Source organism: Hoplias malabaricus, chromosome 6 (assembly GCF_029633855.1).
Source record: "Hoplias malabaricus isolate fHopMal1 chromosome 6, fHopMal1.hap1, whole genome shotgun sequence".
Lineage (NCBI taxonomy): Eukaryota > Metazoa > Chordata > Actinopteri > Characiformes > Erythrinidae > Hoplias > Hoplias malabaricus.
Window position 1 is genome coordinate 48,325,529 of NC_089805.1, and position 72,089 is coordinate 48,397,617.

Consider the following 72,089-nt stretch of genomic DNA (forward strand, 5'->3'; position numbering starts at 1 on the left):
TTTGGCATGGAGCGTTGTGTCACAATACTTAATCTCATTCTTCTCAATTAAGATGGCTGGTACTTCAAGATATGACTCCTGATGTAGTTAACACTCCTAACTACTTAAGTAGTTTAGTTAGGAGTCCCAAAAGCATATATTCAAAACATTGTCATAGCCTACCTGCCTGCTTCCCTGGGATGCCTGATGTGACCCCCTCTTCATGTATGCACGTTCTATTCCTGTTTCCTGTCTGTTCTGGCCCCCTGAAAATGAAATGAACTTCCCACCTGTTAAGTTTCTGACAACTAAGAAAGAAAATCTCTATGGTCTAAGTCCTATAGTTAAAATGTATGGTGCAAATGGAAATGAGTGACACTCTGGGAATGTGAGCTTACCTCTACGTGTTTCAATCAGTCCAAGCTAGGTAGTCACGTTCAGAAGGTTTTGTGTTTATATATATATATATATATATATATAAAGAGATCCCAGAAAGCAAGCTAGTGACACCCAGTGGATGAGATGCACTAACACCTTTTAATAAGAGCTTTTATGCTGATGTTGCATGTTGGTTTTGTACTGTTATTGTTTCCTGGCAAAGAAGCCATGTTTGTTATTTACCTTCATAAAAGCAAAAGTTTCTTAGCATTATTTCTGAAACAACCTGTATGAAGTCTTGTCTTGTGAAACTAGCAAGTAGCTTTCACATAAGGATAAATTTGTCCTAAACCATAATTCATCAATGAGGACCAAAAATCACAAGTTCCTGCCTATGGTCTTATGGTTATTGTTTATGGCCTATGGTTTCATAGTGCATTAGCAATCAATCAGTTAATTAATTCATAACAATGACATAGGGATTACAAAAATATGGTCAAGAGACATATACGGTATACAGTACATGTGTTGATTAGTTTTTGTTTAGAGTCTGCAGAAGCACATTGTACATATTTAACTTTTCACTTTCTCTACCTGCAGGATCCCACCATGTCTCCCTTGGGTTAGAACTGTTATCTGGGGTCGATCTCCGGTTGAACACATCACCCAGAATTTCTCGCCATCTGTGAAGGTAAATCATGTGACTGTTAAGTCAGGTAATTGAAAAATTGAAAAATTTATATTTTCCAAAGCAAGATGTAGATGTAGTTTTGTGGTGCTTTATGGTTAACAGACCACAAATAAAACCATCATTATTGTATTCAATTTAAAAAGTAATAGACATATATCAATTCATTATACACAGAGTGATCTATTAAAAACCCCAAAATCAGTATCTTAGAAAATTTGAATATTATGAAAAAATTAAATATTTTAAACACTTGAAAAGGTTTCCTAAGCCTTTATATCAATAGGCTACAAAATCGTAGTGCTGTATCAAAGCATATTAATGAATGAATGAAAAAGTGTGGCAGGAAACGGTGCACAAACAGCAGGGATAAATTGCATTAATGAAAGGATTGTCAAGAAAAGGCCAGAATTTGGGGGAGATCCACAGAGTGGATTGCTGGGGGAGTCAACTGGTGTCTTAACTGGGCCAAGGAAAAAAATTGGACTATTGCTGAGTGTCTAAAGTCTTGTTTTTGAAATTAAAGTAAATTTTGCATTTTATTTGGAAATTAAGGTCCCAGGGTCTGGAGGAAGAGTGGAGAGACACACAGTCCAAGCTGCTTGAGTCTAGTGTGAAGTTTCCACAATCAGTGATGGGCTGAGGAGCCGTGTCATCTGCTGGTGTTGGCCCACTGTGTTATATCAAGTCCAAAGTCAGCACAGCCTTATAACAGGAACATTTTAGAACCCTTTATGCTTCCCTCTGCTGACAAACTTTATGGAGATATGGATTTCATTTTCCAGCAGGACTTGGCACTTGTCCACACTGCCAAAAGTACCAATACCCTGTTTAAAAACCACAGTATCACTGTGCTTGATTGGCCTGCAATCTTGCCTGACCTCAACCCTATAGAGAATCTTTGAAGTACTGTCAAGAGGCTCCAGACCCAAAAATTCAGACGAGATGAAGGCCGCTATCAAAGTAACCTGGGTTCCATAACACCTCAATGCCACTGGCTGATTGCCTTCACGCCATGCCGCACTGATGCAGTAATTGATGCAAAAGGAGCCCTGATCAACTACTAAGTGCATATACTGTACATACTTTTCAGTAGGCCAATATTTCTGTATTAAAAATAATTTTTAAATCAGTCTTACATAATATTCTGATTTTCTGAGACACTGATTTTTGGGTTTTCATTGGTTGTAAGCCATAATCATCAACATTATAAAAATAAACTATAAAAAATAAAAAAGTGATTTGAAATAAATCACTTTGTTTGTAATGAATCTATATAATATATGACTTTTTAATTGAATTACTGAAAAAAATGTAATGATATTCTAATTTATTGAGATGCACATGTATAAAACTAAATTTCATTTCTAACCATTCATTTTGTTCCTCCAGGAAATGTGAAACACAGAAGAAGATCATTGTGGAAGACATGCTGTAGGAAATTATGGACTAAATCCACACATTGATAATGAAAAAAAAGAAAAAAAAAACATGTGACCAGTCAGATAAAAAATAATAATAATTCTTGAAAAGTGTTAGTAGGCCAGAATGGAGTCATTAAAAGAAAATCTATTTTAGGTTAAGGAAAGTCTCACAGAACTTGAGAATATATTTAAAGAGGGCAAAGATTGAAATGTTAAAGACATTTCGATCGTTGCTAAAGACCGATCTTTGATAAAGACATGCTAAAGTTAAAGACATGGCACTGCTTTGGATATCCCAATAGAAAACTGGATAAACACTGGTCAGAATTTGAAGGATGTCTTAGAATGCTTACATAACTTCCTGGGTGTTGTACAGAATTCAGAAATCTCACCTAAGATGATTTCAGATAAAGAAGATCTGAAGAATGCATCTGGAGGTCTGGCTTTGGAGGGGGTTTACAAAACCAAGAATCCCAAAGACATGTTGGAGAAAAGAGAGCAGCTCATTGAGATTCCAGATTCATTTTCACTTACCGGCCCAAAGCAAAGCCCCAGCTATGAGCAGAAAGAATATTTCTCTCACAAGTCTGAAACAGTTTTTTACAACAGGCCATTGAGAAACTAGGCTATAGCTTCAGCTGCTTGTTGAACAGCCTCTGACTTGTTACAGAAAAAAATCAATTTACTGAGACAGATAAGAGAAGTTCACATTCACAGGAAGAGTCCTATATCCAACACAACTAGTACAACTACTCCACTTGCATCTGGATTTTTTCAGCAGGATAAACTGAAGCTTTCCACTGGAGCTCTTAATGCCCTTAAATATATTGAGAAGATCATTTTGCATTCTAATGACTGCAAAAAACAAACCCACACAGTGAGCAGTTTCTATTAGAGATTTGGGTCCCATGTGAACCAGGGCCCACTACACTTCGGTGGAGTTTTCTGGTGTAAAGCTTCTGCATCAGGCTTCAAAAGTCTGAAGTCTGAATCTGTCTGAAGTTAAAAAATTAACTTCTGAATCTGTGAATGTTTACAGTGGTTCTGGATTTGGATTTGGTGCACTGTCTATCTCAGGCAAGACCACAATATCATCCACACACAGAAAACACAGAGAAGACCTGATGAGTCAAGTGCAGCTAACAGTCAGTAAAAGTGGTGGTCCTGCTCAGATTGATGATCACTTATTGTGGAAATCCCATCTTGTGGCTAACTACAAAACCTGGAATGTTATTGACAAAGGAACAACCCTGGTTCCTGTCTGGGAAATAATAACTGCTTCTCACAGACATGATTTTGAAGATGTGTACAATTTAAGCAGAATACTGATGAAAGCATACACAGATATCACTGGAGAAAAAGTGGAAGGAGTGTGGTGGGAACATTCTTTCTGAAATGGAAAATGCAGAAGCTCTGATTCTGTCAGTAGAGAAGTGGAGTGACTCTGACTGTGAATCTCACTTAATACAGTTCTTGGACTTAAAAACCAGTCTCTATGAGAAAACGGGATCTCACAACTCTCTCAGATATGATCTTTATAAACCAGAGAACTTTCCAAATAGAAAGACAATTATGAATTTGGCTTACGACACTGAAAAAAAATCCCAAGAACAAATTTCTGTGTCTACATTTTCAGACCTAGACAGAAGCTTGAAGTGCGTCAAAAAAGAACTGGAAGAGATCAGTTCTGCTGAACGGGAACAAAGTGTGAAGCTACAAAAAGCTACAAACACTGTAACGCTGTCACTGAATTCATTCTGTAATCACCTGAAAGAACATGATCAAAAAGAAGCTGAACTCTTGATACTGTCTATAATGAGTGCTGTAGGGCAGCGGTCCCCAACCACCGGGTCGCGACCCGGTACCGGGCCGTGGGCCATTAGGTACCGGGCCGCACAGAACGTTTGATTTTTTTTTTAAATTGATTATCAGTCTAAATGTTGATGTTTTATTTTGAAAAGTGACTTCTGTGCGGAATGACGCACAGACGCATACATGCGTAACTGCTGGACATTGCAAATGACGGTGGCCTTAAAAGTATGTTTCAAACAACAACTGTGCCGGTGATCTGGGTTAAAATCGAGGCAGAATAACCCTGAGATCGCCCACAAAGCCCTGCTTCCATTTCCAACCACCTATCTTTGTGAAGCAGGATTTTCTTTAGTGACCGCAACCAAAACGAAACTACGGAACAGACTTAACGTACGGAACACACTTCGGACGTCACTGTCTCCCATTATTCTGAGATGGGACCGGCTCGTTGCAGAGAAACATGCTCAGGGCTCTCACTAATTGACATTATTATTATTATTTGATTGACGTGTTCACCCTTTTATAGAGAAATGACCCAGTAATGTCACTTGAATCGAGTTTAGTTTTTTATTACAATTATTTCTTATTAGAAAGGATTTTCGTTCTAAAATAAATATTTTCGTTTACAGAGATGTTGTTGATTATTAATTTATGAACAAAAGGTTGTTTATTGTCTGTTGATGTTTGCATTTGACATAAGACCACTGCGGATGATTTATTATTAGATTACGTCATTAACAATTATCGAGCCAGTCCTGAGCATATGAAGGCCGGTCCGTGAAAGTATTTTTCTTAGATGAAACCGGTCCATGGTGCAAAAAAAGTTGGGGACCGCTGCTGTAGGGTACAGCAGAGGCAATAAGACGTTTAACTAAACATCATATTCAAGCGAGCAATTTTAAGTTCTGTTTTTTACAGTGCAGAGGGCTTTTTGAGTGAGGCGGGTGTTGACAATGAGGGGCCTTCCTGGCCAGTGATGCTGTGTTGATGCTCCAGGACAGGTCCTCTGAGACGTGCACTCCCAGAAACTTGGTGCTGCTCACCCTCTCTGCGGCAGTATTCAGCATTTTCCTGAAGTCCACAATGGACAGATGCGGGGAATTTATAACAATAAGGCTTGTTTGGTATATTATTAAACCTCTCTGTGCTTAAGTCCCACCCCTGCTGAATGTGAGTATTTATCAGCAACCCCATCTGCAGTTATGACTTATGCAGTCACAAAGGAAGGAAATGTTTTGATTTTTTTTTTTTCTTTAAAAATGTTATGAAATAATCTTACATTAAATACTTACTAGGCACAGGCATGCCTATTTGTTAGATCTCGGCCTACAGCCACCAGTGGAAGTCAGCCTTCAGCTCCTCCGGTAGCATACAGGGGTTCGTCCAACAACTGAGACAGCTCACTGCCACCCGATGGCGCGCCATCCGTAGTTCCCACCTCAGAAGAAGAATTACTTCTCCTAATACGCCCTCGGGTAATCAGCGCAGATGAGGAGCACATGGCTGAGCTGGTATTTAAGAGAGCGCTCAGCCAAGGATCCTCATCACACCCTTTTTTTTTATACTCAATTGCACAACTTTGTCAGGGTCACAGGTAACATAAGGTCCCATAGAAATTTCATGTCAGGACAACGGCAGAGGTATTAAACAGGGACATAATCTTTTCTGGAGTGACTCCTGAATAAAGATAAGAGTAAATTATACCAAAGTCTAAGCAGCCAAACACATTTAATATTTCCCCTGGGGTATTCCTTTGTTTGTTTAACTCTGTTGGGTTTAGAAATTAGCTTTTTGGTTTTTGCCTTTTGTTTGGGCTCATAAGCTGGGGTCTCACACAGCGCACATATACAGGGTGGGCCATTTATATGGATACACCTTAATAAAATCGGAATGTTTGGTGATATTAATTTCCTGTTTGTGGCACCTTAGTATATGAGAGGGGGGAAACTTTTCAAGATGGGTGGTGACCATGGTGGCCATTTTGAAGTCGGTCATTTTGGATCCAACTTTGGTTTTTTCAATGGGAAAAGGTTCATGTGACACATGAAACCCATTGGGAATTTCACAAGAAAAACAATGATGTGCTTGTTTTTAACGTAACTTTATTCTTTCATGAGTTATTTACAAGTTTACAAGTGACCACTTATAAAATGTGTTCAAAGTGCTGCCCATTGTGTTGGACTGTCAATGCAACCCTCTTCTCCCACTCTTCACACACTGATAGCAACACCGCAGGAGAAATCCTAGCACAGGCTTCCAGTATCTGTAGTTTCAGGTGCTGCACATCTCGTATCTTCACAGCATAGACAATTGCCTTCAGATGACCCCAAAGACAAAAGTCTAAGGGGGTCAGATCAAGAGACCTTGGGGGCCATTCAACTGGCCCATGACGACCAATCCACTTTCCAGGAAACTGTTCACCTAGGAATGCTCGGACCTGACACCCATAATGTGGTGTTGCACCATCTTGCTGGAAAAAAACTCCAGGGAACGTGCCAGCTTCAGTGCATAAAGATGAAAACACATCATCATGTAGCAATTTCACATATCCAGTGGCCTTGAGGTTTCCAACGATGAAGAATGACCCCACTATCTTTGTACCCCATATACCACACCATACCATCAAGATGTGCAGCACCTGAAACTATGGATACTGGAAGCCTGTGCTAGCATTTCTCCTGTGGTGTTGCTATCATTGTGTGATATCAGTGTGTATTATTTTTGAAGCTGAACACAAAGTTTTCCTGCAGGAGTGCTGTCCAAACGTCAGAGACTCTACTTATGAATACTGACAGTCTGAACCAAGCACATCCTTTTCTTCCCATTGAAAAAACAAGATGGATCCAAAATGGCCGACTTCAAAATGGCCACCATGGTCACTACCCATCTTGAAAAGATTCCCCCACTCCCATATACTAATGTGCCACAAACAGGAAGTTAATATCACCAACCATTCCCATTTTATTAAAGTGTATCCATATAAATGGCCCACCCTGTAGACTGATCTTTAGCTTGTGATTCCCCTTTCCTTGGCCACGAAAATGGGTTTCACACACTTTAATCACAGTTGGTAAAGTTGACTGGTGTCGCAATATACAAAAACACATAACATAACTCGTTGCAACTTAACTAATGAGACACTAAGCAAGACTGGGTGGTTATCTTTTAGTCTCTAAATCAGGAAAGGTGTCCCTTTTCCTGGTTAGTTAGTACAGAAAGGATATGCAGAGCCTCTTCAGGTAGCATTTAGCATGCTACACGGGGTACCTGGTGGAGTGTTCTGTGTTTGGCATTTATAGGCACTTCTCTGTGTGTCTCGAGCATCTCAAAATGCGCGAGTGTCTCAGAAGGCTTTAAACAAAACAACTAAAAGGACCTTTTCCAAACCAACAATTGAGCTGGAGCCTGGGCATCAGCAATTTCTTCATATTTCATGCCCTGCTCTATACCAGATTGGGACTCCTCCCTCAAGGCTTCAGAGCGGTCTCTGGTTGGGTCTTGCAACCAGGGGCGTTTCATATCACATTACTCATGCTCGTGAATAAAATATTGCCATACGCTTATAATACTTTAATTCCTGTTGGGTGAAAGAGTATAAGTGTCATAATGCTGTTTTGGCAATGGTCAGATGAGAGATTAGCAATTATGCATGTTGTTATAACAAGGACATATACGTTAACTAGAGAGTAAAGAATCAGTCTCCCTGGGTTCTTATCAGATTAAGACAATGCATATAAAGATATAGATATAGGCACACTCATATTAGACTAAACAATTTATATTTCTGTAGGTTAATCAACGTGAGACACAAGAAAATATATATTGTGGATATAAAGGCATTCCCATCATCTGGTTCTTTGATTGCTTTTGAATGAAGGATTAATTTTAGCATGGAGTCCCATTGTCCTGTGTGTGTGTTAGTAAGAGCAAAGAATCTAGAAAGGAGAAGCTCCTTTTATTCTTCATAAGGGTGATTAATACTATTAATAATAATCATAATATTGTAATCATCATAGCTTACTTAAATATACTGTGATTGTATCAGTACACATGAGCATAACAACAGACCTATGTGATATATTTATTTTTGTCTAAATTTTTTATAGGTAGATTGACCAGAGAATGGTAGGTCCCCACTTGAGAGCACCTTTAGCAAATCTGTTTTGCATTAACATCATAGATATAACATCTAACTGCTCTCCTACAGCCTCTAAAGTTTCAATGGTATAATTCATAAATTGTTGCTAATTATAGCAAAATAATGTATCCATTGATCATTCTTGTAGTTTTGGACACAGAAATACAGGCTACCAGTTGTTTAGGTTTTTATCAGATACCTAATATATAAAGAAATTATGATATGGGAGTATATTTTGTGTATTATTACTGTATCACAGGGTCTAGGACTATAATTTATAAAGAAAGAATGACATAGGGAATATTTTGTGTATTATTACTGTATACTGGAGGCTGTACAGTTGAGAGCTCAAGTTCCAAACTGGAGTTCTCATTCCAGTGAATGAGTGGGTCACCTCATTGTGGCTTCGGCTTGCAGAGAGGAAAACTTTGACTGTTGTGTGTGCGTATGCACCAAACAGCAGCTCAGAGTATTCAGCCTTCTTGGAGGTAGTGAGTGAAGTTCTAGAGAGAATTCCATTCACTGACTGTATTGTTTTGCTGAGGGACTTGAGACAATTGGCAATGCCTGTGAAACCTGGAGAGGAGGGATTGGGAGGAACAGCCTGCTTGATCTGAACCAGAGTGGTGTGATGTTATTGGACTTCTGTGCTAATCATGGTTTGTCCATAAAAAACATTATGCTTGAACACAAGGTGGCTCATAAGTGTAATTGGTATCAGAGCACCTTTGGTCAAAGGTCAATGTTCGACTTTGTGGTCATGTCTGATGATCTGAGGCCATATGTTTTGGACACTCGGGTAAAGAGAGGGGCTGAGCTGTCAACTGATCACCATCTCCGATGGCAGGGAAAGTTGCCAGACAGACCTGGTAAACCCAAACGTATAGTGAGGGTGTGCTGGGAAAAGCTGGCAGAGGACTCTGTACGAATGGATTTCAACTCTCACCTCTGAGAGAATTTCTCACATGTTCCGGAGGAGGTGGGGGAAATGGAGTCTGAATGGACCTTGTTCCTGACTTCCATTGTGGAAGCGACTGCATATAGCTGTTCAAAAGCTTGTTGGTGCCTGTTGTGGTGGCAACCCAAGAACCCATTGGTGGACATCAGGGGTGAGGGAAGCTCTCAATCAGAAGAAGGAGGCTTTTTGAGCTTGGCTGGCTTGGGGAACTTCTGATTCCGCAAAAGGATACCAGCAGGCGAAAAAGGCTGCAGTTGTGACTGTTGCTGAAGTAAAATCCAGAGCATTGGAGGAGTTTGGAGAGGCCATGGAGAATGACTTCTGGGCAGCCTCAAAGAGGTTCTAGAAAAAACTCTGACAGCTCAGGAGAGGGAGGGGGAGGAGGGACACTGTCTAAGCGGTGCTCAGTAAGGATTGTGAAACTCTAAACTCTACTGAGTGTATTGTTGGGCATTGGAAGGAGCACTTTGAGGAACTCCTAAACCAGAGAGACATGCCTCCTGGCCAGAAGTGCCTGGGGTGTCAGACTCCATTTCCTTGGCTGAAGTCACTGAGGTGGTTAAAAAGCTACGCAGTGTCAAAGCCCCTGGAGTGGACGAGATTCACCCAGAGTTACTGAAGGCCCTCGATGTCTTTGCTGACACATCTCTACAATATTGCATGGACCTCTGGAACAGTGCCTTTAGATTGGATTCACAAATGATGGGAAGAGGGATCTTGATGTTGACTGTAGGTTAGGTGCAGTAATGTGGTCACTGTACAGGACTGTTGTGGTGAAGTTAGAGCTGAGCCATTTCAATTTAGTGGTCAGTCTACATACCCACTCTCAGCCATGGTCAGGAGCTCTGGGTAACGACTGAAAGAACAAGATCGCAAGTACAAGTGGCCTAAATAAGTTTTATCAGATGGGTTGCTGGGTGACTCATCCGTGATCGTGTGAGGTGCTCAGTGATTAGGGAGGAGCTCAGATCAGTTGAGGTGGTTCACAACTAATCTAATCTGGAGGTATATCAGGCATGTCCAACTGGAAGGAGGCTCCAGGGTAGATCCAGGACACGCTGGAGGGATTATGGGTCCCAGCTGGCTTGGGAACACCTGGGGATCCCCCAGGAGGAGCTGGTGGAAATTACAAGGGACAGAGACACCTGGGCTTCTCTACTCGCCCTGTTGCCACCATATATATATAAATCGTAATAAAAAATATATATTTCAAAAAATATGTAAGGAAATATTTAAAGGAATACAGGACGTAGAATGTGAATGTGTGCAAAAAAATGGCTGTGTGTGCATTGTGTGCAGGGGTAGACTGCAAAATGTCTTATGTGTAAAAATGCAATGGAGATGTGCAACCAATGCAGTTGTCCAAAGCAGCTGTTGCATTGATGTGTGTGAGAGGGTGGTGGTGTGAGTCTTTCTGAGAGTCTGTGTGCGGATTGTGTCTAGTGATGTAGTGCCTGCTCTCATTTAGGGCCCCGAGAGCTTACGGGAAGAAGCTCCTCCTCATTCTCTCTGTGTTCGCCATCAGGGTGCAAAAGTGCTTCCCAGAGCATAACAGAGAGAAGAGTGCATTGTTGGATTGGTTGAGGTCCTTCACAATCTTCCTGGCCATAGTCCAACAATGCTTGCTGTAGATGGTTTGAAAATCAGGGAGCTTGGTCCGCGTGATATTTTCAGCTGATCTTTCCACCCTCTGGAGGGCCTACCTGTCCAGCATGGTGCTGTTCCCAAACCAGGCTTTGATATTTCCTGTGAGGATGCTCTCAGTGGTGCATGAGTAGAAGTTCTACAGCACCTTGGAGGGCAGTCTGAAGTCTCTCAGACATCTGAGGTGGTAGAGATGTTGATGGGCCTTCTTTAAGATTGCGTTAATGTGGCAGATCCATGATAGGTCCTGCAAGATGTGCACACCAAGGTATTTTAATTTTTTCTCTGCCACTCTGGTGACAAGGACAGGGTGGTAGCTCCTGTGCTTACTGTTTGCTACTGCAGTCCACGTTCAGTTCTTTCATCTTGCTGATGTTGAGGTGGAGATAGTTGTCCTGGCACCAGTTCTCCAGGTTTCTAATCTCCTCCAGGTAGGCCCTCTCATCGTTGTCTGAGATCACAGACTACAAAGGTGTCATCAGCAAACTTGATGATGATGGTGGTGGAGCTGAAAGAGGGCATGCAGTCAGATGTGTACAGTGAGTACAACAAAGGGCTCAGGACACAACCTTGGGGGGCAATATTGCACCAATTGTTACTTATCATAATGCACACCACACTTCATAATATTTAAACGTGCAAGATAAAACTATAAGACGGATAAAACAGTTCTATTAGAGACTGTGTCTCCATGAATCACCGATAAATATTATGCAAGTTGTTTAATTTTCTTATTAGTATAGTGTAATATAATAAATTTATTTTTATTGTTACACATGTGTAGTGCGAGAACAGCATTTGGATTATTTATCCTTAATTTTGGCAGCACGGCCAGAGAGGACCAGCCTACTTTTATATACAGTGTATAGTGATGGGTGTTGTAGGGGTCTCCAGTGAAGACCCTCAGAGCCCAGTGGAAGACTGAGTCTCAGGGCGTGAGGATATTTACAGAATCATGTCTATATTACACCACCGTAATCAGTTACTGATAATAAAGTCCTCTCCACGCTCCTTTTACTAGTGTGTAAAGTATGCAGAGCCACAGCTGGACTACAGTCTGGAAGTGGAGAAGTGCACAGTGCTCCTGTGTGGTCAGTGGAGCTGAGAGAGTGGACAGTGAGGGAGAAACAAGGAGGTGGTTTTAATGTTTTGGCTGATTGGTGTAAATCCTCTACTGTGTGTAACACACTCTCAGTGTGAGGTCAGACACTCCTGTGTGTGGAATGTGGTTCTGTTCTGAGGAAGAAGTTGTTTTTGATGTGATTTACACACACACACACACACACACACACTCCAGGAAGGTAATCTGAGATGTCCTCAGATGCACTTGTGATATAATGTGAGTGATGTTCTCTGACTGGTTTCTCTTTGTACAGAAAAGGAAAGTGCAGCAGATGATCATTCAGCCTGGACTCCAGTGGAGAAGCGGAGTGTGTACAGGTGTGTAATTCACTTTTACAGTGGACTGGGAGAAGCAGAGATGGTGTGAGTGTGTGTATGAGCTGATGTGTGTGTTCTGTGTGTAGCTCTGGATTTCCTGATTCAGCTGAATGTGAGCTTTTCTAACTGAAGACTTTGAGACTGATTCAGAAACAAGTCACTGCTCTCAGCTCTGTGATGGACAGTGGGACTGATATTGAAATGTGTGTGAGAGTCAGGCTGAGGGCTGGGAGGCTGTGTGTGTGTGTGTGTGTGTGTGTGTGTGTGTGTGTGTGTTGGGCTTGGTGTGTGGTGTGTGTTAAGGACAGAGCATCATCCACTGTCGGGAAGAGTCGGGTGATGGTGGATAAGGGCTCGGTGGGTCACTGCACAAAGCCCAAATACTGCTTTGGACACTTGTTCTTTTCCCTACGCCCTTGTTAGGGTGCAGTTAATAAAGAGTTAAAAAGGCAGTGCGGCTGTGTCTCAGTTCCCCACCTCCAGTGAGGTCACAGTATTTGAATCTATTGATGGTCTCTGAGCTGCTTCAGATTCTGATCGTGGGGAACTGTGAGTGACTCACTGGTTTAGTGGAGGAGACAGGGCTGAGGACACAGAACTCCCCTCACTCAGTCTGGTCCCCGGTTCCCTATCAGCACCGTCCTAACGTCAAACCCCAGGTGGAGGAGGTGCTGGGGGATAAAGGAGGGGTCAGAGAGAGTGAGGGGATGACGAGAGACGAACTGAGATGGTGTAGTTCTGTTGTCTGAGCTGAAACGCTGTTTATTTGATGTTTAAAAATTTTCTCTTTTCTCTTTGAACAATCAGAATGTAGAAATGCTCCTGCCCCCGATGTCCTCCTTCCTGGGGCAAAAAATGTCCTGCCACACCCACATAGTCACGTGTCCCGACTGACACAATACTCCCAGCACCTCTCTCAGGAGTGTGTTTTATTTGTGTGTCTAAAAGTCATTAAGTGATTTTACACTCTGTCTGGATCAGTGATCACTATCAATGATCTAATTACAGTGGTCCAATAATCTGGGAAGGTTCAGTGACTGTGTGTGTTTGTTCTGCACAGTGTTATCTTTACAGGGCTGTTCGGGCTGTAGTTGAGGGGCGCAGTGTAATCATTTTTCATCTGGCTTAATATCCCTATAAGAGCTCTGCACACAGCACTAAACTACAGACAACAACACAGAAACTACTGACTACACGTCAATTCACAACACAGAACACATACTACTGACTACACGTAATACATGAATAAAATGCAATAAACTACTGAACACACTACACAAAAAACTTCCAACCACAAAAAACTGTCCCCTCAGACCCCGTAGAGTCACTGTCCCCTCAGACTCATGTCTTGTGTAGTGTAATGAGTGTGGGTCAGTCGTCCTGTAACTGTCCAGGGACTGCAGTAGGAAATGATCCACACTGTTTAACTGACCCGTTTACAGACATGTTTATTAATGTGCTCTGTTCCTGTAAATCTAAACCCAGTAAAGCAGAACCTTCACTGTTCTTTCAGGATGAAGTTTCTCAGTGGGACTCTGAGTGTGATACTGATCATCTCTGGCTTCATGGAGACTGCAGCAGGTACGTGTCCACGTTACTGAACAAATCTGAGAGGCACAGTTTATATCACTGTCTGATTTATTTCTCTGTGTTTCTTTTGTTGAGGTAGAGACACATTGCTAATACTACCTATTAAATTAGTTTTATAGTCTATAATAATAAACTCATCATCCTTTGGTGTAAACTAGAGCAGAGCTGCAGACACCCTATGTCCAGTTTTTAGATCATTTAAGTTTGGAATATTTGTTTATTTTATGTAGTCATAAACCTTAACTACAGGTCCATGTCTTTACCAACATCACATTTAGGAAATTATGTTACACATGAACCCTAAATATTTTTATATTGAATTACATGTGCACTCAAATCTGAAATCTTACTCCAGTCTCAGTCCAGGAGTCTGAATGTGTTCCTCTAGTCACCTCACCACAGTCTTACATGCTGATACAGTACAAATGTGCTGTTCTGAGGTAGGATCTGTGAAGCTCTTCTCAGGATAAACAAACTACAGCAGCATTTCAGGTTCTGATCTCAGCTGCTGTTGACTCTTCTTAAAGTTTTCCCAGGACAAAACTACATCCCAGTTTTATTTCACTCACCGCAATCAGAAACTCACACGGACAGATGGGGAATAACGTGCTAGTGTCCAGTGATTCTGCCTCACAGTGGTTTAAACACATTCATTCATTCATTCATTATCTGTAACCGCTTATCCCATTCAGGGTCGCGGTGGGTCCAGAGCCTACCTGGAATCATTGGGCGCAAGGCGGGAATACACCCTGGAGGGGACGCCAGTCCTTCACAGGGCATCACACACACAAACACACATTCACACCTATGGACACTTTTGAGTCGCCAATCCACCTACCAACGTGTGATTTTGGACTGTGGGAGGAAACCGGAGCACCCGGACGAAACCCACGCGGACACGGAGAGAACACACCAACTCCTCACAGACCGTCACCCGGAGCGGGAATCGAACCCACAACCTCCAGGCCCCTGGAGCTGTGTGACTGAGTTACCTGCTGCGCCACCGTGCCGCCCAGTTTAAACACATGCCACACTTAAACACTGGATTAGTTGAATTCATGAGGCTCATAAAATACAAACTGGAATCCAAATAATTTGGGACACTAAACAAATTGTGAATAAAAACTGAATGCAATGATGTGGAGGTGCCAATATTTTATTCAGAATAGAACACAAATCACAGATCAAAAGTTTAAACTGAGAGAATGTATCATTTTAAGGGAAAAATATGTTGTTTCAAAATTTCATGGCGTCAGCAAATCCCCAAAAAGTTGGGACAAGGTCATTTTTTTTGATGTGTTGAATGAACAGTCTTCCATTTTGCTACACTCCATTGTAAAAGACCCCTGGCCCAGTGCAAATGTCTAAGCTTGTGGAGCTTGCTTAGAAATGGCTTCCTCTTTGCACTGTAGAGTTTCAGCTGGCAACGGCGGATGGCACGGTGGATTGTGTTCACTGACAATGCTTTCTGGAAGTATTCCTGAGCCCATTCTGTTATTTCCTTGACAGTGGCATTCCTGTTTGAGGTGAAGTGACATTTAAGGCCCGGAGATCATCTTGGCTTCAGAGAGACACTGACACTCTGAGAAGATCTTTTTATCCCCAATCATGTTGTCAATTGACCTAATTTGTGTTAATTGGTCTTCCAGCTGTTTGTTATATGCTCAGTTTCCTTTTTCCAGCCACGTATTGCTACTTGTCCCAACTTTTTTGGGATTTGTTGACACTGTGAAATTTTGAATCAACATATTTTTCCTTTAAAATGTTACATTTACTCAGATTAAACTTTTGATCTGTCATCTATGTTCTATTACGAATAAAATATTGACATTTGCCATCTCCACATCATTGCATTCAGTTTTTATTCACAATTTGTTTAGTGTCCCAACTTTTTTGGAATCTGGTTTGTAACATTAACCTCATCCACTGATGAACCAAAATATTAAGACCACTCACAGATGAGGTGAATATCACTGATGATCTTATATATATTGTGTGGGTTTTATATCAGACTTTAATCTGAACAGTTGGTATTTGTGGTTGATGTGGAAACATGCTGTTGGTCTGAGGCTCAGTGATGCCCAAGGGAAGTAAAGAATTGAATCCAGTTTGGTCTGAACCAGTAGAAAGAGTGGACCTTAAGACCTTAACACTATTCCTTCCACATTATCAGTACATTAGGCAAGTGTTCATAATGCTTTAGTCAATCAATGTATTTTTACAGCAACACAGTAGCACAGGATCGTGTCAGTGTCACACAGCTGTCCACATGTGATTGGTTGAGTGTGTTAAACTATTCACACGTGAGTGAGTAAGTGATTGGGTGAGTGTTTTACAAAATTAAACATAGTTATGATTTAAATTATTTGTTTTGCTTACATTTATATAACTTGAGTATGTTGTATTTTGTTTAAATTGCGTGTCCAACCCTGAACCTAATCATTGATCTCTGAAAGTTAAAGGGACCTCCATTACTGACACAAGGCTTCAAAGGTGCACATATCATAAAGTAATGACTTTAAAATGGGTCAATCTTGAGCACCTGCATATGAGGCTAATGTCACCATGCTCAGGGCAGGTCATGGGCTGGAGGGGTATGAACACCCCAGCACTAGACTGTGTGTGAGTGTGAGATAATTAATAACATATATTCATTTCAGAGAACTTTTATCCAGCTTTATAAACAGTGACAATAATGATTCAGATAACTGGATATTAATATACCAAACTAGATACAGAAGATGGTATTCATTTAACCTTGTAGTAAGTAGGAAGTATGAATCTATCACACTGGAATTGAGCAAAAGAGTAATTTTTTTAATATTATATTCAATGTTATATTCATAATATTTTTCTGTTGTTTTTTCGTTTCAGAGCACTTTAAAGTAGTTGGTCCAGATGCTCCTCTAGTGGTAGAATATAGTACAGACCTGATTCTGCCCTGTTCTCTCCAACCCAACATCAGTGCTGTGGATATGAGAGTGGAGTGGATCAGAACAGAGCTGACACAATCAAACACACTCGTGCATATGTATAAAGATCATGAAGACAGTTATGATCAGCAGATGGAGTCGTACAGAGGGAGGACAGACCTGTTTAAAGAAGAGCTGAAGAAAGGAAACACATCACTGAAACTCTCCGCAGTCAGAGCGTCTGATGATGGAGCTTATAAGTGTGTTGTTCTGGACACATCAACATCCTGGTATGATGACACCAGTCTTCATGTAAAAGTTCTTGGTGAGTTCAATGTTAGAGTTGTTAGGAGTCCAAACACAAATTATAGGGACCCTGTTGTTATTGTTAGGGTTATTTTTCCTTATTATGAAATTGTATGAACAGTAAGTTGTGAAGAAATTTTACTTTGTGAATAGAATCCTTCCTGCTTCCTTGAAAACTCAACTCAACTGTATCTTGATACATATATGTCTTGGATCAAACCCAAAAAAAACAAATAACATACATAAAATATATCTTTCACTGGGGCTGAGGTGGCCGAGGTGGTAGGAAAACTCCTTGGCGGTAGGGCCCCGGGGCTGGATGAAGTTCGCCCCGGGTTCCTCAAGGCTCTGGATGTTGTGGGGCTGTCCTGGCTGACACATCTTTGCAACATCGCGTGGACATTGGGGGCAGTGCCTCTGGACTGGCAGACTGGGGAGGTGGTTCCCCTTTTTAAATAGGGGGGATCGGAGGGTGTGTTCCAATTATAGGGGGATCACACTCCTCAGCCTCCCTGGTAAGGTCTATGCGGGGGTACTGGAGAAGAGAGTCCGACTGATAGTTGAACTTCGGATCCAGGAGGAACAATGCGGATTCCACCCCGGTCGTGGAACACAGGACCAGATATTTACCCTCGCTAGGATCCTGGAGGATGTGTGGAAGTTTGCTCAACCAGTCTACATGTGTTTTGTGGATCTGGAGAAGGCATTCGACTGTGTCACACAGAATATTCTGTGGGGGGTGCTCTGGGAGTATGGGGTACTGGGCTCTTTGAGTAGAAAAGGGATCTGGTTCGTATGGCTGGCAGTAAGTCTGACTGGTTTCCAGTAGGGATGAGGATCAGCACCTCCAAGTCCGAGTCCATGGTACTCAGTCGGAAAAGGGTGGAGTGCTCTCTCCAGGTTGGAAGTGAGATCCTGCCTCAAGTGGAGGAGTTTAAATACCTCGGGGTCTTGTTCACGAGTGAGGGAAAGATGGAGCGTGAGATTGACAGGCGGATCGGTGCAGCATCAGCAGTAATGCGGGCTCTGTACCGGTCCGTTGTAGTGAAGAGAGAGCTGAGCAGAAAAGCAAAGCTCTCGATTTACCGTTCAATCTACGTCCCAACCTTCACCTATGGTCACGAGCTTTGGGTAGTGACCGAAAGAACAAGACCGCGGGTACAAGCGGCTGAAATGAGTTTTCTCTGCTGGGTGTCTGGACTCTCCCTCAGAGACAGGGTTAGGAGCTCGGACATCCGGGAGAGACTCGGAGTGGAGCCGCTGCTCCTCCACGTTGAGAGGAGCCAGTTGAGGTGGTTCGGGCATCTGGTTCGGATGCCTCCTGGACGCCTTCCTGGTGAGGTGTTCCAGGCATGTCCAACGGGTTGGAGGCCCGGGGGCAGACCAAGAACACGTCGGAGAGACTACATGTCTCGAGTGGCCTGGGAATGCCTTGGTATACCCCTGGAGGAGCTGGAGGCGGTGGCTGGGGGGACGGAGTTTCTTTGCTCCGACTGCTTCCCCTGCAACCTGGACCCGGATAAGCAGTGGATAATGGATGGATGGATGGATATATATATATATATATATATATATATATATATATATATATATATATATATATATATATATATATATATATATATATATATATATAATTTTAAAGATTATTTTAAAAAATTGAATTAGAATTATTATATTTACACATATATGGGTTTTTACTCAGTACGTGCATCTGTGGTATCAGAAGAATCCTATGAACCTGAACTTTAGTAGAGGCTTTTGCTGCTACTGAGTGGTGTCATAAATGAGAATCTTTGATAATGACATAATTTATAAAATAAATAATAATAATAATAAGTTCATTAATGAGGAGATTACAGCAAATATTTGATAGCCTTAGAACTAACTGGATTATTTCAACAAAATTGTATACATGTGTGTATCTATTTTGGGACCCTAAACAATCTACTGAATTATTGGCCACATGGGGGCTTTTTTCAAATCAATAATCAAGTAAACATACAATTCAACACGCAAAATAATGGTGTTTCATCCATTCTTGCATCAAATAAGACTGCTTAACGGTCTGTGCTTTCCATTGTTTGATTATCCTCTTTTTGATGACCATATGAGACAGAACTGGACCCCAGGACAGCCAAGCATAATATGAGGAGGAAATGATCATTCTGACAAATCACATTTGAAAAACACTTAGCCTGTGAGATTATTCTTAAAAGTGCTAGCCCAAATAATGAAACAGTATGACAACATTGGAAATATCATTGAATAATATAGCTTGACAAGACATGCTGAGGTAATATATGTTTAATTTGACTGATGATTCCAGCTGAGTTTATCATCAATAAGTACATAAAGAAACAGGATATAATGTTCTTGGTTATGTATACTGGTAGGGTTTTATTTAAAAAAAAAATTTAAGCAAAGGGCATGTAAGAGCTTTTCTTGAAGATCACAAATAATTTATTAATTTTAAACCAGGTATTGATATTACTAAATTCTATATTAATAGCTGAAATTAGTCTGAAGCAGTCTTTATTGGACAGAAAAATATTGGTGCCATCAGAAAACAAAACAAATTCTTGACAGTTAAAGGTTCATTCATTCATTATCTGTAAGCGGTTATCCAATTCAGGGTCACAGTGGGTCCAGAATCATTGGGCACAAGGCAGGAATACACCCTGGAGGGGGCGCCAGTCCTTCACAGAGCAACACACACACAAACACTCACACCTATGGACACTTTTTGAGTCACCAATCCACCTACCAACATGTGTTTTTGGACTGTGGGAGGAAACCGGAGCACCCAGAGGAAACCCACGCAGACACGGGGAGAACACACCAACTCCTCACAGACAGTCACCCGGCGCGGGAATCGAACACTCAACCTCCAGGCCTCTGGAGCTGTGTGACTGCAACACTACCTGCTGCACCACCATGCCGCCCAACAGATAAAGGTTGTTTACATAAATTAAAAAGAGTAGGGGTCCCAGTATTTACTTTAACTGTCTGTAGATCTGAGCTGAAGTTTGCCCATGTGAAACATTCATTCATTCATTCATTATCTGTAACCGCTTATCCTATTCAGGGTTGCGGGGGGTCCAGAGCCTACCTGGAATCATTGGGCGCAAGGCGGGAATACACCCTGGAGGGGGCGCCAGTCCTTCACAGGGCAACACACACACACACATTCACTCACTCACACACTCACACCTACGGACACTTTTGAGTCGCCAATCCACCTACCAACGTGTGTTTTTGGACTGTGGGAGGAAACCGGAGCACCCGGAGGAAACCCACGCGGACACAGGGAGAACACACCAACTCCTCACAGACAGTCACCCAGAGCGGGAATCGAACCCACAACCTCCAGGTCCCTGGAGCTGTGTGACTGCAACACTACATGCTGACCCACCGTGCTGCCCCCATGTGAAACAGTGCTTCCTATTTAATAATTATCTTCTGAACCAGTCTAACACTGTGTTGTTGATGCCATAGCAGTGGAGCTTCTGTAATATGTCATGATTAAGTGTGACAAAAAATAATGCATGCCAAATGCATAATGGCTGCTATGACATACATAACAGTGTTAGAATGGTTTGGAAGTTACTTATTAAATAGAAAAGTGTGTCACATGGACAAACTTCAACTCTGAATTACAGACTGTTAAATGTGGAGGATAAACCTATGTTGTCAAGTAACAATGGGATTTTTTTGTCTTTTAGCTTAATTACAGCCATAAATGGGGTGTTTATCTCTAAATCCATATATATATTGATATTGATATTCTATTTTTTTATTATTAGAGCAATGAGTTGGTTATAAGCTGTTATTTCAAAATTTTGTAAGACTGGGAAGGAGAGAAATGGACCTGCTATTGGAGAATATGAATGGATCTTCTGATTTGTATATAGGGATTACTTTGACCCATTTCAGTTGGTCATAAAATATACCATGATTGGTTAATGATTGGTTTAAGTAAAGGCTTAAGTAAAGATTGGTTTAAGTAAAGGCTAAGAGATATCAGACGGATTTCTTGAGTCTATCTGTTCTTAGCTCATCGAGCCCAGCTGAGGTGAGCTTGAGGATATTTATTATGTTGTTCACCTTCTGTAATGTTGCCTGATGGAATGTGAATTGTTTCAGAAGGGGATGGTGAGTTGGCATGACCAGTATGCTGTAGTAGGTATGTTGCAGTAGGTATGTTGGGCATGCTAATGTTCACAAAAAAATGTTAAATGAATAAGCAATATCCAGATTGTTGTAATGACTTGTAGGTTGTCTTGTTTGAATTTGGTGAGTGGTCTAAAATGATTATCTTATAAATGGGTTCACTGATAGTTTACCATATATTTTTTATTTCATGATTTACTGGTTTACTTGGAATTTTTTAATACTGCTTTGTCCTTGCATTTCTGAGTTTAGTTAGTAGTTTGTTGTGAAAAGTTGTTAATGTGTGTAGTTTGTTTTTCTCTGGGTGACAAGTTGGCGCAGCAGGTAGTGTCGCAGTCACACAGCTCCAGGGACCTGGAGGTTGTGGGTTCAAGTCCTGCTCTGGGTGACTGTCTCTGAGGAGTTTGTGTTCTCCCTGTGTCTGCGTGGGTTTCCTCAGTGTGCTCTGGTTTCCTCCCACAGACCAAAATCACACATTTGTAGGTGGATTGATGACTCAAAAGTGTGAGTGTGTGTCACCCTGTGGGGTATGTTCTTGCCTTGTGCCCAGTGATTCTGGGTGGGCTCTGGACAATGAATGAATTAATGATATTTTCAGACTCTTTTTTAAGTTATTTGTAATCCATGATTTCTGAGTTTCATTTTTGTTTTTGGTTTAATATGGAAAAGGTTTCCTAACCACTCAATTGATAGTTTCACTGAGCGTAGAGTTGTTTTTGGACGTTGGCTCAGTATTAACACAATTCCATGACTCATTTGAGATATGGATAATGAATCAATATTCCAGTTGCTAAAAATCCTAACAGTCATTGTTTCATGTGATTTGTGGGTGAACTTTTTGATTATAGCAAACATCGGCAGGTGATCAGAGATGTCTCTTACCAGAATTCCACTGATTCTGGCCATAAAGGAGTATATTATATTGCCTACTAATATGGAATATGGTAGAGCTTGTTATTCTTGTTTGTTGGTTTATCAGTGGAAAGAATGATGATGCATTTGGATAATTTATGTAATATATCTGTATATATATATATCTGTAATATAACTGTTCATAAGATCAATATTGAAATCACCCATCAAGTAACAATTTATTTTCTTCAGTGATTTTACTAAGAATGCTCACAAAATGGTCAGTGGGGGTTTGGGTGTTCATGTTAGAATATTTATAGAAGCATTAAATAAGTAGAGAGGTGTTCATCTAAATTTTATCTAAATTATGGATTAATAAACTGTTCTTCTATGGTCCCAAGCTTGACATCATAATAAGAACCTTTCCGAAAGCTTTTATATATAGAACTATCTATAGCACATTCTCCATCAGTCTGAAGAACCCCTTCATGATGCAGAGAGCCCTTTATTAATGAAAAGGTCTCTTCAAGTGTACAGGGTTCTATAGATAGGGTGACGACATGTCCTCTTTTTGCCGGACATGTTCTCTTTTCAGGACCTAAATATGTGTCAGGCCGGGATTTCTAAATCGCCAAAAAGTGTCCGGGATTTTGCCATCCACAGTCTTCCCCCTGTTCCAATTCCTACAATAAGCCCTAATCCCTTCCTTGAAGTGTGCACTTCAGTGATGTGTGATGACATTGTTGTAGGGGAGCAAAATGGGTTGGAGTGTTCAAGTGTTCAAGGGGTTGGAGCTGAGAGCAGAAATGGGACACACTTTGCTGTGCGCGCCTTCTTGTGTATACATCACTACAGTTTAAACACAGTTTTCAGCCGAGCTCCACTCAACATCAGTGTTTTACTGGAGCCAAAACAGAAATGTGTTGAACGTTGTTAAAGTGGTTTGTGATAGTCTCTTCTTCATATTTGGAAGGATTTCTATATCACAGCTTTTCACTTTCTACTCTATATATTACAAATCTAAAAGTTATCTCTACTTTACCTAAAATGACACGAATACACAGACACACCTGACGGTTAAGACAAGAATCAACAGAAGGATATCATGTGTAGTTCCTAACATATTTATTGTGATTTTACTCACTTCTTTTCTCTCCCACAATTTTATTCCTCTCTTCTACATCATCAATTACAAATGGACAATTATGCAAATTAGATGATAACATCTTTTAGCAACTTCTAGCGACAACCATAGCAACGTTTCACTATTGAGGAGTTGGCAAAACGGGACTGCAAGACTGAGTCAGATTGACCCCTTGGTCAGGTCAACTCCTGAGCCAATCAGAACTGGCTGAGCAGGGCATCCCACACTATGGTGCAACAAATTCCAGTTACAATTTATTTAAACAGTGACTTCAAACTCAACCTAAGACTCACCCTCAGATGACTTGACATGCAACTTGGACTTGAGATTCACAACTCGTGAACAATATTTATTTAATTTTATTATTATTCTTTTAATTTTTTATCTTAATGTATTTATATTTAAATGTTTTTTTTTTTTGGTAAGCTGCATTCAGTTCCCACCCTTTCAGCTTAACACCTGTGCACAGTAAATAAAATAAGACAATATGCATTGATCAGTTGTTGCACCGTGGTTAATGTGATTTTCACTACAGATTTTTTTTTTTCAAACACTGAAAAATGTTACATATGCTATGGCAGTCAGTTAATAATTAGTCACAATCAATTCTCAACACAAACACAAACATTTATCCTATAATGAGGTGCAACAATAGCTCAAATGTTGCAAAATACAGTTGTAAACTTCAAACAAAACTTTCATTGTTTCTACAAATGGCATTGAAATATCCTTTAAAGTGATCATATAACTAATAATCTATCTCAGGGGAAACAGAACTGTGGAAGGGAAACACTGCAGGAAACAGGAGAGCTACACCTGGGTGGAATTATAATTAAATTGGGTAAGAATAAATTAGAGAAATACAGATTTTTTTTGATTGATTTATCTCTTTTCCAGGGCCCTTTAAAGTAGTTGGTGCAGATGCTGCTCTTGTTGTTGAAGCTGGTGAAGACCTGGTTCTCCCCTGTTCTCTCCGACCTGGAGTCAATGCTGAAGTCATGACAGTGAAGTGGTCCAGACTGGAACTGGCTCAGTCTAACACATTAGTTCATCTGTATGAAGGTTTAAGAGACAGGAATGATGGGCAGATGGAGTCGTACAGAAGGAGGACATCTCTGTTTAAAGAAGAGCTGAAGAGAGGAAACACATCACTGAAACTCTCCTCAGTGCGAGCGTCTGATGAGGGAGTTTACCAGTGTTTCATTCAGGGGGGTTTCTGGTATGTGGACACATCTGTTCATGTCAAAGTCAAAGGTAAGAGCCTTAAAATTTATGTTGGATGTGGATAGTGGAACTCACTGAGTCTGGACTGAACTGTGTGATCAGAAAAGGCTATTTTCAACATGTTTTCTTTTATAAAAAAAAACTTGTTTCTAGCGCCTTAACTTGTGATAATAAATTACGATAATATACCACATCAAACAAAAATAGAGCACTTTGAACTGATTTACTAAAAAAAATGAATACAATAAAAAAATTTGATTTTGAATACAAAAAAATAACTCTGTATCTTTCCTTCTTATGACCGACTGGTTAGTGTTTATATTGCTGTTAAATCTGTGGTTGTTGTTTATGTTTCTGTGTGTGTTTCAGGAAAAGGTTTTCATTCCTGGGTGATTGTGTTCATCTGTATTTCACTTTCTGTCGTTACATTAGCTGCAGTTACAGCTTTGATCTTAAAAGGTAAATTTTAATGTTGTCTACATGATACTGATATTTATTCTATTGTCCACACCAGTATCATCAGTATATATATGAGCTGTGTTTGCAGGAGTGTGGAGACTTTTTGTATGAACTAAGTTTAATCTGTTGCCTTTTTACTACAGTTGATACGAAGACATTATTATTTTGAAACTTTTGTTTGATTTAGTGTTTGTGTACGTTTATCAGGTGATTATTATGCTCTATTCTGATTATTAAATAAGATCCACTCATTTTGAGAACTGACCTATTGTCAGACCCTGTTCTACATGTCGGTCTCTTATGGAAGCAAATCTGTCTCATCAGCCTTTGAAATATTTCCACCTTTGAATTTGTAGCACTGATTTTCTTTGCACTGAAATTATGCATCTGAATTTTTTGCACCGAAATTATGCATCTGAATATAATTGCTCTTGAATAGAACTCGTGAATTTTCTAGAACACGTTTTCACTGTTATTATTCAAGGTTAATTCAGATAAAAAAATTGAAGTTAAAAAAAATCAAACAATATATTTTGAAGTTGCTCAAATTCGGTAGACGAAATTCAGATACCAAAATACGAGTTACAAAAAATTCAGAGTACAGATCAAAATAAGAACACAACTTCCACACCGCGGAAAAACTATACATTTAGCTTCCTTCCGCAAATATTATCTCTTTATTTTCAAAGTGTCTCAAAAATCTGAAAGGCTCACTGAAGATACACCATAACAGACTATTGATGTTCTGAAGATGAAGAAATTTTACTGTGGAAGTATATGTCCTATGGCATTTTTATTTTTTAATTGTCAGATTATCGAGAATCTGAAATTGATATTTCAGAAAGTGTAATACAAATATAATATCCCAAAGTGCAGAGTTTAATTCATAAAGTTGTGTTTGTTTAAACACTGAATGTCAGTGTGTATATTCACAATGTCTGGTTATTTCTAATAATATTATAAACCTTTATATAGAAATTTGTGTTTATAATTTTTTTTTTGGCCGGACATTCACTCATGGGATCCGGCTGGGCTCATTCTGAAGGAGCAACATGGGTCCACTCTCCCATGGGCCCACCACCTGTGGGAGAAGTAGCAATCCGGGTCTGGTGCATTGTGGATCGGGCCCTGGCGTTCTGATCCTCGGTTACTGAAGCTGGCTTTTGGAACATGGAACATAATCTCTCTGGTGGGAAAAGATCCTGAGCTGGTGTGCGAGGTTGAGAGGTACCGGATAGACATAGTTGGGCTCACCTCGACTCACAGTATGGGCTCTGGAACCAATCTCCTTAAGAGGGGCTGGATGCTCTTTCACTCTGGAGTTTCCCAGGGTGAGAGGCATAAGGCAGGAGTTGGCTTATTCATAGCCCACCAGCTTAGCGCCTGTACATTGGGGTTTACCTCAGTGGACGAGAGGATAATTTCCCTGTACCTTCAGGTTGGGGAAAGGGCTCTGATGGTTTTTTGTGCTTATGCACCGAACAGCAGTTCAGAATACCATGTGTTCTTGGGGACCCTAGAGGGGGTGCTGGAGAGCACTCATTCTGGGGACTCCATTGTTCTGCTGGGGGACTTCAATGCTCACGTGGGTAATGACAGTGAGACCTGGAGGGGCAGTGCCTCTGGACTGGCAGACTAGGGTGGTGGTTCCCCTTTTTAAAAAGGGGGATCGGAGGGTGTGTTCCAACTACAGGGGATCACACTCCTCTGCCTCCCTGGTAAAGTCTATGCGGGGGTACTGGAGAAGAGAAAAAGGAACAATGCGAATTCCGTCCCGGTCGTGGAACACAGGACCAGATATTTACCCTCGCTAGGATCCTGGAGGGTGCATGGGAGTTTGCTCAACCAGTCTACATGTGTTTTGTGGATCTGGAGAAGGCATGCGACTGGGATATTCTGTGGGGGGTGCTCTGGGAGTATGGGGTACTGGGCTCTTTGCTATGAGCCATCCAGTCCCTGTATAAACAGGGCAGGTGTCTGGTTCGTATGGCTGGCAGTAAGTCAGACTGGTTTCCAGTCAGAGTTGGACTCCATCAGGGTGGCCCGTTGTCACCAGTTCTGTTCATAATTTTTATGGACAGAATTTCTCGGCATAGCCAAGTGGCGGAAGGTGTCCGGTTTGGTGGCCTCAGGATTCCATGTCTGCTTTTTGCAGATGATGTGGTCTTGTTGGCTTCATCGGGCCGGGACCTCCAGCTCTTGCTGGACCAGTTTGCAGCCGAGTGTGAAGCAGTAGGGATGAGGATCAGCACCTCCAAGTCCGAGTCCATGGTACTCAGTCGGAAAAGGGTGGAGTGCTCTCTCCAGGTTGGAAGTGAGATCCTGCCTCAAGTGGAGGAGTTTAAATACCTCTGGGTCTTGTTTACGAGTGAGGGAAAGATGGAGCAGGAGATTGGCAGGCAGATTGGTGCAGCGTCAGCAGTAATGCAGGCTCTGTACCGTTCTGTTGTGGTGAAGAGAGAGCTGAGCAGAAAAGCAAAGCTCTCGATTTACCGTTCAATCTATGTCCCAACCCTCACCCATGGTCACGAGCTTTGGGTAGTGACTGAAAGAACGAAATCGCGGGTACAAGCAGCTGAAATGAGTTTTCTCCGCAGGGTGTCTGGACTCTCCCTTAGAGACAGGGTTAGGAGCTCGGACATCCAGGAGAGACTTGGAGTGGAGCCGCTGCTCTTCCATGTTGAGAGGAGCCAGATGAACTGGATTGGACATCTGGTTCGGATGCCTCTTGGATGCCTTCCTGGTGAGGGCATGTCTAATGGGGAGGAGGCCCCAGGTCAGACCAAGAACACGCTGGAGAGACTACATGTCTCGACTGGCCTGGGAACACCTCGGTATACCCCCAGAGGAGCTGGAAGCGGTGGCTGGGGAGAGAGAGGTCTGTGTTTCTTTGCTCCAACTGCGTCCTCCATGACCTGGACCTGGATATGCGGTGGAAAAATGGATGGAGATTATTTATTTGTTGTAACAATGCTTCTTGGCAATACCTTTTATACTGTTGAAAAGCCTGTTAATTTCCCTTTTCAGTGGTCCCACATTTGTAAGGAACATGCATTGGTGGGATGAGCAGTAGAGCTGAGAATGTGGGTTGCACCCATGAAAAATTTGCCAAATCCAGTCTACCAAAGCCAATTACATTGTACAACTTATGTTTATAAGTAATTTCTTCAGTTTTACTTGTATAAGCTCCATTTCTTAGTGCTGTTCAAATGAAAGTCAAATGTACATATGTTTAAATGTTTAAAAAGACAAAGGCTTTCATGGGGTGTTCTAATTATCACATGACTGTATACCCACACTTCATGTTTCCACATATTCTGTCATATCACATGCTATATTCACAGGGCCATTACAAACAATTTCCATGGTAAAATTTCTTCATCTTCAGGATATCAATAGTCTGTTATATTGTGTCTTTAGTGAGCCTTTCAGATTTTTGAGACACTTTGAAAATAAAGAGATAATATCCCCGGAAGGAAGCTAAATGTATAGGTTTTCCACGGTGTGGAAATTTGTTCGTATTTTGCCATCTAGCGGCGACAGAATGCAACTAGTGCAGCATTTAAGGTGAAAGAGAAAATCCAAATCAATCGATTGCTCATCCTTAGTATCCCGGATGTGTACTTGTGCATAATTTCAGTGCAAAAAAAATCAGCGCTACAAATTCAAAGCGAAATTACTTTCCGTCTTTCCACTCACATAAGTGTGCGCAACAGATGTGATGGCAGCAGGTGCCTGCGCCATCTTACAGTTAGAAAAAACAGCTGGATTACAACAAGTGGTGATAAAAAATGAAGGTCACAGACTGTGCATTTAGGAAGCACAGTGTGTGATCTTGAAAAAAACAACACCTGTAGCACACAAGCAATACACACACAGATGTTTCAGAGACGTGGACAAAAGCAGTAGGAGGCGGGTGGAGGGGGTGGGGTGGGGTTCAGTCTGTGAAAAGTCCGCAGAATGGAGAAGTGATCACATTGTCCTTGAGCCCAGCAGTTCAAGACGGGAGGGTGCAGCAGATCTCAATAGCAACCGTTCCTCCAGGGGAGTTTGACTATCAGCAGCTCAAGGCCGCTGATAGCTGGGGCAGCCAAAACAGCTGAATTCAGTTTATTGATATCAGAGACCTGAAGCTAATTTTGAGCAAATAGTCCCTCTGACTCAAAGTTCGATTTTTGCTCTGGTCTTCCAAACGTTCAATATTGGTGTTCAAAGCCGTTAGTTACTCCATGATGGAATCCAAGCTTCTACTCACAGTCACAGTCTGTGTGCCAAAGGCTCTGCCCATCCCATCAATCATGTTGGTTAGTTTCCTTGGACTGTTTACAACTGACTCGACACTTATAATTTTCAGATAAACCAGGGCAATGTCTAAACCAATCAGCAGAAAGCCCACGATCGTAAGTCCAAATAGACCGTGAATTTATACGCATATTCAATGTCCTCGATAGAAAGAGGCGCCAGACACACCACGCCCCAATTTTCTCATCCATCCATGGCATATCCAGCAGGCATCGTTCCATCAGGGCAGGTGGGCTCCCCCGAGCCCAAGCTTCTCCTTAAGAAGATGGTATCAATAGCGTTGGGAGACCAGTTGATCAATTCCATTCTAATTTTAATTTGAAGAGCGGTGCTGAGAGAGTCTCTGAAGGTAGACAAGACAAGACCAGGAGAAGCCAAGCAGGAAAGATAAGGAAGAAAAAGAGAGGAAGAAAATGTGACCGCCTCCCACAAGAGCAAGAGAGAAAAAAAATCAACTTCAACACCAGTAATAAACAATCTAATTACTGCATCATAAAATGTGTAGTGATTAAAAACAGAAATATGTGTAAAATATGGTGCAGTTAAAGCCTGCTCTGTCTCTCTGAAAAACAGTACTAGACTCACAGAGACACTGTGGTCCACTGTGAAATCAATGAATCATCACACACACATACACAGTCCCTCACACTAAACATTTACAAACCTCCACCACTGGGCAGTTTCACTGAAGAATACACAGATAAAATACAGTCCACCTTTATCAGGACTTATCTTTCAATGTTCAATCAATGTTCTCTTTCAGGTTATTTCAGAAAGTTACAGTCAGTTAATGACAATGTCTCCCTCTGTCTCTCTCTAACTCCAGACAGACGCTCTAAAAAGCAACTGTCTCCTGAAGAGTGCTCAGCCATAGCCTACCTACATCACCATTCACAGAAAATGAAGACATTAAACCTGAAGAAATACAGCACATCAGAAGAGGGTTACCAGAGACTCATCCCAGCGATCTCTAACTGTACAACAGCTAAGTGAGTGTCACCTACACATCATTCACTAATGGAGACACAGACCAGTGAATGAATATTACACTAACCTCCCTCTGGCTTTTGGAAGAACATCAGTCGTTCCCCTTCTGGAGAGGACAGTGCTTGTCTCTCAGCTCCTCACCTTTCCTCCCTCAGACACACTGCTGAGAGCACAGCTGCAGATGGAGTAAGCACATAACACACAGCTACTTTAGTGTCTCCTATTTCACCTATGTCTACTGTGCTCTCCAGCCAGGTCAGAGGTCACTCCTGTTCAAGACAGTGTTCAAGTCCATTGTCCAGTTTGCCTCTGAATGTGGACATCAGCACTGCAGAATGACAACAAACCTTTCTGTGGTATTATATTCTAAACTGTGCTTCTGAAACCTACCAGAAATGCTCAGTAAATTCATACTCACTCTTTACTCTCCTGACTCTACAGATCATACAGTATATTTTAAAACTGTTAAATAAGCAATGCATTGAAAGAAAATGCAAAGGGGGGAGAGTGGGCAATCAGATTTATGAAGCCCCTCATATAGACAGAGACTTTTAATTACAGTACAGTACACCATTCAAGTTATATTTGTCTAGTGTGCAAATATGTTATATTAATTATATTATTAATATTATAATATAATATTATTAATAATATTATTATAATATAATATTATTATATTAACTCTAAAAACAGAAAGAAATATTAAAACATAAGCATTTAGTCTAACATTAGACACTAGTGGGCCAGTATGTCTCATGTCATGAAGCTTTCAGACTGTTTGAGCTGTAAACAACAAAGAGTAAACATGTATATCATTTTTAGCATCCATTGATTCTTAACCTGGGATCTAAATATTCAGTTGCTGCAACTCAGAATTATGGCATTTTTTCTGCAGCAGTTCTCTGCTTCCAGGAATTGAAAGCAGAGAACTAATAGACTGGAGTAGTAACAAATGAGCTGTGTTCTCATTTAAAGCATCTGTCTGGAGGGAGATTCTGTGTTATGGACTGAGATCTTTTATTTTCAGTGGTGTTTAATCTTTACTGCGTCACCTGCAACACTGTGAAAACAACATGGTTATTCACTACTGGATTTCAGAAAATTCCAAGAGTAGCTCATGATTATCTGTCTTTGTAAAATTCACTGAGGGAAGAAAGCGTGTTGTCGTTACCACGACGTGTTAATCTTATATCTAATCTAACTATAATACTTGAAAGAATAAGTTCAAATAAAAGTTTCTAGTTCTTTTAAAAATACTTGAAAGTATTCTTTCAGGTTCTTTATTTGGAGAGCAATCACAGAAGACCTCCTGCAGACTCACTCACAATGACATACTGAAAACCACAGTTTACATACACTTTTTGTGGTGAGATCATCTCGCCCCTCCTATTTTTTTAATTAAGTTGCATTCCATAGAACCCCAATTAAAATGGTACCCTCATCTTCTAGGTATGCAGTGTATCATAGGAGCCCAAATAAAAAGGTGTCCTTATCTCCTAAGGATGTCTTATCATGCTGTACCAAACAATCTCATGCTACCAGTCTCCTTTTTTCCCACAGAGTTCAGGCCTGAGTTTTAAACTCAAGTATCCGGGCGGCACGGTGGCTTAGTGGTTAGCACGTTTGCCTCCCAGCGCTGGGATCTTGGGTTCAAGTCCCATCTGGGTGGAGTTTCCATGTTCTCCCCGTGTCTGCGTGGGTTTCCTCCGGGGTCTCCGGTTTCCTCCCACAGTCCAAAAACATGGAGGGTAGGTGAATTGGCTTCTGTCTAATAACTGTCCTGGTGTGTGAATGAATGTCTGTATGTGTGAGCCCAGATATGGATTGGCGCTCTATCCTGGGTTAAACCCTAGTGCCCGATGCAGTCCTCCAGGTGGACGGTCGTTCCTGGTTGAGAGTACGCTGTGCGCGTTTGGCTGCCGCTTCTCACCAGTGTGTGTGTGGATTGAGCGTTCTGAGCAGTGTGGATTGTAAAGCGTCCTTGGGTGTCTAGAAAGGCGCTATATAAGTGTAAAGATACATCCCTTTGACCATTTTAATATTTTTTGCCATAAAACTCATTTGTTTAAAATAATTCTCATGTCTTTATATTATTTGTTTATTACAGTCACGTGTCTGTATATTCTTGCCTCTGAGGAAATGTCCCATGCCTGATCTATGAATAAGTGGATTCTCCATCAGTGTGGTGATCTTGGGTGTTTGCAAATAAAATCTGTACAACTACAAAACATTTCTCTTAGCAGTTTGGAATGTTGGCAGTTACAGAAAACACAAACAGCAATGAAGAGATTTTGTAAAAGGAGCCTGTAACCAGACAGTTAAAAGCCAGAAGAGTCCTACACTGACAACAGCAGATCACCTATAGTCTCCTCACAATCTACACTTCTACATCACCTATAAAACCTCCAGTTGTTTGGAAGGGCTGAAAATGGAGGGAGCTATTAAGGACCAAACATATTCTAGAGCCATCCTTTAGCCAGACATTAATGGAACATGTTCTATGATCAAATGAGATCAATACAGAGCTTTTGGGAATTGTGTTTTGGGACATACATAAAGATAAACTTGTAGAAAGGTTTAATCCCCACTGTGAACTATTATAGTGGATTTGTCAGACAGTTTTTGTTACAAAGGCCCTGGACCAATAGAGTTCATTGACTCACAAACAGGAGGCTAAATCTAGACCATCATTTGATCTTCCATCAGAACAATGATCTAAAACACACTTCAAAATAAGTACAACTATCTTTCACTGACCATAGCCTCAGATCCCATTCTATGTGTTCCCTAGACTCAAGACAGCTGTTATTTTCACACAGATAAGCACACAGATATATATTTGATTCGTGCCAAGAATTTCTGATATTGTTAGATATATTTTTTTGCATTTTAATTAATATTAAACTTAAAAAAAACTATATAAATCATATTTTCTAACATAACTGCTGTGTTTGGAGGAGTGTGGAGACGTTTTGTATCCACTGAAATGTATCTGTTACTTTTACTACAGTTGATATGAACAGCATTTTAATTTTGACACTTATTTGATTTAGTGATTGTGTACACTTATCAGGTGTACACTTATCATGATGGTGCTCTGTTCTGATTGTTAAATAAGGTCCTCTGAGGAGTGGGTTTTCATCTCTACAAACTAGAAATATCTGTTTTCTCCTTCTCTACTTAGAGTGCTGTACATTTAAAATATTCACTACTAAAAAGCAGTGCCTGTTTTATACGTCCCTGATGATGATGATGCTCACTGTATCATAATCTACACATCTTTTCACATACAAAGCTCTTCAGCAACTCATTTGTTTTGCTCATTTGTAAAGCTTCATTAACCGTGGGTAAAAAAGGGTGTTTGCTCTGTCTCTTGTAGATTTGCTGGCTGTAATCTCTCTGAACAGTCCATCACTACTTTAACTGCAGCTCTACAATCAGAAAACTGCTCTCTGACAGAACTGGACCTCAGTAACAATGACCTGCAGGATTCAGGAGTGGAGAAGATCTCTGATGGACAGATGAGTAAACCCCATAAACCAGAAAAGTTCTCTGAAGGACAGACGAGTACACACTCTAAATTGGAGGAGCTCTCTGCTGGACTGAAGAGTACACACTGTAAACTGCAGATTCTCAAGTCAGTGTTAAAGTTGATTTTATTGAATTAACACTAGAAGCGCAAAAGCACATTTTTATTTTTTTCATAAGGTGAATATCCGCCGCCCTACAACAGAGTTTTAGGGCTACAACACTGAAAAAAAAAAGATTTTGAGAATAAAGTAAGAATTCTGAGAATAATGTTGGAATGATTAAAGTCAGAAAAAGTCTGAGGAAAAAAATCAGTATAATTCCAAGAATAAGGTCAGAAATATTTCGCAGCACATATAATGGGGCAGACACAACCACATTGTAATTAAGAAATGCAGTGTGTTGCTGAAGTCATACTATGGTATAGATTTCAGGAATAAATACTCAGTCCTCTGCTACATTAGAACCATATTGTGATTAGTATCGGGTGCAAGAACATGTTTATTCAGAAGAGGGCATGTGGTCTCACAGGATGCAATTAATGATCACAAAAATGATGGATTCAGAGGGAGTGGAACTCCAGCATACCCACGAGGCTTCTTTGCGTTATGGTTCATTTATTCGTATAATAAACTAAACCCATATTGCAGTCAGAGGCTGCACTAATGGGGTTAGTTGTCATATCATGTGTGCTTTTAATAAATAATTCTGTTTTCTGACTTTATTATCGGAATGATTCTCAGAATTGTGACTTTATTCTCTAAATTATTCTGACTTTTTTCTCAGAATTTTTCCTACTTTTAATCTCAGAATCATTCCAACATTTTTCTCAGAGTTATTCCGAATTTTTACTTTATTCTCAGAATCTTATTTTGTTTTATTTTTTTCATGTGATGGCCCTAAAACTCTGTCTTACCCACACCCCTTCTGTGAAGCAGTTAGTGCCTATTGTATTGCTAAGCAGAAGCGCTAAGTGCGTGGAGTGACAGGCTGCAAAATTTGTGCTTTGGATGAGATTAAACATAAACATGCATATTGACTAGACAGTGCCCAAACACCAAAATATGTCATATAAACAGACTTTATAAACACTCATCCGAAGCTGGTATTTTATGAGAATTTTTTTTTACAATATTTACATAATGCCCGAGATATTCTCGCCATATTCATTTTTTTATTTATTGATTTATCTAAGCTAAATACTACATTTCCAGGACTCATCAAAAGCTAAAATTTTGTTATTCATTAGATGATTATATTTACAATATTTACTTTTTTTGTCTTATTGCTTGTCCAGATTTTTTTTTTTTTTTTTTTTTTTTTTTTTGCTAAAGATAATTAAACATGCCAACTAAAATACAAACCACCCCAAAACACTAAAAAAATTCCACCTCAACTCCCTCTCTACTATCTAAGTCACAGTCATCCATGGAACTCAGCAAAGCCAGTGCTTCTAAAGCTGTAAACTTCCTCTTGTGCTCCATTGCAGGTTTAGTTTTCTCCAAACAGGTAGCAGCAAGAAAGAGTAAAACTTCAACCGCGTCTGTACATACACTTTTGTGCAAGCTCATAACTCCTTGCAGTTCGTGGATGGCAGGAGATATGCTCTTGCAATAATATGGTGAAAATGCTTGGTGTGAAAATGTTGATTTGCTTGTTCACAGCCTAATGATGGACTCTGTATAGTTCAATAAGAAAGGGAAAATTTGCACCAATGAAGAGATCAAGATCCAAAATACAAAGAAAAATATAAACTAACAAACTGAAAAAAAAATGCATATAACTATATAGTTCCCTTTCTCTCTCTGAGAACTAGTGTCCTTTGGAGAGTTCTTCTTTGCTTTGTCTCATTTACATATGAAAGGGTAGCTAATAGTCCACTAATGGGCTGCAAAGAGGGGTTGTGTCCTCAGGATTCCAAAATATCAAACTTTCCTGTGTTAAATATTTATAGAATTACAGAAATGTGATTTTTTTTGTATATAATATTTAATCATCCTCAGTTGACAGTATTCAGTTGTATTCAGTTTCAATTTCAGACTGTGTTCAGTTGTATTCATTTTCCTTTTGCAGGCTTTGTGTGTGTAAACTTGACTATCAGTCCTGTGAAATACTGAAGTCAGTTTTAGAATCAGAAAACTGCTCTCTGAGAAAACTGGACCTCAGTAAAAATGACCTGAGAGATTCAGGAGTGGAGCTGATCTCTGCTGGACTGAAGAGTCCACACTGTAAACCAGAGAAACTCAGGTAAATACTATGTGAATTTATTATTGAGTGCAAAGACATTTTTCCCAAGCATGTTCTTATATAAACTCCATGAAATGATGAAATAAAGGCAGTTTTTATGAACTGAAACACACACACAGAGACACACACACACACACACACACACACATGTGTATATATATATATATATATATATATATATATATATATACACACAGAAAACCATACAAAAGTTTTAGAACACTGTGAAATGTTCTTGTTTTCAATGGAAACACACAAGATTAGGACATATTAGGACATTCTTCAAATATTGCCTTTATCAAAAAACCCACCTTTTGCAGCAATTATAGCCTGGCTGACCCTAGGCATTCTATCTGTCACTTTTTTGAGGTAATCTCATGAGATTTCACCCCATTCTTCCTGGAGTATGTCCCACATGGATTGACTTGATGCAGTCTTCCTCTGTACCAGACGGTCAAGCTGCTCCCACAACAGCTCAGTAGGGTTCAGATCCAGAGACTGTGCTGGCCATTCCATTACAGTCAGAATTCTGGCTGACTCCTTATCAAGCATTGTCCACAGGGTATGGCATGGCTTTGAAAAAACTTGTGGTAGCCTTCCTTCTTCAAATCCCTTCAGCTCTATATAAATCTCCTATTTTACCACCTCCAAAGCATCCCCAGGCTATCACGCTGCCTCTACCATGCTTGACAGATGGCATTGAGCATTGGTCTTGCATCTTTTTGTTGTTTCTGCACCTCATAAATGTTCCTCTGTTTGATCCAAAGACTTGAAACTTGGACTCATCTGTACACAACACCTTCTTTCAATCTTTCAGTGTCTTTTCTCTTGGGTCAATCATAGTCTTCTCTTTATATTGGCCAGTCTAAGGTATGGCTTTTTCTTGGCCATTCAGCCATGAAGTACAGCATCCTGAAGTCGACTCTTCACTGTTGGTGTTGACACTGGAGTTTGATGGGTTCAATTTAGTGCAGCTGTCAGTTGACAACTTGTGAGGTGTCTTTGTCTCAAACTGCACACTTTAAGGTATCTATCTTCTTGAACAGTTATGCATCAGGGCCTCCCACTCCTTTTCTGTCCTTATTAGAGCCAGTTTGTGCTACACTCCGAAGGGAGTAGTTAACGGCATGGTAAAATATTTTTAGTTTCTTTGCAATGTCTTGCATTGAGTAGCCTTCCTTTCTTACCACACCAATAGACTGATGAGTCTCTAAAGAAAGTCATTTCTTTCTGGCCATTTTGAGCCTGTAAGCAAGCCAACAACTGCTGACACATCAGATACTAAACTAACCTAGAATGTTATGCTCCCTTTTCCATCCATCCATTATCTGTAGCCGCTTATCCAATTCTAGGCTCACGGGGGGTCCAGAGCCTACCTGGAATCATTGGGCGCAAGGCGGGAATACACCCTGGACACACACACATTCACTCACACACTCACACCTATGGACACTTTCAAGTCGCCAATCCACCTGCAACGTGTGTTTTTGGACTGTGGGAGGAAACCGGAGCACCCGGAGGAAACCCACGCGGACACGGGGAGAACACACCAACTCCTCACAGACAGTCACCCGGAGCGGGAATCAAACCCACAACCTCCAGGCCCCTGGAGCTGTGTGACTGCGACACTACCTGCTGCGCCACCGTGCCGCCCATGCTCCCTTTTATGTTCCCTTATTAGTATACTGTTTTTCAGCTGTGCAACAATGTAGGGAAAGGGTTTCCTATCAATCAGTTAGCCTAAAAACATTCTAAGCTTGAACTGGCAGCCATAAAAGGAGATTGAGGCAGAGGACTGAGAATTGCTGATAATAGGACTATATGCAAATTAGGCCTCTATACAAAAATAGGTCTTAATTCAAACATTTTCATTCTTTAAATGATCTAATTCATAATTCATAAACATGAACCCATCCATCCATCCATCCATCCATTTTCCACCGCTTATCCGAATCCGGGTCACGAGGGAAGCAGTCGGAGCAAAGAAACCCAGACCTCCCTCTCCCCAGCCACCGCTCCCAGCTCCCAGCTCTGGAGATATATCGAGGCGTTCCCAGTCCAGTCAAGACATGTAGTCTCTCCAGCGTGTTCTTGGTCTGCCCCGGGGCCTAGATTGAACGGTAAATTGAGAGCTTTGCTTTTCTGCTCAGCTCTCTCTTTACCACAACGGACCAATACAGAGCCCTCATTACCGCTGACGCTGCACTGAACCGCCTGTCAATCTCCCACTCCATCTTTCCCTCACTCGTGAACAAGACCCTGAGGTATTTAAACTCCTCCACTTGAGACAGGATCTCACTTCCAACCTGGAGAGAGCACTCCACCATTTTCCGACTGAGTACCATGGACTCGGACTTGGAGGTACTGATCCTCATCCCTACCGCTTCACACTCGGCTGCAAACTGGCCCAGCAAGAGCTAGAGGTCGCGGCTCGATGAAGCCAACAAGACCACATCATCCGCAAAAAAGATAGAAAAAAAGAAAAAAACAGACATGGAATCCTGAGACCACTGAACCGGACACCTTCCACCACTTGGCTATGCCGAGAAATTATGTTCATAAAAATTATGAACAGAACTGGTGACAACGGGCAGCCCTGATGGAGTCCAACTCCAACTAGAAACCAGTCTGACTTACTGCTAGCCATACAAACCAGACTCCTGCTCTGTTTATACAGGGACTGGATGGCTCGTAGCAAAGAGCCCAGTACCCTATACTCCCAGAGCACCCCCCACAGAATATCCCGAGGGACACGGTCGAAAGCCTTTTCCAGATCCACAAAACACATGTAGACTGGTTGAGCAAACTCCCACGCACCCTCCAGGATCCTAGCGAGGGTAAAGAGCTGGTCCTATGTTCCACGACCGGGGCGAAATCCGCATATTTCCTCCTGGATCCGAGGTTCAGCTATCAGTTGGACTCTGTTCTCCAGTACCCCCGCATAGACCTTACCGGGGAGGCTGAGGAGTGTGATCCCCCTATAGTTGGAACACACCCTCCAATCCCCCTTTTTAAAAAGGGGAACCACCACCCCAGTCTGCCAGTCCAGAGGTACTGCCCCATATGTCCACGCAATGTTGCAAAGACGTGTCAGCCAGGATAGCCCCACAACATCCAGAGCATTGAGGAACCCAAGGCAAACTTCATCCACCCCCGGGGCCCTACCGCCTACGGTCACCTCAGCCCCAGTGATAAATGAGCCCCCACCAGGGTCCCCAAATTCTACTTCATCTTCGGAAGACATGCTGGTGGGATTGAGAAGATCCTCAAAGTATTCCTTCCCCCGCCTAATGACGTCCCCAGTCGAGGTCCACAGTTCCCCACCCCCACCATATACAGTGTTGGTGGAAAACCGCTTTCCCCTCCTGAGTTGCCAGATGGTTTGCCAGAAACTTCTCTGAGCCAAATGAAAGTCATTTTCCATGTTCTCACCGAACTCCTCCCACATCCGAGTTTTTGCCTCAGGGACAGCCGAAGCCACGAGCCGCTTGGCTCCTCGGTAGTGTACCTGTCAGCTGCCTCCGGAGTCCCCCGAGCCAACCAGGCTCGATAGGACTCCTTCTTTAGCTTGACAGCCTCCCTCATCTGGGGTGTCCACCACCGAGTGCAGAGATTGCCACCTCGACAGGCACCAACAACCTTGCAGCCACAGCTCCGTTCAGCCGCCTCAATAATGGAGGTCTGGAACATGGCCCATTCGAACTCAATGTCACTGGCTCTACTCCAGGCGAAGATAGCTGTGTCCCTGTTTTTGATCTCTTCATCTTGGTCTTTATGGATCACTCTTTGTCTGGCCCATCACCTAGGACCAATTTGCCTTGGGAGACCCTACCAGGGGCTATTGCCCCTGACAACATAGCTCCTAGGCTCACGCAGGCTTGCAAACCCCTCCACCATGTTAAGGTGGTGATCCGGGGAGGGGATATACATGGACCCATAACTATAATCTCATAACAAATATGAAGAGCTTATATAAATAGTATTAAAGCTCCTAACAGCCCCCAGAAGTAGTTACTAATGAATGCAGCAGATGAGAATATTTTGTCCTCACCAGAAAATCCAGCTCAGTTAGACTCCACAATATTGTAAAGAAGACCGAAGTTCCCTGAAAGTGTGACTGGATTTTGTTATGGAGAGAGATATCCAGTTTGTTGTGTAGAAAGTGCATTTTGTTTGTTTGACTGTGAATATCGATATCACAACTCCCTACCAGCAGCAGAATCTTATTTAAAATCCCTTTTAGTTCAAGCAGTAAAACAAAAAAAAATCCTTAAAGAGGATAATTCCTCCAAACCCTGCTAAAATTTGAATCTATATTCTTTGTGTACTTCTGTGCATATATCAAGCAGTGACTCACAAGTCAGTGGTTGCCCCCTGCTGGACAAAAACTACAACAACAACACAAAAATCTATGGTAATAATGGTAATCAAATTGGTTATTGCAGTGGTATTACAGGTGGTTGTAAAGGTATTGTTAGTTTGCTTACTAAAAGTTTTGTTTACATAGGGTGTTCATATTTTGGTTTTTAAAACAGGACACTTGGAGCATGATGGCAGCAGACAAACCTGCTTGCAGGGGGTTTATGATCATGGAAAGCCTGTCATTTTCTGTGTAGGCATCCTTAGATGTGTCAGTGTAGGACGATAGGACGATATGACTTTCACTTTTTTTTAATTATCGAGTAGAAATGAAAGCCTTGTGGGTCACAGAAACACTAAAACACACAAAGAAGAGCTCATAAATAAGCTTAATGACTTTGAACACATTTCTGTTTGAGGCTCTAGTAATATGCTGTAATGTTATGTCCAGCTCAGCTAAAAAACACACTACACTGTGGCACATGAAGTTATGAGTGTCCCAATTCTGCTCTTAACTCTGAGCCCTTGATTTTAAGTCCCAAAAATAGGACGTGTCATCTGTAAGATTCTGGCTGCTAGTTGGAGATCTGTATGTTTTTTTGTTGTTTTTTTCTGTTCTTCCTAGAATGCTCTTCTGAAGAGGTAGATAACATTCTCTAAAACTATTTTAAATGTTTGTGATTACATTGTGGGTGGCACAGTGGTGCAGCAGGTAGTGTCACAGTCACACAGCTGCAGGTGACTGTCTGTGAGGTGTGTGGTGTGTTCTCTTGGTGTCTGTGTGGGTTTCCTCCGGGTGACTGTCTGTGAGGTGTGTGGTGTGTTCTCCCTGTGACTGTGTGGGTTTCCTCCGGGTGACTGTCTGTGAGGTGTGTGGTGTGTTCTCCCTGTGACTGTGTGGGTTTCCTCCGGGTGACTGTCTGTGAGGTGTGTGGTGTGTTCTCCCCATGTCTGTGTGGGTTTCCTCCGGGTCCTCCGGTTTCCTTCCAAAGTCTAAAATCACATGTTGGTAGGTGGATTGGCGACTCAAATGTGTCCATAGGTGTGAGTAAATATGTGACTGTGTATGTTGCCCTGTGAAAGACTGCCGCACGCTCCAGGGTGTATTCCGGGTGTATTAGAATATTATGCCCTAACATTATTACTTTACCTACTTTACAAATATATCTCACTTTGTTGCTCTTGGTAAATCAACTTCCCCTAGTACTGTTGCACCAGGAGTTTCCCAATGAACAGGCCCTATACTATTCATTATATTCATGCTGACCCTGGGTCAGATCATCAACAGCCATGGTCTTAAACATTGTTATGCAGATGACACTCAAGTATGTGTGAGCAGCAGAAAGTGGTAGGAAAGCTAAAATTCCAGCTTAATGTAAGCCTGCAAACCAGGCTTATTGCTGAAATAAATATAAATATATAAATATAATATATATCATAGACAATCTAAAATTTACTTTAAGGAATTAACTTTTATCCCCTTCTGCACTGAGAAGCTAATGTAGCTAGCATAGATGTTGATTAAGTTGGCTAGCTAGTGCTCCTCCATGGTTATTCAATATTAATGCCTCTCTCTCTCTCTCTCTCTCTCTCTCTGTGCTTCTGTTACAAATATATACCCTAAAAATGTCTGTTTTTTGCAGGCAAAAATAAAATATAATTGTAAAGAGTGTGAGACAATGACAGTCAGAGAAATAGAATGATGGAAATTAGAATAATGTTCTTACATAATGAAAAAAACTCTATTGTGTAAACTGCCTTTACGAAATATTACATAGACTGAATATTGTCCCTGTCCAATGAAAAACATGTATCTCCCAGAATAGTAACTTTACAGGAGAAGGAAAAAACCCTTCTTAAATCTCAGTAGAAGTCAAGGTAAAAAAGGTTTTATTCCAAGAATTTTTTCTGCTGGTTCATTGTTGGTACTTTATGAAATTTTCAAATGACATGATTTGTCACTCTACAGTCCTCACTGAACTGCTCCAACAAGTTATATGGACTCGTCACATATGGACTTTTTCACAGACAAGGAGCTCATGGCTGCAAAACCAGTTAGTGTGTCTTTTCTCACAAAGACATGTCAACAACCTGGTGATTATCTCCACCTCAGTTTGTTGGCACCTAGTAGTTTTAGATATTTACTTGAGCCCAGGCCTCAGGGGAAGGGTGGTGATTTTAGTGATATCTATGATGATTCATTCAATAAGCCTTAATTCAATTTAAAAAGTGAAACTCACATAGATTCATTACAAACAGAATTATTTATTTCAAGAGTTTATTTATTTTATTGTTAAAGATTATGACTTACAGCCAATGAAAACCTAAAAGTCTTTATCTCAGGAAATTAGAATTTTTAAATGTAGTGTTTAGAAATGTAAAAAATGATTTGTAATACAGAAATGTTGGCCTCTTGAAAAGTATGTACAGTATATGCACTCAATACTTGGCCTGAGTTCTATTTGCATGAATTACAGCATGGCATGGAGGTGATCAGCCTGTGGCACTGCTGAGGTGTTATGGAAGCCCAGGTTACTTTGATAGTAGCCTTCAGCTCATCTTTATTGTTGGGCCTGGTGTCTCTCATCTTCCTCTTGACAACACCCTGTAGATACTCTAGGGTTTAGGTTGGGTGAGTTTCCTGGCCTATCAAGCGCAGTGATACTGTGGTTATTAAACCAGGTATTGGTATTGGCACCCAAGCTGTAACTCTTTACGTAAAAGTCTTCACCTCTGCTCCTCATTTTCTTCTTTTACATTTCAGTTTTTCTCTCAGGACTTCTGCACACCTCTGCTGTCCTAAGTGTCATCTCTCTCTCTCTCTCTCTCGTTTGTCTCCTTGTGTAAAGAGACCTTGGGTGTTAGAAAGGTGCTATATGAAGGCAAATTACAATATAAATGCAGACCAGTATAAATGAGGAATTATAAGGGGCTTGTTAATAGCTGTGTTAATAAAGAAGTGTCTGAAGCAGGTGGACAGCAAAAAGTTCTAGTTAAAGCCCAGTCACAGCAGTCCTCAGTTGACTGAAAGGGGATGTTCTGTCTAACATTCAAAGCTAACTGGGAGACTGGCAGGCAAGGACCCCACCTACCTGGACAGTCCTCCCACAGCATCATAATAAGTCAAGATGGACAGCTGTTCTGTTCAGCACAAAAACATACAGAGAGTGAGCAAACATTTTAAGAATGATGGACTGATTTTGTGTTCTCCCTGTGTCCGCGTGGGTTTCCTCCGGGTGCTCCGGTTTCCTCCCACAGTCCAAAAACACATGTTGCAGGTGGATTGGCAACCCAAAAGTGTCCGTAGGTGTGAGTGTGTGAGTGAATGTGTGTGTCGCCCTGTGAAGGACTGGCTCCCCCTCCAGGGTGTATTCCCGCCTTGCGCCCAATGACTCCAGGTAGGCTCTGGACCCATCGCGACCCTGAATTGGATAAGTGTTACAGATAATGAATGAATGAATGAATGAATGAATGAATGAATGGACTGATTTTCAGCTGATTGTGAAGCAGAAAGAAAAATTCTTCTGACAGTCATTTTCCTTCATGTTGAGAGAAGATGGTTAGGGCATCTGACCAATTTGCCCCTGAATAACTCCCACTGGAGGTGTAAAAGTCACAAACAACTGTGAGGAGGCCCCAGGGTAGACCCAGGGCTTGTATTTCTAGGCTGTCCTGGGAAAGCCTGGGCATCCCTCAGGATGATTGAGAGCATGTTGCTTGGGCCAATGATGCTGGACTTCTTTGCTTGCCCCGTTGCCAACCTGACACTGAAATGGATCGAGCTTCCAAAGGAAGATTTAGAATGGGTCTATATTTTGAAGATTTGCAGGGATCAGTGACTGGTCTCTTGGTCAATAATAATCACTGCAAATTTAAATACATTTGGAACAATATTGAAAGATGATATTATCATTATCAGTTGAGGCTCAGATATTTCTGGTAAAACTTCCTTTAGTAAACTTGTAGGAATAGGATGTAATCTTCACATAAATGGTTTAGAGGAGGAAATGAGTTTAACTAGGTCCTATTCCGGAACCAAACTAATGGACTCTTGCTTTCATACTGTAGTTTCCCTGTATTCTGGATCAGCCATGACTACGTAAAACCATGGATTACATGGGGTTAGAGTTTGTGGTGTGACTTTGTTAGTGTTGTCTAAAATGTAAGGTTTACTATTGAAACAAACATTTTTTCAAAATAGGTACAAAATTTTGATTGCATTAATGCATTTTTAGTTTTATTTAAACACAATATCAGGTTGGTTTTATCAATATCAGAATTTTTAATGCTGTACAGTCTGTATCATATGACATTCCTTCATATATTTTCTTTGTATGTTTTTCAGATTAGTCACCTGTAATCTCACTATGAAGTCATGTGAATATCTTATGTCAGCTCTACAATCACAGTACTGTCCCCTGAGAGAACTGGACCTCACTCACAATGGCCTACAGGATTCAGGAGTGGAGAAGCTCTGTGATGCACTGAAGAGTTCACAATGTAAACTGGAGACCCTCAGGTCAGCTTTCTAGGAATTCATTTAGATATTAATGTAGCATTTCAAGGGTAATGAAAATACATTTTGTTTGTAAATAAATGTATTTGTAATTAACTTGGTAAAAAATCAGATCTTTTACAGGTGACCTTCAATTAGTATTAAGGGATTAATTTAGGAAGTGGTAAACTAAATGCTGTCATATGTGGAAGAAAGTTTTACAAATAAACTAAGAATAGTGAATATCATTTATTCATTCATTCATCCATTTATTGTTCCATTCGTCCATTCAAGGTGGAAACACACACTGGAGGGGGTGCCAGTCCTTTGTTGGCGACACACACTCACACCTATGTACACTTTTTTGAATCCCCCACACAGACATGGGGAAAACACGAATAATGAATGACTCTGTCAATAAACTGTATTGGCATCATTTCTGAATGCATGTTGATGCATTACTGTGCTGGAGACAAGATGGATGCTGGCCTTGTCGACATTGGAAGTTTGAATATGAGGGCGGTGGATCCTCTATGCATTTAAGGAATTACTGCCTATCCAGGGGTTTGTCTTCTGGGTTCTCCTGATGGAGTGTTCTCAGAAGTCTGAATAGTCAGGATTGGTTTCCCCAAACTGGAGACAGGCAGGTTCTCTGGTCTGGCTGGAATGGTCGGGCCTGGAACATTGTCACGCAGCAACTCTCAAGCCTGTCTAAGGTAGTGTCAGCAATAAGCAGGCAATAAACCACTTAACTTGACTGAGAGGGGGAAGGTTGTAAGAAAGTCCACATTCCTTTCCCAGTCTTGAAAATAGGATAATAAGAAAATTTGTTCTTACTCCACTACATTAAAACAATAGGCTATGAACATACTGTAAATTGTTCAAAATCAAATTTGAGTTTTTAGCTACATTACAGACAAATATTGTAGGAACCCTGACTTATAAAAGAGCGTTTTTTTAATTTACACCAAACCATTGAATTACATTAAAATGTCTATATTAGCATGAATTTCTTATTTTCAATACAGTTAAAAGAAAGAAGTTAAATTTACCCCAAAGATTCTCAGGCTTATTCTAATATAAAGAGGGTATGTCTGAAAAAGTATTTATAAATCCCGCAAGTAATTGCATTCGGAACATTGTGAAGTTTATTAATAGAAACAATCTATGTTTTAATATCTTACACAGGGATTATGCTGAAACTACTTCTCACTTTCATTATTTAATAGACTGAACACCTTACTTCACTCAGAATGATCCTATAAATATTTACTCTGCTTTCAGACTAGCCTTGTGTGATCTGGGGGAAAAGTCTTGTGACAGTCTGGGCTCAGCTCTACAATCAGAAAACTGCTGTCTGAGAACACTGGACCTCAGTATGAATGACTTGCAGGATTCAGGAGTGGAGAAGATCTCTGAAGGCCTGAAGAGTCCACACTGTAAATTGAATGTTCTTAGGTAAATATTAATTCTTGAAGGGAACATGTTAAGCTGTTAAACTCAGTGCTACCCTGATATACATTTAATATCAGAACACAGATTAATATTCCGCTGAATGTATCTGTCTGTCATAAATTGATGGTTTTAAACTGAACTTCTACACATCACTGATCTGGATACAGCTATTTACCAGATTTTAGCTACTCCCCTTTGTGCTTCTTTCCTTTATATTTAAGCTTTTAATATTTTCAGCAATCCCAAGTCATCTTTATAATTAGAAGATATTTTATTTTGAACTGGATTAAAAAGTTGTTTTTGTGTGTGATGGTTTGTTGTAATCTACATGTGGCAGCACAGTGGCACTGCAACCCCAGGACCCTGGAGCTGTGTGTTCAAGCCACGCTCCATGTGACTGTGAGGAGTTCTCCCCGTGTTTGCATAGGTTGCTCTGGGTGATCCTCCAACAGTCCAAAAGCACACACTGGTGTGTGGATTGGCTACTCAGAATTGTCTGTGTGGGAGTATGTGGTTCCCTGAGATGGACTTGAGCCCTGTCCAGTGTGTGTTCCCATGTTGTTTCCTGTAATTCCAGATAGACTCAAGACATTCTGCAACCCTGAACTGAAATGAAGCAGATGAATGAATTAATGAATAATGTACTGTGTTAATAATAATCAGAGATATGTCATTCTTGCTGAAGAACTCATCTTAAATGTAAACCAGATCATTTTACATGCTGTTAGAAGTGGGCTGAAATTTGTTGGGGTTAACATGGCTCTGTTACCTAATTTTAATGTCAGAGTGTTAGAGCATGCTTCACAAAATTTAATGTTTACTGTTTCTGTTGTTGGCGGCCTGGTAGCGCAGCAGGTAGTGTCCAAGTCACACAGCTCCATGGTCCTTGGGTTATGGGTTCAAGTCCCACTCCGGTAACTGTTTGTGAGGAGTTTGGTGTGTTCTCCCCATGTCCACATGGGTTTCCTCCAAGTGCTTCTGTTTCCTCCAATGGTCCAAAAACACATTGGTAGGTGAATGTGTGTTGCTCTGTGAAGGACTGGCACCCTGTCCGGGGTGTGTTCTGGCCTTGTGCCCAGTGATTCCGGGTAGGCTCTGGATCCACCATGGCCCTGAATTGGATAAGTGGTTACAAACAATGAACAAATAAATGTTTCTGCTGTAAGGTGGTATATGCATCATCTTTCACTTCTTTCATGTCTCCATTTCCCTATGCTTTCTGCAGATTATCTGGTTGTTTAATAACAGAGATAGGCTGTTCTTCTCTGGCTTCAGCTGTGAAATCGAACCCCTCCCACTTGCAAGTACTGGATCTGACCAACAATCACCCTGGAGATTCTGGAGAGAAACTTTTCTCTGCTCGACTCTGCAGTCTACACCCACTCAGGTATGGGGAGAGAGAGAGACTTTGCCATTAAAAACCCTTTAAACATCAGGTTAATTACAGTATGGACAGGTTAAAGGTGATATATTCTTCCCCAACCCCGCAGTGGAACAAAGTTGTTAGTGAAATAAGAAAAATAATGAGATGTTTGTGACTTGCTTTGGTCTCTAAAAACCACCCTGTTCAGTTTGGCTGGTATTAGCATCTGTTCCTAAATGATAATGAGCCACATACAGCTCAAACTTCTCACACACACACAGCTGCCAAAACCAGGCAGACTGAATGAGGCAGACACAAATGCAATAAAAAAATTTATTTTAACAAAAGAAAATAAAGAGTGATACAAGACAGATCAGATACAAGACAGACCAGATAGTTAGAGAAGATACCAACTGACTAGAGAGAGAGAGAGAGGCTACTAACAGGCTAGGGAGAGATACAAACAGACAGACTAGAGCACCAACAATCCAAACAGTAGAAACAACTCAGATAGATACTGACATGTATAATGATAGAACAAAGGTACAAACAGGAACTGACAGACTTGAGGCAAAAGAAAGAAGCAGACAGACCAAACAAGCACGCAAAGGGGAACATGTCCAACAACCAAACAGTGAAACAAGGGAACTTAAATACACCCCACAGCAAGGAACGCCTGGGACAGATACTGAGGGGGCAGGACCACAAATTGGGCATAATGAGAGGGTGGAGCTAAGGAGGGAGACAAGAACAAAACAATAACAGAGCCATGTGCTCCTAGCACATGACAAACAGAGAGCAGGAACATTCTAGACAGGGCAAAAGTATGACAACAGCACACACACTCAGGTCACACACATTACACACAGTGTGAAGAAGATGCATTTTTTAAGACACACAGAACCTGTTTTAAATGAATCCTCTTCCTTCTCTGCTCATTATTGCTAGTTCTCTCAGTTTTGTCATTTGCTCAACTAATGTTTTGATTATGTTTTCTTAAGTCTCCACATGGTCATGTCTGTTTTACACTGGTTAACCCCATCCAGCCTGAAACATTTCCAAATCTAGTTTTAGCTGTTGCACAAAAATTACCCAGAATGCATTTAATTCTCTGAGAGTGTGTGTTTTTACAGTCAAAAAGAAACACAGTTAGTGTGAACAGTAACCCCACCCATCCAAGAGCTCCACCCAGGCGTTCAGAGAGGGGAACCAGTCTTGGACAATGAGTGGGTATTATATGGTCTAAATCCAGATCAGCCCCATTCAGAGCTTTCTCTTCGTCCAGTGATAAACACCAAGCTGACTTTTTCACCTCCACTAAAGAAATGTCTTTGATTACGATCATTTCCAACAAAGCTGTGAAAACTGTAAACAGAGAATATAATGATGTAAAAATGATTTAAGCCATTATCTGAGAGAGGTAGGCTCTGGACCCTCCATGACCCTGAACTGGATAAGTGGTTACAGATAATGAAAGAGTGAATGAATGAATGAATGAATGAATGACCAAATATTAGCTAAAAGTCTAATAAAGGTCCCTTTAACATTTTGACCAGTAGGGACGAAATTTAGCCAATCTATAATAATAATAATATAATAATTAATATAATAATTAATATATTATAATTATTTATTAATTATATACAATTAATTACATTAATAATATAATAATTTATATAATAATAATAAAAAATCTAACTAATAATTTATACAATTTATACATTTATTTATCCATTTAAAAAAATCTCACTAAACTACAGTACATCATAAGTATATGTGTAGAAAGGCTCTTTGGCACCTCTTACAGGACTGGGTGTGAGCTACAGGTGAGAGATGTGCCCCTCCTTTTTTGCCTCAGAAAGTCATAGAGATAGAGAGAATCCTTTAAATATTATATATCCAAGTTCTTTAGCAATTCCACTTTGTGTCTGTTCATGAAGACAGTGTTTCTCTTTGAATTATTTAGAGACAATTTATAAATGTTTAACCTGATTCCAGTTGTAATGATTTGCTCAGATTCAGAGGTTGCATTGTGTATTTTGTGAATACACTATACTGGTTAGTACAGGTTGACCAAATGTAATTAGGCCACAGTTAATTCTGACCCTGCAATGTATGTGGCTGATTCTTCCACCTTATTCTGCCATGCCCTTTTTCAGCATTTTGCGTGTGCTAGACTTTCTGGTACAATAGTACCATACGAATGCATATGTGTGGATAGAAAATTTAAAGTCAGTGTTTTCTGTTATACAAGAAAAAGTGGAATAACAGGAATAACAGCAGTATTAGAGGTGTCCACTATATAATTAGAAAGTTAGGAATAATAGACAGAGTGAAGTCACTCTGAGTAGTCAAACCAGTGGCATTATTTATATATACAGACAATGCCATAATACACAAGTAGAAACCAATAGAATCAAAACAGGTTACAAAACAGGATCCATTATGTACTATACATACATTAGACTTCCATTACAGACCAACGGGAATCCATCAATAACCATAAGAAATCCCTAATGGTTTCTAATGTCTTTTTTTTTTTCAACAGGTCAATTGCCGTAAAAACTGAAACCTACATATTGTGTGTACAGTGGAACCTCTACTTACGAACTTGATCCGTTCCGTGACCCGGTTCGTAAGTAGAAAAGTTAATTTCTCGAGTCAATTTTACCCATTTAAAATAATGGAAAAGCAATTAATGTGTTCCAGCCCCCACCCCGAAAGTCACCCTTTTGCACTGATATATGTTTACAACACTCTCAAATTAGTAAAAAAATACATGTAGCGTTACTAAAAATAAAAGAGAAATACAGTGGTAACAGTAATAAAAAAGAAATAAAGTTGTAAGTGGTTACACATCGCTACCTTGAAGACATGACGACTGGCTGGAGGAGTAACACAGGCACTGGCTGTATGACGGGAGGTGGGGGGGGGGGGTGGAATAACGGAGAGTAGGCGGTGAATGTGGGGAGACGAAGCGTAGATACGGCTTAATTAGCACAAATTTCGATGTCTGCTATTTACACTAATGCTAAATTGCTAAAATTACAATTTGCTAATCTTAAAAGCTCGAGGGTTGAGAGAATGAGAGAAAATGGGTCAATGACTCAAGTCTGGGCGCTGGGAGACTCGTCTATTGGGGTCAGTGGCCATTTGCAGCCGCCGGCTCGGCGGAGGCTCAGGTTCGTTTCTAGAGTCATGATATGTTGGTGGAGCAAAACATATTCAAATGCCTGGTTTTTATCTTGGAAAGTTCATTAGTATAGGCATTCGTAAGTAGAGGTTCCACTGTATGTATATATATATATATATTTGATGTTTACATATACAGTTGTGTTCAAAATAATAGCAGTGTGTTTAAAAACATTAGTTAAGCACAAAATCTTAATAGTAGTTTTTATTTACATGCATTGGGAACATTGCATACTGTTTTCCAAATCAAAACATGAAGAGAAATGCATATAATTTTTAACTCTTGTACAGAAAATACCAAAAACATTGGGCTGTTGAAAAAGATAGCAGTATCAGCATTTGTCTTTACTAACTCAAAATATGTACTCTTTTTTTAGGATTTAGCATTCCTGTGAATCACTAACCTAATATTTAGTTGAATAACCAGTTTTTTAGAACTGCTTCACATCTGACTTCTGGCACCTGTCACCTGGTATTCCAGCCTAGGATGCTTTGATTACATCCCACAATTCATTTGCATTTCTTAGTTTTGCCTCAGAAACTGCATCTTTGAGGTCACCCCACAAGTTTTCTTCAGGACATCAGTCCATCACAGGACTCGGATCTGTTTATTCTTTATTACTTCTGTATCATCACACTCTGTCCTGTGTGTGTGTGTTTCAGGATAGAGAATTCAGGGGAGAAGTGGCTCAAACCCAGTTTGAGGAAATGTAAGTGTCTTCTCTCAACATGTGTGTGTCTGTCTCTCTGTTGCTAACTGGGAAATGTATCCTCTGTATTAGCAATGTTCGTAGGCTGCTAATAGGAGATGTGTTCCCTCTGTTAATATTAGCAGCCTCTACCAGCAGGGTTAGTATTATTTGGAGCCTGGTACCCTCAGTCAATTATAGCAGCTGCTAGCCGCAGGGTTAGCATGATGCTACCACACAGTCCTGGAAATACACGCGTTTCAGACTCCCTCTCTCTGTTTCTCTTGCTCCCTCACATTATCCTCCTCTTTTTCTTTCTGTTCTCTATCTGTTGGTGTGATAAGCTGACAAAACATATTTTTAGGTTACTTTTTATTTTGAATTTAGCACAATGTTGCTTCGCCTTCTACACAAGCTTCCCGACTAACCTTCTTTCTTCTTTCGCTTCTCTTACTGTTCATTGTCATCTACTTTGTAGCTGCAGTGCCCCCTACTGATGCTTAGAACATAAACAAGATCTCATAACCATGTACATTCACCAGAATACACATTTCCTCCTCTTTAACATTACATTAAATACTATTTCCCAAAACTAATTAATAGCGCTTATGAATTATGTTTTTAGAACCCTTAGTCTACGTTTTCTACAAATGCAGAAAACGCAAAACTTAAATTTCTTCTGCAAATAACAAGCAAATACATTTTCAGCAACGTCTGAAGTTATTTATTTTTAATTTAATTTATTTTATTTTTTATTTTTTTTACAGTTCATAGACTAGGTTTTTTCACAGACATCCATGACAGACAGTGTTGTCCCATCACCCTGAGTTTTATTGTTCTCACTACCACTCACTGATGAAACTATATGAAACAATTGAGTCCTTCTATTTGTGAATGACAATACATTTTCAGCCTCTGGTTCTAGTGGTTGGGAAAGTTATTGTGTGTGTAGATGTGTGTCTGATGGTGTGTTCTCTAATGTGTGGTTATTGTGTGTGTAGATGTGTGTGTGTGTGTGTGTGATGGTGTATTCTCTAATGTGTGTTTATTGTGGGTGTAGATGTGTGTGTGTGTGATGGTGTGTTCTCTAATGTGTGTTTATTGTGGGTGTAGATGTGTGTGTGTGTGATGGTGTGTTCTCTAATGTGTGTTTATTGTGTGTGTAGATGTGTGTGTGATGGTGTGTTCTCTAATGTGTGTTTATTGTGGGTGTAGATGTGTGTGTGTGTGATGGTGTGTTCTCTAATGTGTGTTTATTGTGTGTGTAGATGTGTGTGTGATGGTGTGTTCTCTAATGTGTGTTTATTGTGGGTGTAGATGTGTGTGTGTGTGATGGTGTGTTCTCTAATGTGTGTTTATTGTGGGTGTAGATGTGTGTGTGTGTGTGTGTGATGGTGTATTCTCTAATGTGTGTTTATTGCGGGTGTAGATGTGTGTGTGCGTGTGATGGTGTGTTCTCTAATGTGTGTTTATTGTGGGTGTAGATGTGTGTGTGTGTGATGGTGTGTTCTCTAATGTGTGTTTATTGTGGGTGTAGATGTGTGTGTGTGTGTGTGTGTGTGTGTGTGTGTGATGGTGTGTTCTCTAATGTGTGTTTATTGTGGGTGTAGTGTGTGTGTGTGTGTGTGATGGTGTGTTCTCTAATGTGTGTTTATTGTGGGTGTAGTGTGTGTGTGTGTGTGTGTGATGGTGTGTTCTCTAATGTGTGTTTATTGTGGGTGTATATGTGTGTGTGATGGTGTGTTCTCTAATGTGTGTTTATTGTGTGTGTAGATGTGTGTGTGATGGTGTGTTCTCTAATGTGTGGTTATTGTGTGTGTAGATGTGTGTGTGATGGTGTGTTCTCTAATGTGTGTTTATTGTGTGTGTAGATGTGTGTGTGTTCTCTAATGTGTGTTTATTGTGTGTGTAGATGTGTGTGTGTTCTCTACTGTGTGTTTATTGTGTGTGTAGATGTGTGTGTGTTCTCTAATGTGTGGTTATTGTGTGTGTAGATGTGTGTGTGATGGTGTGTTCTCTAATGTGTGTTTATTGTGTGTGTAGATGTGTGTGTGATGGTGTGTTCTCTAATGTGTGGTTATTGTGTGTGTAGATGTGTGTGTGATGGTGTGTTCTCTAATGTGGGTTTATTGTGTGTGTAGATGTGTGTGTGTTCTCTAATGTGTGTTTATTGTGGTTGTAGTGTGTGTGTGTGTGTGTGTGATGGTGTGTTTTCTAATGTGTGGTTATTGTGTGTGTAGATGTGTGTGTGTGTGTGTTCTCTAATGTGTGTTTATTGTGGGTGTAGTGTGTGTGTGTGTGTGTGTGATGGTGTGTTGTCTAATGTGTGGTTATTGTGTGTGTAGATGTGTGTGTGATGGTGTGTTCTCTAATTTGTGTTTATTGTGTGTGTAGACGTGTGTGTGATGGTGTGTTCTCTAATGTGTGTTTATTGTGGGTGTAGTGTGTGTGTGTGTGTGTGATGGTGTGTTCTCTAATGTGTGTTTATTGTGTGTGTAGATGTGTGTGTGTGATGGTGATTTCTCTAATGTGTGTTTATTGTGTGTGTAGATGTGTGTGTGTGATGGTGTGTTCTCTAATGTGTGTTTATTGTGTGTGTAGATGTGTGTGATGTCACTCTGGATCCAAACACAGCGAACACTGCTCTCTCTCTGTCGGAGGAAAACAGGAAGGTGGAGCGTGTGGGGAGGAATCAGTCGTATCTAGATCATCCGGACAGGTTTGATTATTACGATCAGGTTCTGAGTGTGGATAGTTTACCTGAACACTGTTACTGGGAGGTGGAGTGGAGTGGGAAGGAGGTTTTTATCTCAGTGTCGTACGAAGGAATCGAAAGGAAAGGAAATGGAGACGAGTGCCAGTTTGGACGCAATAAAAACTCCTGGAGTCTGGACTGTGATGAGAACAAGTTCTATCTCCTCCACAATAAACAGAGAACTCCGATCCCTGCCCCTCTCTCTCCCTCTAAGAGAGTGGGGGTGTATCTGGACTGGAAAAGGGGGACTCTGTCCTTCTACACCATCCCCACCAACACACACACACTCACACACTTACACACACTCACCACCACATTCACTGAGCCGCTCTACGCTGGGTTCTGGGTTGGTTATTATTATAATTTGGGTGGGTCATCAGTGCGAGTGTGTGAGGTAGAATAAACACTGATCACTCTGTGTGTGTGTGTGTGTGTGTGTGTGTGAGTGTGTGTGTGTGTGTGTGTGTGTGTGTGTGTGTGTGTGCGCCTGTGTGAGTACATAGTGATTCTCCTCTTTCTTTTTCATTTTGCTCTTACTTTTGAACTGTGTGAGCATTTTCTTAAGGTTCTTCGCCTCCAGAATTGATAGTATACTGACACATACCTTTTCTTTGGACCGTGACAATTCCATCTGATCTACACATTCTACTCTCTTAAGTCAGTTTGAGCCTGTGTCATTGTTGGACCTGACTGAATTATTTCTGCATACAAAGTGAAACACTTGTTGTTTGGATGCATCATTCATGCTGTTTTTTAAGGTCGTGTTACTGTAAGTCCAAGTATATTGTCCATGATGAACAGCAGTCTTATAAACTGTGTTGTCCCTCTCGGTTGAGGTTTAAAGGGGACTGGGCCTTTTCTGTAGCTGCCCCAGGACCCCAGAACAGTCTTCCAACTTTTAAAAGAGAATCACTCATAATACAAGTTAAATTTTTATATATATTTTTTTTCTCAGGCATTTGAGTCCGTTTTAAGACCAAGTTTCAGTCTTCTATTTAGAGTTAATTTTATTTATTGTATTTTATTTTTGTCTCGCCATAAGTAGGTCTTTTATCCATTTGTTTAATTTTGTAGGACTTTTATCTGTTTGTTTATATTTATACTTCCGTACTTTGTTTGACTGTTTTGATATTTGTTTTTATTGTAAGGGATTGTGGCCGACATTTCTTGTCTTTGAAATGTGCTATAGAAATAAAAGTGACTTGATATTCATTCATTCATTTATTCATTGTCTGTAACCACTTATCCATTTCAGGGTTGCAGAGTGATTTGATATCATTCCCTCACTTATTCCTCTCTTCTCATTCTCTTTTTTCTATCTATGTCTTTATTCTCTTTTACCAGTTTTCCTTGCTCACATTCTTTCATTTCCTCTCTGTCACTTGTCTCTTTTTGTCTCTGTACCACATTTCACCCTCCTTCCCTTCAACTCTGTTCTCTCCTTTAACTCTTGTCCTTCTGTCTTTATTTTCTCTTTCATTAACTTTTATTCCCTCACCCTATTTTTCTCTTATCCAGCCCTAAACTCCATTATACATTTATTTCTCTCCATCTCCATTCTTTCTTTTAACTCTCACATTTTTCTCCCTCTGTTCTCTTTCTCTCTTCATCTACATTCTCTTAAATCTCTCACTTTTTCTTCTTCACACTTTCTTTTCTCTGTCTCTTACTCTCTCTCACTCTGTGTGGGGTTTTCAGTAGTAAAACTTTGTTTTATTGAAATACATAATGAATTTAATTATCAAAATATCAAAACATCACAAACATAACTAAATATAAAATTGTGATGCAATAAAATGAAAAACTAAATTAAAGTTAATTCCTAATATATCTGTTAAAATTATAAAAAATAAAAAAATGAAAAACCTGTGCTAAAATATTGAAATGTAAATGTTGATTATAAAATGTATCTGTGATATGAAAGAAAATATTTAACATGTGTGTGAGGAAGAGAAACGTGTGTGGGTGTGTGTGTTGAGATGTGTGTACTCTGTCCCATGTGCAATGAATAACAGTGGTTATGTCAAGAGGTGATGAGAGGTAAGTTCTCAAGTGATGTTTAATATTAAACATTGATTAATCACAAGTGAGACACTAAACGAGAAAAAGAATGCGATATACTGGACTAACAGTTAGCAGTTTAAACACTGGAGTCACCTTTAACAGTAATTGTTATTAAAATCTGACCCTGTACAAGCTCCAATTATTTCAGTGTTACTTTGCTCATTTATTTTAGAGTGTAAGAGATGATAAGCACAATTCGTGTATTCTATTGTCTCATTGCCTTCACACTGTTTACAGGACAAATCTGATCAGAGTGGTCTATTTTACCCTTTATTTTGACTACATTTGTTCTCAGTTTTGGTTTTTAATTAACCCTACACTGTCAGAAAATTCATCATTGTGTTGGAACCTTTTGTTGTACCTTTAATTAGGCAACACAACTGTACCTTATCCTATTATAATTTAAAATTGTGTTGATTTCATACACTCCATTTAATTTCCAGGATTTATAATATGTTTTGCTGACACTTCAAAATACAGCCCGGTAAGTACAGAGTAAGTACCTGGTAAGTAAGCCATAAGATAAAATAAGTACTGAGTAAGTAAAGGGTATGATACAAGAAATATGTTGTTATTACTGGGTATCTTACAATTCATTTCATCCTTAGCCATCTATTTACATATAATGCCCCAGTACATATAGGCACTAAACAGGATAAAATATCTCCTAAGTATGTGATGATGATTATTGTGGTAAGTCAAATGACCTGAACCTAATGAGTACAAAGCACCTTGAAACTCTGCTAGCGCCTGTAATGTAGCTGACCATGTCCTTCTCTGTAGATGCACTGTAAATAATGTTAAAGGATCTATAATTACATTCAAAATAACAGTCAAGTCAAAATAGTTGCTACATTACTTATTTATAAAAAAAATGACAGTACTAGTCACTTGCATGAACTGTCATACTTTTAAGTACAATTTTGTGATCTATACTTATGCTTAGAAATACAATGGATTCGCAACGTAGTGCCTTATTTTTATCATTTTTTTAAGATATACCCAGTAATGACCACCTATTTCTAGTATTAGAAATAGGTTTATTTATTTACTCTGTACTTACATTGTCTTACACATACTTAATAGGTATTTACTCTGTACCTATTCTGTGCTTAAATATTTGTAAAATGTTTGTAAGATACCAGTAATAATCACATAGTTCAGGTATCTTGCCCTTCACTTACTCAGTACTTATTTGAGTGTTTTTGTTACTTAACAGGTACTTACTCTGTTCTTACCCAGTAATTAGTGGGCTGTAATTTAAAGTGTTACCTATGGTTTGTTTTTTTTTTTTGTTTTTTTTTTTAAATACAGCTCTATAATGAAATCTTAAAAATATTCACCTCTCCTTCTGGAGAACAGAGTGTAAAGTTCCTTTAGGGAACACAACTGGAACACTGTTTTACCTTTAAAGGTACAAACCGGATTCCAAAAAAGTTGGGACACTAAACAAATTGGGAATAAAAACTGAATGCAATGATGTGAAGATGGCAAATGTCAATATTTTATTCGTAATAGAACATAGATGACAGATCAAAAGTTTAATCTGAGTAAATTTAACATTTTAAAGGAAAAATATGTTGATTCAAAATTTCACAGTGTCAACAAATCCCAAAAAAGATGGGACAAGTAGCAATAAGTGGCTGGAAAATGGAAATTGAGCATATAACGAACAGCTGGAAGACCAATTAACACAAATTAGGTCAATTGACAACATGGTTGGGTATAAAAAGAGCTTCTCAGAGTGTCAGTGTCTTTCTGAAGCCAAGATGGTAAGAGGATCATCAATTCCACCATTGTTGCGCAGAAAGATAGTGCAGCGATACCAGAATGGTGTTACCCAGTGTAAAATAGCAAAGACTTTTAAGTTATCATCATCAACCGTGCATAACATCATCAAAAGATTCAGAGAATCTGGAACAATTGCTGTGCGTAAGGGTCAAGGCCGTAAAACTCTACTGGATGCTCTTGATCTCTGGGCCCCTTATGGCATGGGCAACTTGCATGTCTGGAAAGGCACCATTAATGCAGAGAACTATGTTCAGGTTCTAGAACAACATATGCTCCCATCTAGACGTCATCTCTTTCAGGGAAGACCCTGCATTTTTCAACAAGATAATGCCAGACCACATTCTACAGCAATCACAACATCATGGCTACGTAAGAGAAGGATCCGGGTACTGAAATGGCCAGCCTGCAGTCCAGATCTTTCACCTATAGAGAACATTTGGCGCATCATAAATAGTGAACAGTTAGAGGCCTGTATTAGACATGAATGGGAGAGCATTCCTATTTCTAAACTTGAGAAACTGGTCTCCTCTGTCCCCAGACGTCTGTTGAGTGTTGTAAGAAGAAGGGGGGATGCCACACCGTGGTAAAAAATGGCCTTGTGCCAACTTTTTTGGGATTTGTTGATGCCATGAAATTTTGAAACAACATATTTTTCTCTTAAAATTATACATTCTCTCAGTTTAAACTTTTGATCTGTGATTTGTGTTCTATTCTGAATAAAATATTAGATGATGGCACCTCCACATCATTGCATTCAGTTTTTATTCACAATTTGTTTAGTGTCCCAGCTTTTTTGGAATCCGGTTTGTACATTTACACTGTTTGTACCTTTAGTAACCAATAATGTAACTCTACCGTATGTTTTTTCTGAGAGTGTAGATGTCCTTGTCTGAAAATGTAAGTTGTGAAACTCACTGGATCTCCTTTCAACCTATGTAGTGCATACTGTAGGTCATGAGGTAACAGGCTCTGCACCTATCTGTCACATAATAAAACCATTTATATTCAGCCACAAGTTCCTTTTCCCTGTCCAATATTGAGCACTTGGTGTAGTAGTCGTAGTTGTCTTAGTATAATAATCTGTGAATTTGTGAAGAGATCCTCTATGCTGACTGATAAAGTGCAACAGGGATAAAATCAGGGTTCCTCAGTAATATTTCCTTTGAATTTGTAAATTAAATAAATTACAAAATGTTTTGATAGGAACATTAACACAATGCATACCTTTCAGTATGGTACTGTATTTTTAATTGATGAGCTGATTATTTGGTTAATGAACTTATTAGCTGATAATAAGAGAGCCTTTAGTCCTGTAACTTTAATAAAGGGGTTAATCTGAAGCAGGGGAGGAATTACCTTGTAAAAATCATCCAGCGTCCAGGCAAAAGAACACAGCCTACAACAAATTAAAGTGTTTTTTTTCTTCTTTCTTTTTATTATATATGTATGTTTTTATTTGGTTACTCAATTTTTCTAAATACCCTATTAGCAGAATGGGTGCGTAAGTTAATGAGGTGTATGATGGTGAAAGGAGAGGAATAATCGAATGGGCAACCTCTAACCATTAGGCCAAGGCTGCCAACTAAATGCTTCTTCAAATGCATTTGTCTTGAATGAAGCAAGTTATAAAAAGTGCACAAACACATGCAGTGACAGGGCAAGGGGCTAATGTGCCAATCTCATACACTGGGAATTCCTCATTTTGGCACACATACCCTTTAGCCATTTGCAGTGCATCAAGTATAACATAACTTAAAAATTCTGCGATGATTCTTGGAAGATTAGGGTTTTATAATATCTTAAACGGTCTTAAATGTCCCAGTGTCCAAGGAGCCAAGTACAAACAGCACCTGAACAGGTTTGGGAACAGACCGTGATCTGCTGGATTGTCTTTTCAAATCTGGTTCCAAACTGTTGCACAAATGGGCAATAATGGATTTTAATAGCTAGCAGTAGCTAACCAGCGAGACATCACACAGATCGGTCTGTTAAACCCAGCAGCAGTGTGACATCAGTTATTTACCCAGTTTGGTACAGATCCTAAACTCTGACCACTTGAGTAACAAAATCATTTAGCAAACAACTGAAATTTGCTCAACAGACTGTATTACAAAGATGAGATTTGTGAAATTTCTTTTCAATAATTGTTAAATTATTTATCACTTATTATTATTTTTTTTTTTTGTACATTTTAATTTATTTTTAATTAATTTAATAATGTAAAAGCTCTCTGCACCTGAAGGTGATCCAGTCACTGGAGCCAGTTTGATCACTTCCTTTATTTCCACACAGCACTGATGTGGTGGAAGATGGCATGTGGCCAGTGAGAGCTCTGTAGATGAACAGAAGCCAGTGTGTTTCCCACCGCACGGCCAGAGAGGACCAGCCTACTTTTACATACAGTGTGCAGTGATGAGTGTTGTAGGGGTCTCCAGTGAAGACCCTCAGAGCCCAGTGGAAGACTGAGTCTCAGGGCGTGAGGATATTTACAGAATCATGTCTATATTACACCACCGTAATCAGTTACTGATAATAAAGTCCTCTCCACGCTCCTTTTACTAGTGTGTAAAGTATGCAGAGCCACAGCTGGACTACAGTCTGGAAGTGGAGAAGTGCACAGTGCTCCTGTGTGGTCAGTGGAGCTGAGAGTGTGGACAGTGAGGGAGAAACAAGGAGGTGATTTTAATGTTTTGGCTGATTGGTGTAAATCCTCTGCTGTGTGTAACACACTCTCAGTGTGAGGTCAGACACTCCTGTGTGTGGAATGTGGTTCTGTTCTGAGGAAGTTGTTTTTGATGTGATTTACACACACACACACACACACACACACACACACTCCAGGAAGGTAATCTGAGATGTCCTCAGATGCACTTGTGATATAATGTGAGTGATGTTCTCTGACTGGTTTCTCTTTGTACAGAAAAGGAAAGAGCAGCAGATGATCATTCAGCCTGGACTCCAGTGGAGAAGCGGAGTGTGTACAGGTGTGTAATTCACTTTTACAGTGGACTGGGAGAAGCAGAGGTGGTGTGAGTGTGTGTATGAGCTGATGTGTGTGTTCTGTGTGTAGCTCTGGATTTCCTGATTCAGCTGAATGTGAGCTTTTCTAACTGAAGACTTTGAGACTGATTCAGAAACAGGTCACTGCTCTCAGCTCTGTGATGGACAGTGGGACTGATATTGAAATGTGTGTGTGAGAGTCAGGCTGAGGGCTGGGAGGCTGACTCTCACACTCACTGGGGTGTAAAGCCAGATCTTTATCACCAAGGACTTCCGCTCTAAACAGAGAAGCCTGTGAAACGATCTGGGTCAGAGGCTCTGGTCCTGGCGTTAGTCACAGTGTCTACAGTGTGAATACAGCCATTTTAATTTACCTTTCAAAATAACACAGTAAACACAACAAAATATGAGTGAAACCACTGGAATTTTAACATAATGATGATGGTAAAATATATATTTGATTAAAATGTTTTATTTAATTGCTAAAAAACATCATTGCTTTCTGTACGAGGCTCTGCCTCTCTGTCACAGTGCAGGTTTGAACATGTTACGTCAGCTTATTTGTGACTGTGGTGTGAGAAACAATGGCTTCCACACTTGTGATCTGCGTGCAGTGATTGTTTTTTGTTGGATGGATCCCCTTTGTGAGTCTTGATTCCTCCCAAGGTTTCTTGCCTCGAGGGAGTTTGTCCTGCCACTGTCGCCTTCGGCTGCTCACATTGGGCTTTGATTTAAATGTTCTGTTTTGATACTAACTATATGAAGCTGCTTTGTGGCAACGTCAGTTGTAAAAAGCGCTATATAAATAAATTTGATTTGATTTGATTTGATCTTGTGGTCTGAGGGTGTATCAGGTGCGAATATTTATCAAATATGTTGTGCATCGTGGGGAAAAATTATTTTGTCACAGAATACTGTGTATGAATTGATTGAGAAGTTTAAGGAAGTTTTGCTGTGAAGGAGGAGCTGGATGCTCATCCACAAACACGACTGACAACACTGAGCAGCATGTGAATTGATTCTGTTCGATAGACAAGTGCAGATCATTTAGAAATCAGCAGTGGCTCTGCTTCTACAATAATCCAGCACAGTCTTGGGTTTGGAAAAGCGAGATGGTACAGAAACAACTCACAGAAGAGATCAAACAGAAGTATTTGGACACCTTCAAACTAAATTAGTACTGATACTCTACTCTATGGAAGGTGAAAGGAACTTAAAAAGAATTATTATGGGTCACTGGAGCCCCTATTACACTCTCCAAAAACTTTGTGTTAAGTTGTTAGAGCATCCTCCCTATAGTCCTGATCTTGCCCCATCAGACTATCACCCTTTTGGTCCCTGATAGTATGAAGATTCACATCTGATGAAGGAGCGAAGACAGCAGTGAATTCGTGGCTTACACCTCAACCTAAAATACATTTAATGAAGGAAAGAAAGCTTTTTGAGGGATGGACAAAGTGTATATAAAAGCAGGGAGACTGTCTTTTCTGAAAGCTAATTATAATATATTCAACAGCCAGAGTGAGAATATTGAGTCACACGTGTGTGTATGTGTATGTCGTGTGTGTGTGTGTGTGTATATATATATATATATAGATATATGCTACACTGCAGATGATACATGTGCAATCTTTAACTCTTAGAGGCCTGAAAGTCTGGTCTGGTTCCTGTCACCCTTGTTGTAAATGGAAGTGTTCTTGCAACTGTGAAGGGTCTGATAGAGATATACACATTAATCTGACTAGATTAGATATTCTGACAGGACAGTATTCTGTGGAATTCTTCTTTAAAAGTGTAAGAAAATCCTAAATGTAATTATTTGAGTGAAGTATATTCAGACTCAAGAATGAAGGTGTATTCTATTAGTGAAAGTATATTTCGGAACCCTCGGAGAGAGCTGAGTCCTGCTTAGAGAGGGTTTATATACACTCTAAGACCTGTTTAGTTGAAGCTTATGTGGTGGCGATGAAGAAAGACAGAGGGCCACTGAGCGTCCGATGTGCGGGACAAAGCCCAGCATTTATCCAATGGCTCACCTCGTTTCGCTGCACTTCACTGCTTCACTATTGAACTCTGTGGACGCTCAGTGTCCACACTGTTTAAAGCACCGTGAAACTTCGGGAATGATTGAGAGGAAAGCCGCATCTTTACCTGTGATAAGAAGCTGATTCAAAACAAGAAGCTGAACAAAAGTTGATCGCGTTCTAGTGCATATTTATTCAATGACATGTACACTCAACAGTATATATTTGATCACTTATTTTTTTTACATTTTAGGGGAAGCTGAGCTTCCCTTGCAGTCTTAGAGCAATCGCCACTGGTACAGGTACATAACTGTCACTAAAGCTACAAACAGTGTAGTGTATCTTTAAAGGTACAGCAGTGGTGTTAGAGTCCAGTTGTGTTCCCTAAAGGTCCATTACATTCTCTTCTCCAGAAGGAGAGGGGGATCTCTGTAATCTTTCATTATACAACTGTGGAGAATAAAAGAACACAATAAAAGTCCTGGAGATGAAACGGGGCGAATGAAGTCAACATAATTTTAAAATCTACAATGTATAGATATAATAAGGTACAGTTATGTTCCCTAATTTAAAGGTACTGTATATGTTCTCAAGGGTACCACTGCAGTGATCAGAGGAGGATGTTTCCCCCATATTAGTCTTGGTTCCTTCCAATGTTTCTTCTTCATGCGTTGAGGAGTTTTCCTTGCCATTGTTGCCCTCAGCTCATAGGAGGCTTGGACCCAGATCTCTGTAAAGCTGCTTTGTTGTGACTTTCTGTTGTAAAAAGTGCTATGTAAATTAAAAATTATTGATTCAGTGTTGGGCAGCACAGTGGCGCAGAAGCTCCAGGGACCTAGAAGTTGTGGGTTCAAGTGCCTCTCCGGGTGACTGTCTGTGAAGAGTTCTCTGTGTGTTCTCCCGTGTGGGTTTTCTCTGGGTGCTCCGGTTTCCTCCAAAAACATGTTGATAGGTGGATAGGCAACTCAAAAATGTCCATAGGTGTGAGTGTGTGTCTGTCACCCTGTGAAGGACTGGCGCCTCTCCAGGGTGTGTCCTGCCTTGCACCCAATGATTCGGGGTAGGCTCTGGACCCACTGAGACCCCGAACTGGATAAGGCTTATTTATACAGACTATGAATGAAGCTGTAGCTTTAGGGTGTGTTCAGCTGGTGTAAGCTTTGATGACTATACAATCTTCATTTGTTTTTCAGGGATGAAGTTCCTCTATGTGACAGCTCTCATTCTCTTTGGTTTTATGGAGACTAATGCACGTAAGTTTCAAAGACTTCACAAAAAGCAGAAACATGGGCCACAAAGATCAGTATGAAATATTGTCTGAAGTTAGTACAGTGGTGTTTTATACCTTTGCAGAAATTAAGCTGATCTGACTCTGAATCTGCCTGTATTTTATATTTCTGAAATTCCTTTTACATATTAATCACTACATAGGTCTTTGGTCAAGATCTCTTTGTCAGTTCAAGTCCAAGACTATGGCTGGTCAACATCAAATATCAAACTTAGGCTGAGAATTTAGTAACTTGGAGCTGACATAAAACTACAAAGTGTCTCACTTCCAGAAAAGATACTGGCTCAGACTGAAAACGTGATCAGCAGGCTTGGTCAGGTCTTATCCAATCAGATTCACTGCTCTCATCCCCTTTAAAAGGACAGTGCACACAACACAGCACAGTGATGCCTTCCTCATGGCAGCACCAGGCATCAAAAATAAGGCAGTTATATTCATAAAGATTTTTCCCTCATAATTGTGAACAATAAAAGCAAAATACCAAATGCCAAAATCAGTAGATTGAAGTTACTAATATAAAATGCCTATATATTTCATACCCCAGATTTACTGCATCTCCCACTATTTGTTATTTTGTACATATTTATGGGTGATTACAATTTTAAACAATACATTACATTTATAATGATTTTTCTATTTTTTACTGACAGCACAGGCCTACTGCAGGTCGGCTCGACCAATCGATCAAATCTGAATAAAATACCTCTCTATTGAATCCTTAAATGAATCTCTGTTTTTATTAACAGCACTGGTTCATTTGTTTTGTAAACGTTTCCCTTCAGAATTAAATGATGGTACGTGATAATAAAAAAACCTAAATAAATCAAACTATATTTAAACTCTGAGAACATTTAATGTGACACTATTTTACAATGTAGTTAAGAAAGTAATGAGCTTATTGTGAACAACACATGCATTACCCATTATTGTGCTTTTAGTATTTAATTACTATCTTTAATAGTAATTAAAGAAATCTCACAACATTCAGTATTCATTTGAACACCTATTATCTATGGGCTGAGGATTTGTTAAATACAGCCTTAATTTGTGCTGGATTTATATTTATATTCTACTAAATATAAAGGTGCTACAAAGGTTTTTTGTAATAATAAATATTTTTTTTCCATAAAGAAACATTTTTTGCTGATATGTTTAAATGGGTAAAGAACTTTAAGATTGAGTGATGGGTTTATAAACCTTTAAAAGGTTCTTCACACTCATATTTATTAAACAAACACAGTACCAAAACGGTTCTTCCATGGCACCTCTCAAAGGACCCTTTGTAGTTCCTTTATATTTAAGTGTAGTGTTAAATGTATATATACCGTATTTTCCGCACTATAAGGCGCACCTTCATTGAATGACCTATTTTAAAACTTTGTCCATATATAAGGCGCACCGGATTATAAGGCGCATACAATAGACGCTACAGTAGAGGCTGGGGGTTACGTTATGCATCAATTAGATGGAGCTGCGCTAAAGGGAATGTCAACAAAACAGTCAGATAGGTCAGTTCAACTTTATTAATAGATTACAACCCAGCGTAGTTTAAGGTAAAACATGTAGTGCAATGTTAATATACCCCACATAGTGTGTGGGGGGGGACTTTTCCTCGATTCAATAATAATAATAATCACAATATAGTAACACTCGAAATAGTGCAAAGCGATAACAATATATCAATAACTCAACGTTGCTCAAACGTTAAAATCACACAACACACAAAATAAACACGTAAAGCTCACTTTACTAAGTTATTCCTCTATTCCCATGTTCTTCTGCGTGACTGATCGCCTTGAGTTTAAACTCTGCGTCATATGCGTGTCTCTTAATAGGAGCCATTTTGGGGTCTTTAAATAAAAAACAAATGGAAATGAAATATATATACCGGTATATATCCAGCATGCACCGCGCGCGGAAGAAAATGAAGTAGGCGGCTGCTTATCGTAGTTGCGAGACCTGGCTCAATATTGGTCCATATATAAGGCGCACCGGATTATAAGGCGCACTGTCGGCTTTTGAGATAATTTGAGTTTTTTAGGTGCGCCTTATAGTGCGGAAAATACGGTATATATATGCCTCATTTACATAAGAAAGGGTAGCTAATAGTCTACTAATGGGCTGCAAAAAGGAGAGGGGGGTGTCCTCAGGTTCTGGGAATTTCAGCCACAAAATTTCATGATTAGTCTCAGCCACAGACATTCTGCTCTCAAGCAGATGGAGATTCTGATACTTTCTGAGCATCAATCTCATTGTCAGCATTCTGCCAGCTGTGTTCTCATTGGCTCTTTGTACATCTGGGTATACCCACTTCTGTGTATCGTTTTATACTGGCTCTTACAGATCCAACATGAATCAAAGACTTCCTCATCCTACAAATCATGCCAAAGTAGTAGACTGTGATTGGTCCTTGTGTCAGTCAAATTTCTTTCCTGCAGTAGTCGGTGATTCTTGTACCTGGCATTGTAGTATTATATGGAATGTAGTATGACATTAACCACAAACAGGAATAATCCCTAACATTTATTTAGTCTTATAGTTGGGACATTTTCCTGCATTGAAACAGGCTGGAAGAAGATTGTAGACATTTTAGTGAATAATATTCACTCCTTTTCCTTTCAGAGCAATTTATAGTAGTTGGTCCAGATGCTCCTGTAGTTGGTGAAGCTGGTGAAGACCTGGTTCTGCCCTGTTCTCTCCAACCCAGAGACAGTGCTGTGAATATGAAAGTGGAATGGATCAGACTACAGCTAACTCAGGTTGACACACTAGTTCATCTGTATGAAGGTTATGAAGACAAGTATGATGGGCAGATGGAGTCGTACAGAGGGAGGACAGCTCTGTTTAAAGAAGAGCTGAAGAGAGGAAACACATCACTGAAACTCTCCTCAGTCAGAGCCTCTGATGAAGGAGTTTACAAGTGTTTCATTGAGGACAAATCTGCACCCTGGTATGAAGACACCACTATTCGTGTACAAGTGAAAGGTAAGCACCATTCATTTATAGCTTTCACTATTGAAGTATCATTGCAGAGTCTTTAATCTTTCTGAGGAAATTTTAATTTAAACAATATGCTACAACACACAAATGATTCAAAGGTAAACAGACAACAAAATGCGAATGAACCAGAACTAAACACAATATATACTGAGCACATGATTAAAGGCAAAGTACTCCAATAAACATTTTATAAAATTCAGAGGAAGTTTCCTCAAGATGTGCTGCTCTTTGTCTAACATTCCATTTTAAAAGCTTCTGGATAAACACTGAAGGCAAGGGAGGTTGTTTTCCTGTGAGAACAGTAGTTCTCCAAATTCACCTGCATTGCCTTTAACTGGAAACAAGAAAAGACCCCTCTGATTTCAAATGTGAAAAACATTTTGTGGCTTATTAGTCTTTATGCAACTGATAATTTACTGGTGTGTGGAAAACTAAGATGGGGAACACTGGGTAGAGTGTGAAAAATTCAGAGGCAGGGAGGGGCCATGGGTAAATATAAATATTAATTTGATCGAACGATTTACAATTAAGACGGAATATTAATTTTTTGGGCTTCAGAGCTTCAGCTGGGATATTCTGCGAATATGTAAATACTCAAAGAGTGAGTGGTGTATATTGTTGTCATTAACAAAAGCCACTTCCGACCCCTGCTTTAATATCCCTCTCTCCAGGCTGTGCTGTGGCACTTCACATGACTTCTCCGGGCACTGTAGTATATATATGGTGCAAGTCTGCTTTCTCTCTTCACCAACCGCAGTGTGTAAAACAATAAAATGTTTGTTCATGCCTTAGTAGAGCTTTTAAACATAATTCTTACAAACAATCACATATCTAACAAATATTTAAACATCTCAAACAATGTTGTAATTCATCGTGTGCAAAATTGCCTGTAGAATACCCCACATATCCATTTTGCGACAGATAGTTCTCTCTACACACAAGCCATGTATTCTTTTGAGCTATAAGGATTAAGTTTCACTGTTGAATTAGCAACTAATTACAGTCTGTATTATTAGTTTTATTTTATGTTATGTGCACTATGTATGGAGTATGGAGCTACTTTGTGACACAGCCCAAGCATATTCATTATTGTCAACAAATCAGTGTTTTTTCTGTGTAGAATGTTTATCGTGTGTGTGTTTCAGGAAGAGGCTTCCATTCCTGGAAGATTGCCATCATCTGCATTTCAGTTGCTGTCATTGTATTAGCAACATTTGCATTCTGGATCGTAAAAGGTAAATCCGAATACATTCATTTCATGATTAAAATTTAAACATTTAAAACACTCTGGGATCAGAAAATTTTCTGTGGTGTAAATTCAGCACTTTTTGGAGACAACAATATTCCTGCCCTTCGATTCCTTACAGTGTAGCTACTGTTCACCTGCAGCAGTGGCAGTGCTGTACCTGTCAGTCACTTCACATGTGTTTATTGTGTTGAGTATTCTTCATCCAGATCTGATTTTGTCCACAGAGAACATCAGTGACCCACACAAACTTGCTGCCATAGTCATGAATGCTGCATAAACACCAGGTTTTTTAACAGAACGTGTGTATGTTAGTGAATACCAAATGTTCACAAATTGGGAGGACATGCACGTTTCTTTATAGGTAGCACTGCTTTGCCATAATCCCTGCCCATGAATTTCAAATGATCACGTTATAGGATCACAGCAAAAACCTTAAACAGCTCTACAGAAAAGTAAAAGAAAAATGTTCTCAGTGTAAACTGATATTTTATTGAAGTGCAGTCTAATCTGTGCCTTTTAGTTTATTTCTATGTATATTCTTTGCTCACTCATGGTAACATATAGCAAGGCATTAGTCAGATTATGTCGTCTAAAGGCAGAGTTACACAGCACTGTACAAAACATTTGGCACCTGACAAATTAAGTTTAAAGAAGCTATTTATCTGAATAGTAAGTGTTTATTTGCTCAAAAAAAACCCCTTAATATTAGAATTAAAAACAAATCCCATTATTCAGTATGTAGTGATATTTTGTGTGTGAATGTATTGGTTTAACACTTAACATATCTCCTTGTGGTAGAGCAGTTTTATTTGAGGTTATCATTCAATCCCTAGTCTTAGCAGTTAATAAATACTTCATTTTGTTAAATAAAGTGTGCTGTTGATTTAACAAATCCATCAAGGAGAACATCTGGAAACCAACTTTGTTCATTAGCTCACAACACAACAATACACATACTTTATTTTAAAAAATGTTGTATTTATAAATATTTATAATATAATACAAGCACCACTCTTATTTAGAAGATATATTATTTTAAATAATGGTAATTTAATTTAAGACATTTACACACAACTGCACATTGACTTAAGTTTGTTCTGCACAATTCTGCTAAAGGTGCGGGAAGCTGCACAGAAGCTAAAGGCGTTTACGCTCGATACAATCTCCTTCAATGAGTTTTGGAACATTTTACTGTCTCTATAGTCTCTCATAGAGGGATAAATTCTTGTGGATTTGTTCCTGATTTGGAATAGCTCTTTTTAATGTTTTCGTTTTGCATGAAGCAAGTTATAAATCAGGGCGGCATGGTGGCGCAGCAGGTGGTGTCGCAGTCACACAGCTCCAGGGGCCTGGAGGTTGTGGGTTCGATTCCTGCTCCGGGTGACTGTCTGTGAGGAGTTGGTGTGTTCTCCCCATGTCTGCGTGGGTTTCCTCCAGGTGCTCCGGTTTCCTCCCACAGTCCAAAAACACACGTTGGTAGGTGGATTGGTGACTCAGAAAGTGTCCGTAGGTGTGAATGTGTGTGTGTGTGTCTATGTTGCCCTGTGAAGGACTGGCGCCCCCTCCAGGGTGTATTCCTGCCTTGCGCCCAATGATTCCAGGTAGGCTCTGTACCCACCGCGACCCTGAATTGGATAAGCGGTTACAGATAATGAATGAATGAATGAAAAGTTATAAATCATGAGGTGCACAATCGTGCACAGTGACAGGGCACAGAGCAAATGCGTGACATTTGGGCACTGTAATTGTATCATTTGGGCGCACATGCCCTCATTCTGGTTATAGTGTGTCAAGTATAAAATTCCTGGAACAATGCTTGGATGATTGAGGGCTTAAAAATTCACGATAAAAATGCTACATGATGCACGGACAGCTCCTACACATGTTTGGAAACAACCCAGGTTCTGCTGGACTTCGTTCTCAAAGCTGGTCCTGCAATGTGGCACAAATTAAAAAAAAAAGAAGAATGGGTCTGGACAATCAAATGGACCAATGACTTTTCACATAACTGTGCTGTTTAAATGTTATATGCATATAAAAATATATTAAGAACAATATGTACATGTACAAAAAGGAAAAATTAGAGAACTGGCGGAACTCTAAATTTAAAATTAAAATGGGGCTGTCTGAACACCTGAAATTTAATGCAAAATTAACTGAACACGAGCGAGCATATTGTATTGGTCAGTACAACAAAGAATGCCTGAGAAATTTTGTAGTAAAACTCATATGATACAAAGATAAATAAGAAATATTAAAATCATCAACTGCTACAGCAAAGAGGATTTCTCAGAAACTGTGCATTTAAAGCAAAATAATTGTTAACCCAACTCCAGGAAGCACTTTGGCAGGGAAAAATAGCCTACTTCAAATGTGACTAACTTATTGAGCATCAATGAGTATCAAACAAGACAACCACCAAGTCATTACCAACCCACTGGATATTGGTATGGAATTAAATACTTTTTTTGTGAACATTGGGCCTTTATTAGAAGCAAACATACCAAACATACCTCTGGTCATGCCAACTCCCCATCCAGTTCTGAAACTATTCATCAGGCAACATTACAGAAGGTGAACAACATAATAAATATTCTCAAGCTCACCTCAGCTGGGCTCGATGTGCTAAGAATAGAAATTCTCAAGAAATGCTTCCAATACATCTCTTGCATTCCTCAAGTGTAAATACTGGGACCCTTATTGTTCAAATTACCTTTATCTGTCAATAATTTGTTTTCTGCTTGCTGATGACACTAATGTTTTTCTGTGCAATAAAGACTGCTTTATTACAATATAGAATTAAGTAATATCAATACATGGTTTAAAAGAAATAAATTATATGTGAACATCAGGAAAAGCTCTTACATGCTCCAAGAAAAAGTAAATTAATACCCTACCATCAGTGTACAGATCTAACAACAATATATCCTGTGTCCACTGTACAAAACATCTTGGTGTGCTTATTGATGATAAATATCATATTGCAGTAATATCACAAAAGAACAGCTAAAAACATTGGTTTCATCAGACAAATGAAACATAATTACTTCAGCATGTACTTCTCAATCTGATTATATTATGATATTTCCATTTTTCTCATACTGTAACATTATCTGGGCTAGCAATTTCAAAAGTAATCTCACAGGCTACATATTCTACAAAGGTGATTTGTCCAAATAA

At 40.0% G+C, this 72,089-nt stretch overlaps 2 protein-coding genes across 2 annotated transcripts in view; both read left to right on the forward strand.

Moving 5' to 3' along the window:
- The first annotated feature begins 12,370 nt into the window (after positions 1 to 12,370).
- On the forward strand, positions 12,371 to 55,625 carry LOC136699535 (uncharacterized). Its single transcript, XM_066674314.1, has 13 exons — positions 12,371 to 12,461; positions 13,975 to 14,042; positions 16,926 to 17,288; positions 24,336 to 24,692; positions 25,032 to 25,121; positions 30,250 to 30,412; positions 33,790 to 34,047; positions 36,012 to 36,185; positions 44,890 to 45,063; positions 46,324 to 46,497; positions 47,720 to 47,881; positions 51,713 to 51,759; positions 54,340 to 55,625. Exons 2-13 carry the CDS (start codon positions 13,976 to 13,978, stop codon positions 54,894 to 54,896), a joined length of 2,586 nt encoding a protein of 861 aa, XP_066530411.1. The 5' UTR covers positions 12,371 to 12,461; position 13,975; the 3' UTR covers positions 54,897 to 55,625.
- A 5,697-nt stretch (positions 55,626 to 61,322) lies between these two features.
- The window catches only part of LOC136700264 (myelin-oligodendrocyte glycoprotein-like), a 13,387-nt gene continuing 2,620 nt past the window's right edge, over positions 61,323 to 72,089 (forward strand). The window contains exons 1-4 of the mRNA XM_066675543.1: positions 61,323 to 61,332; positions 64,566 to 64,625; positions 67,283 to 67,645; positions 68,806 to 68,895. Coding sequence (XP_066531640.1) covers positions 64,568 to 64,625; positions 67,283 to 67,645; positions 68,806 to 68,895 — 511 coding nt within the window. The 5' untranslated portion in view covers positions 61,323 to 61,332; positions 64,566 to 64,567. The remainder of the gene's footprint in view (positions 61,333 to 64,565; positions 64,626 to 67,282; positions 67,646 to 68,805; positions 68,896 to 72,089) is intronic.

Coding starts and splice junctions, on each gene's coding strand:
- LOC136699535 (XM_066674314.1), top strand. CDS start 13,976: ATGAAGTTTCTCAGTGGGACTCTGAGTGTGATACTGATCATCTCTGGC. Junction 45,064..46,323: donor TGTAAACTGGAGACCCTCAG/GTCAGCTTTCTA, acceptor CTCTGCTTTCAG/ACTAGCCTTGTGTGATCTGG. Junction 51,760..54,339: donor CAAACCCAGTTTGAGGAAAT/GTAAGTGTCTTC, acceptor TTGTGTGTGTAG/ATGTGTGTGATGTCACTCTG.